Source organism: Triticum aestivum, chromosome 7D (genome assembly GCF_018294505.1).
Source record: "Triticum aestivum cultivar Chinese Spring chromosome 7D, IWGSC CS RefSeq v2.1, whole genome shotgun sequence".
Taxonomy (NCBI): Eukaryota; Viridiplantae; Streptophyta; class Magnoliopsida; order Poales; family Poaceae; genus Triticum; species Triticum aestivum.
This window is the reverse complement of record NC_057814.1, coordinates 3,447,823-3,519,911: the sequence shown is the minus strand read 5'-3', so window position 1 is coordinate 3,519,911 and position 72,089 is coordinate 3,447,823. Positions and strand designations below refer to the sequence as shown.

Here is a 72,089-nt window from a genome sequence, read left to right as displayed (position 1 = left end):
TCGTCTACAGTCAGCAACCTGCTGGCTTCGTCGACACCGCACGCCCCTCCGCCGTGTGCAAGCTTCACAAGTCCTTGTATGGGCTTAAACAGGCTCCGCGGGCGTGATTTCAGCGGTTCACCACGTTCCTTGCGTCGCTCGGCTTCGTGGCGTCCAAGTGTGACTCGTCTCTCTTCATCCTCCGCCGCGGGGCCGCGGTGGCGTATCTTCTTCTCTACGTGGACGACATAATTCTCACAGCTAGCACTGCCGCGCTGCTCACCTCCATCACCACTGCTCTCACATCGGAGTTCTCCATGACAAACCTCGGCGCGCTTCACCACTTCCTCGGCATCAATGTACAGCGCAGTGCCGCCGGTTTGTTTCTCTCGCAGCAGCAGTACACGCTTGAGATCCTCGACCGCGCCTCCATGCTAAACTGCAAACCCGTCGCTACTCCGGTCGACACCAAAGCAAAGCTCTCCGCCACCGAGGGTCCTCCGGCTCCCGATCCCTCGCTCTTTCGCAGCCTCGCTGGTGCCCTACAATACCCCACACTCACTCGCCCTGACATAGCCTACGCTGTGCAGCAAGTATGTCTCGTCATGCACTCGCCGCGCGCCCCGCATGTCGCCCTGCTTAAGAGGATCTTGCGCTATCTTCGCGGCACCTCCCATCTCGGCCTTCACCTCCGCCCGTCTGCCTCATCGCAACTCGTCACCTACACTGATGCTGACTGGGCCGGGTGCCCCTACACACGCCGGTCGACGTCCGGCTACTGCATGTACATTGGGGACAACCTTGTGTCCTGGTCCTCGAAGCGACAAACCACGGTGTCGCGGTCCAGTTCGGAGGCGGAGTATCGAGCCGTCGCCAACGCCGTCGCCGAATCGTGTTGGCTCCGGCAACTCCTACATGAGGTCGGGCGTCCGCCGGCACGCGCCACCGTCGTCTACTGCGACAATGTGTCCGCGGTGTATCTCTCCTCCAACCCTGTACAACACCAGCGTACCAAGCATGTGGAGATCGATCTTCACTTCATCCGGATCGCGTCGCCTTCGGCGATGTCCGCGTCCTGCACGTTCCAACAACCTCGCAGTTCGCCGACATCTTCACCAAGGGGCTGCCCACGAGCATCTTCACCGAGTTCCGGTCCAGCCTCAACGTCGTCGACGACCCCGTTTCGACTGCGGGGGGCTGTTGGAAGACGCCCGTTGTGCCCACCTGACCGAGTCCTGCGGTGGACCGAACACGCCGCGCACGTCGCACACAGGGCGTGCGTCCGTTGCGCACGATCTCCCTCTCGGGCGGCCTCGTCTGTTGTAGCTCATGTGTATATATATGTGTAACTGTGTGTATGATAAATATACGGTGAATTACACCTTTCAGCTTTCGTTACTCCATGTCAAGCACCTGTACTTGCACCTAATTTCCCTAAGCGCTGCCGTGTCGGTCGCCGCTCTAAACCTACCCATGATTTGTCGGTTTAAGTTGAGATTCTTTTTGTCCCTAGATTCGTAGATGGTGTTGAAATCACCATTGATGAGCCATGGCTCGCCGCTGGGGGGGGGGGGGCGGCGGTCTGCTCTATCTAATTCACCGAGGAAACCATCTTTTGTGGCGTGGTCCGTGGGTCTGTAGACGATACTTGACCAAAAACTAGTCGAAGGAACTAATGTTACTTTTGCCGTGATGGAGTAGGGCCGGATGCAGTGGGAGACTACAGAACTAAATTATCCCAGAAGATCGACGCCCCACAGCAGATGGCCGCGGCCGGCAGCACCACACACATAGATAGTCAAGGTCCGCCAACCTCGCGCACAAGCTGCTGCGACCAAGACTCATGCTTTGTTTCTTGAATGCAGAGGATGTCCAGCCGGTGTGCGTCTTCTACGTCACATACCGCGGATAATGGTGCTCATATGGATGGCACTCGATACCCAATTATGAGCTGGAACTTCCATGGGCTTGTGGACCTTTTTGAAGAACCATCAGAGGTGTTTTCAGTCCAGAGGTAGTTGTTCCACAGAGGCTCATCTGTGGCAGTGTTCTTGCGGACCCGCCAGAGATGGGGGTGTACCTCACTCGGTATGCCCCGTTCGCTGTGCTTCCGGTGATGGGTTGTTCTGTACTACTCCCTCCGTTCTAAAATAATTGAAGTTCATGGATTGTCTTAAGTCAAGCTTCTCTAAGTTTGACGAAGTCTATATAAAAATATAGCAACATCTACAAAACCAAATTTACCTCATTAGATTCATTATGACATATATTTTCGTAGATCTTTGTAGATCTGTAAACTTGGTCCACACCTTTCACGGTGTTACAACTGACACACCCTTCATATTGTTAATTAAGCGACAGTATTCATTGACTAATTGTACCTTTGTTGTGTGTGTTTAGATGTTCCGATCTGAGATGGAGGCAATGAGAATGTCAAGGAGACAGGGGCCCCTATCAGTGCTTCGCTGGGTGCCATGAGAGCTCTTATTGGGAAGTTGGACATGTTGCTAGATCCTTCATCCCCTCAGGGATGCTCCTCCAAGAGAGTCAAGGATGAGACGCACCTCCTCAAAGATGACGTTGAAACGATGAGCTCCTACCTTGATAACCTGTCAGAGGGGGAGGATCCTCCTCCGACTGCCAAGTGCTGGATGAATGAGGCGCGTGACTTGTCTTACGACATGGAGGATTACATCGACAATTTATTATTTGTGCCGCCTGAAGACCCCTCCCTTGTTACCAACAACACCAAGACCACCATATCCCTCCGCAAATGGTTCCGTCGTGTCAAGACTCCCAAGACTCAGGTCATTGGTGCTGAAACTCTATTAGAATTCAGGATGTATGTCCAGGAGGCGATTGAACGGCATCGGAGGTACGATCTCCATTCTTGCAACAACATAACGCGTAGGTTTGTGTCCCTTGGCCCTATGCCTATTCCAAGGCGGTATGAAGAAGCTTCCGACATAGTAATCGATGGCCGGATGAACAAATTTATCAACTCACTGGCTAACGATGGGGACAAGCAGCTCAAGGTGCTATCTATTCTTGGATCTGCTTGTCTTGGTAAAACTACAGTTGCTAGAGTGTTGTACAACAGATTTAGGAAGCAATATAGTTGTCGAGCTTTCATTCGAGTGTCCAAGAAACCTGATACGAAGAGAATTTTCTTTGACATGCTATCGCAACTTCAGCGGCAGCATCCCCCACAATATTATAAGGAAACTGAACTCATTCAAAATATCATGCAATATCTGCAAGATAAAAGGTAGTGCTTTTTTATTTCTTCATTCAAGATATATCGAAAATCCCATGTTCTCTAATGTGAGTTAATTATTAGCATGCAGGTATTTAATTATCATTGATGATGTATGGGCTGCATCAGTGTGGGATATTATTAATCATGCTTTTCCAAAGGGTAGTCATGGTAGCAGAATAATAACAACCACACAGATCGAAGACATTGCATTAACCTGTTGCAGTTATCAGTCAGAGTATGTTTTTGAGATGAAACACCTAGATGATGATCACTCTAGAAAGCTTTTCTTTAACAGACTTTTTGGCTCCGAATGTGATTGTCCTGAACAGTTCAAAGAGGTTCTAAATGAAATTGTTGAAACATGTGATGGTTTGCCACTAGCTACAGTGAGCATATCTAGTCTTTTATCAAGCCAGCCTGCCATGACAATTGATCTATTAATGTGCATTCAGCAGTCGTTTAGCTCTTGTTTTTCGGCATCAGAAAGAACAAGACAAGCACTGAATTTGAGTTTCAACAATCTTCCTCAATATTTGAAGACATGTTTGCTTTATCTTAGTATGTATCCAGAGGGCTATGTGTTCTAAAAGGATGATCTGGTGAAGCAATGGGTAGCTGAAGGTTTGATCTACACAACAGAAGGGCAAGACATTGATGAAGTTGCTGAAAGCTATCTGGATCAACTTGTTGGGAGAAGATTCATCCAGCCGATATGTGTGAACTACAACAATGAGGTGTTGTCCTATGCAGTGCATGACATGGTACATGATCTTATTGCACACAAGTCTGCAGAAGAGAATTTCATTGTGGCAATAGACTACAGCCGGAAGAATGTTTCACTCTCTCAAAAGGTCCGTCGACTGTCTCTCCTCTTTGGCGATGCGAGATATGCCAAGACACCAGCAAACATCACAAAGTCACAAGTTCGGTCACTTAGGTTTTTTGGATTAGTCAACTCTATGCCTTGTATTACAGAGTTCAAGCTTCTTCGTGTCCTGAACCTGCAACTACTCAGTCATACTGGCGATGACGACAGCCCTGTAGACCTCACTGGGATTTCAAAAATGTTTCAACTGAGATATTTGAAGATTGCAGGTAATGTCTGCATAAAACTGCCAAACCATGTGCTACAATGTTTGGAAATCTTGGATATTATGGATGTAATAGTTGCTTGTGTCCCACGAGATATCCATTTTCCAAACTTGTTACACCTTGGTCTTCCTGTTGATAAAAATCTGCCGGATTGGATTAACAGAAGGATGTCTCCCGGTGTGGAGAGAGTACGAAAGCTGCATGCCCTGCAGGATCTTCATCTAACCAGATTTTCTACACATTCTTCTGACCATCTGAATAGAAGCATGGGTTCTATTTTATCCTTAATTGGAGGGCATGGTAACCTGAAAACTGTAGTAGTGGCTCATGGCTCAATGGCTAAAAATGCTCGTGGTGCTTCAGATGTCACCCTTTCGTGGGATCTCCTGGCACCCCCACTTCTCCAGAGATTTGAGTTTTCACCACATAGCCGTATCATATTCCCACGAATTCCTCTGTGGATTGATAAACATGGCAAGCTAAGAATTTTGAAGATTACCGTACAGGAACTATTGTCCAATAGTGTTGGTATTCTCAGAACATTGCCTGCCCTCACTGCTCTGTCCCTGTATGTGGAGAAGGCGCCCTACGACAAAATCATATTCGACAAGGCCGGGTTCTCAGTTCTCAAGTATTTTTGAGGTTCACAAGTGGCATAGCTTGGATAAAATTTGTGGAGGGTGCAATGCGTAATCTCTGGAAGCTTAAGTTAGTTTTTGATTCTATTCCCTCATTGGAGAAAGATGGCTTTGCAGTTACCAGCATCGAGCATATTTTTTTTTCCCGAAAAGGGGGATCTCCCCGGCCTCTGCATCAGAGTGATGCATACGGCCATCTTATTAACGAAATAAAAGGTTCCAACAAGGTTCCAAGGTCTCCGACTGAGAAGTAATAAAAAGACAGCTCACACAGAGCAAAAGAGGCTGGACACACAGACTAGCCAAGATAAGATGCCACAACCGGCTGACTAAAGATAGATAGGTAAACTAATTGCCTATCCTATTACATGACCGCCATCCAAACCGGTTGAAGATATCCCGAGTTACCATCTCCCAGCGGATAGATCCAGTAACCAAATGCTCCCTGGCCGCCATCGGAGTGAGTAGCGACCATGAACGGATCATGGCCGTGGCACGGAAAATAACCTGCAAAAAATGAATACGTGATGTTCTGTTAAAAACCAAATCATTTCTGCAAGTCCAGATAGTCCACAACATAGCGCAAACTCCAACACGAATATGTTTCGTTAATTCAGGCTCAATCCCAGTGAGCCATGCCCCAAATAACGTAGTGACAGAATTCGGTGGAGTAATATTAAAAGCAATGTGAACTGTCCGCCAAAGTACTCTGGCAAGCGGGCAATCAAAAAAGAGATGTTTGATCGTCTCGTCCCGATCACAGAAGCTACACCTCGTAGGTCCTCTCCAATTACGCTTAATCAAGTTATCCTTGGTTAAAATAACCTGTTTATGGACAAACCACATAAACACTTTTATTTTCAGAGGAACTTTGACATCCCAAACATGCTTGGAAGTAGGAATGGAGCTCGAATTAATTACATCAATATACATTGATTTAACCGTGAATTCTCCAGACCTAGTCAGTTTCCAGCGCAATTCATCGGGTTGTTGAGAAAGATGGACATCCATTAGTCTCCGAACCAGCATCGAGCATATGCCAGGCCTTAAAGAGATCTGGACAAAATTTGGGGGGTCAGCTGCTGATTTAGAGTATGCCTTAATGACCTTCATTAGTAACCATCCGAGCAATCCTATAATCAACATGCCATCAGACAATACTCTGGGGGAACAAAAACCATATAGGAATCTGGAGCACGACTCAGATGAGGTTCTTAAGGAAGATGAGCCATATAGGAATCTGGAGCAGGAATCAGATGAAATTCTGGAGGAACAAGAGCCAGATAAATACGGTGAGAGATTAAAGAGGCGATCGGCTGATAAAAGGTACTACCAATGTTCCTTGGAAAGACAAGGAAATATGCCATCCTTTACTTCAACTTTTATTGGGCTGAGTGCACCCACGTGGCGCGGAGGCCTCAATAAAGAAAATATTTTTATAAGAGAAACATCGACTTCTTCTTCAGTTAACCTGATATAATTCTTATATGTTCTAACGAAGCTAATGGTTGCTGTAATAATCAATCAGGATTCCATGGTCACCGGATCCCTCTTCGCGCCTGCATGTTCCAGGTACATTTTCTGTCAACTGGGTGTAATATAAATGTTTCGCCATCAAGTTATTCATCCACTTGGTGGTATTTGGGAGGCTCTTCAAGAGAAAACTAAGCAGCTTGGTCTATGTGATATAAAATTTGTCACGAACTACCAATTCGGAAACGATTAATTCTCTCCAATTGGTGACTTGCTAGAGATTGAGGCTTGAGCGGAAGCAGGTAACTGTAGCAAATCCATCTAGTTACCCTCAGCAATAGCTCTGTGCTCAAAATATCGTGTATTGGGGTGAACCTTTCCCCACCCTCCCTCCCGCTCGCCCCCCACGAGGCGACGGGAGGAAACCCTACCGCGCCGCCGCCAACTCTTTCCCCGCCCCCTCCTCCTCCCTCGCCGCCGCCAGAGGGCGCGGCCGGGCGAAGCCTGGCCGGCGGCGGCGGCGGCGAGGCCTCCTCGTTCCCCCTCCCAGTGGCCTTGGCGCGGGCTGACGCGGCTGGATCGGGGTGCCTCGCTATCCCGGGGCGAGGCGGCGCGGAGGCGTGGTGATGGCGCTGCGTGTGGCGGTGGCGTGACGGGCTGGGCGTCGGAGGGCGCGCCGGTGCGTGGAGCAGCGGGGGCGGCGAGCGGCTGGTGCGGGCGGTCCTGGCGGCGGGTGGATCTGGCGTGACGGCGGTTGTGTCGAGGCAGGGCGTCGGTGACGGGTTCCAGTGGCCTGGGCCGACTCCTGGCTGGGCGCTGCGGTGGTGTGGGTCGCGGGCGACAAGGATCTACGGGCGGCCGCCCCTACCCTGGCTTCGGGCTGGTGGGGGTGGCGGCGCAGTGGTGGTGGCTGGCGGGGCGTGTTGGTCGAGTCCGCGTCGGATTCTTCCTGGTCTGGCGCTCGGACGTCGGCGGACGGCGGGAGGAGGCATCTCCGGTGAGCTTTCATGGCTGCAGATGTGGGTTGATTTGGTCTCCCTCGTCGGCGGGCACGCGGTTGCCGATGGCCTCGCGGAGATGTGTGTCAGCTACCATGGTGGGGCGACATGGGGGTGCTCGCGGGGGAGCTTGGTAGGAGGGATAGGTGGCCTCAATGCGGTCGCGCCACCTGTCGCCGGCACGGTTTGCCGGTCCGGATGCGTCCGCTCCTCCTTCTTCCCCTTTCCCCGTGTTTGGCACGGAGCTTGGTTGGAGGGATGGGTGGCCTCGATGCGGTCGCGTCACCCGTCGCCGACACGATTTGCCGGTCCGGATTCGTCCGCTCCCCTTTCTCCCCCTTTCCTCGGCCGTAGGCGGGTTGGCTCAGGTTTACCAGCGGAGCGTCTGCGGGTGGTTCCGTCGGTCGAGGGCCATCGGTTGATCCAAAGCTGGGGCCTTTGTGTAGGTTGTCTGGTTGCAGGGCGGCGGCTCTGGCGGTGGGAGGCGCGACGTTTGTGGGCGGAGCGTGCGTCTCAGATGCGGGCTGGCAAACATGGCCGCGTGGGTGGCATGGTTGCGGGTGGTTGGCGGAGTTCAGGTTCAACGGTGGAGTGTGAGTGCCGGGGTACACCACTTGTCCAGTCCTTTGACTGGCCGGCGGTGGCGGTGGCCGTTGTCGCCGTACCCTTCCTGGAGGCTCCGTCGTGGCGTTTCCACTCTTGTCGTCTTGCTCCGGGTGAAAACATGATCTTCGCTGATCGGGCGGTGGCGGCTTTCCATGGTCGCATCCTTCTTGGAGGCACCGCTTTGGAGGCCTGGCTTCGTTTTGGTCCGGTTCACCTCTCGCCTGGCACCATTGTATCTTGCCTTGGGTGTGTGCAGTGTGTGCGTTGTTCGGTATCTCGATTGTACTCGGTGATGTTTGCTTTATATAATATAAAGCGGGGAACCCTTTTTCGGCAATCCATCTAGTTTAGTTGCATACGTCGGTCCATGACGTCAGCTTCTAGTTACAAATCAGACTCTTTGATCTTGTGCCAGCCGAATCAGAAAAGAATCCCTGATTGCACGTAGCCTGGATTTCAACCTCCTATTTTCTCTTACTCTTTCTTCCTTCAATGCTTGCTCAAGCGACATGCATCTTCCCCTATTTTCTTGCCTCCAATCAATCACATACACGGCTTGGGCATGCAACATGCACACCATGAAAAACATGCCTAATTTCTGGTCCTGTCTCTCTTCTTTTCTTATGCACCTAAGTTAGGTGCTAAAATAGCATGCTTTATTGTTATACCCCCTCTGTAAACTAATATAAGAATCTTTAGATCATTACTTTCGTTTACAGAGGGAGTACAAACTAATTCCTCCTTTTCTTCGTAATTGAGGCACATATATCTTCGTACAACATCAGGGGTATGCGTAAGCGAAGCCACCGTATTACTTTCCTGACAAACAAGACATTGGGACATCATGCGCTGATTCTTTGCTGTTTCTTTTCGCTTGTGTCGTGTTTCGCCGCTCAGTGGACCAGGGAAAGCGGTTTCCTTTGCGTAATTGCTATGTTGTTTAATTCTTGGGGGTGTGTTGAGTTATATATATACTCTCTCTGCAAGCAGGCACATGATATTTTTTTTTTGCTTTTTCATTAAGCATTACCAGTTGCTACTTTTGAGATGGGAAATGAGCCTAATGTGGGAATCCCTACGGCACCGACTACTAATGATAATATGATGTTGCCGGTCAATCTCGAAGCATTTGCTTGGGAAAATTATGCGAGCACTAACTTGGAAGTTCTATAAAGATGGAAAGAGTGGCAGGTTTAGAGGATCAGCAGATGGAAGATGACACACGGGTAATTTACACATTCCAACTGTTTTGAATTATTCTTATGCTCTCTTATGGACGTAGCTAGTAGGATAGAGGTGAAGTTAGAAAGTAATATTCTTGAGGTAAATAAATATATATTAGTGACTAGTATGGAAACGGATAAATCTGCGTTCAAGCCTTAGGCTCTGGAGGGTGTGTGTGCCTGGTTATTTCTTTGCCGATGGCCACTCTCGGCAAACTGACGACACGTGGCAACCGCCGTCCCCATCTGCCGTCCGTGAAGTCACTTTATTTTGTCGAGAGGTGTTGTTTGACACTCGGCAAAGGGTTTGATGAATGTCCATGTTTTGGCTCTCGGCAAAGTCCTGCTTGCCTGAGAGGTGTATGCCGGGTGGCCTTTGCCGAGTGCAACTCTCGGCAAAGGCTTTGCCGGCGGTTATTGGCTCTTTGCCGAGTGTCCGTGGCACCCGGCGTATAGGTCGATTCCAGTAGTGCAAGGGGTAGTCCATTTTGATCTTTTAATTTGGAAGCTGTAGATATATTGATTTTATAGCTCGCGAAGAGAAATTTAATAATGTGCCGTTAGAGTTATTCGGGATCACGAAGATATAGTGACTGAGGAATCAAAATTAGAATTCTTTTAATTCTAAGGCTATTCGGAATCTGCCAACTATGCTAGACATTTGAACTGGTACTGTAATGTGTAATTTGACAGCAAGGAAATGTCAATTTCGAGAAAAAGCAGAGCAAAGACGAGGCGGACGAAGAATCATCCATCCACTCACCCAGGCGAGGGAGCGATACACCGCCGCCACCGCTGAAGAAGCCGGGCAAGATCACACTCCCCTCCCACGAGGCCACCATGGGCAAATTCTGGTAGCCTCAAACCGTCATCCCTCTTCTTTCGAATGTTTGTTTTCCTTGGACGTGTTGCTCTTGCAGTCGTGCTGATTGATTTTATTTCACTCCGGTTGTGGTCAGCTGGTCTACAGCGCGGGCCGGGGACAGGACCCGGAGTGGGACGTCCAAGTACAGCGACGGCGACCTGCTCGTCAACAAGGATGGCTTCCGCATCATACCGCAGACCAAGGAAGGCAAGGTAAGCCACTAAAGCGCGACCCAGCACCCAAGATGAAAAATTCCTCCGCTCGGGAGAAAAGAACGTAGGGCTGCACTTGGCAGATTGGTAGTTGTATTGGTTTTCATAATTTCATTGATGGCATGAACAGACTAAGAAATTGGGATGTGTGGTTGGATTAGTAGGTATGGAACAGGGGTTTCGTATTCTTATTCAGAACAACAATTTAGGACAGATGATACTAGGTAGGCCATGTAGCATTTTATTTTATTTCTTTTGGGTGGTGAATACATAGGTGATTTTCATGTGGGATATCCGCAAATGCAGTATGTTACTGAAGTAAATAATGATGTATCTAGTGGAAGAGTGCTGTCTAGCACCATTTCTTGTGGGAGTTGTCTAATTACATTATTGTTCTTAACCTGGCATGCTCTTCATTCATCTAATTTGTGTCTCGCCTTCTTTCTGTTGACATACTCGACTTCTCTAGGCTCCTCCTGTAGAGCCGCCCGAGAACCATGAGTTAAGCATAGATGATCTGGATGCGATCAAAGAGATTGGGAAAGGTAGTAGCGGGACCGTGCAATTGGTGCATCATAAATGGACTGGACAGTTTTTTGCTCTGAAGGTATTGTCCGAAACATACATTATCTGGTGCTTCATGTGTGTGGTTCACTGGTTCCTTCCTTCCAACATTTTGCCCATATGTTGCAAAGGGTCTTCACCTCCATTGGTGTATTGTCATGTCTTCAGGTTATACAGCTCAATGTTCAGGAAAGCATCCGCAAGCAGATTGCTCAGGAGTTGAAAATAAACCTGTCAACGCAGTGTCAATATGTTGTCACATGCTATCAGTGTTTCTATATCAATGGTGTTATTTCTATTGCTTTGGAGTATATGGATGGTGGATCTCTGGCTGATTTCCTGAAGGGTGTTGGAACCATTCCAGAGTCCTACCTTGCTGCAGTTTGTAAGAAGGCCAGTGAGATGTCACATAAGCAACCACGTGATTTTTTTTGCTACCGGAATGCCACCTTAAGATTAAGTAGACCTTTTCAATTGATAGTTACAACTTCCTTGTGCAGGTGTTGAAAGGACTGATGTACTTGCATCACGAGAGGCGCATTATACACCGAGATCTCAAACCATCGAATACATTGATAAATCATATGGGTGAAGTAAAGATATCAGATTTTGGTGTTAGTGCCATCATTTCTAATTCTTCTGCACAGCGAGATATGTTTACTGGCACATTTAACTACATGGCAGTGGGTGAAAGTTTGTTCAATTTATGTAAATATGCCGTCCAGTGTGGCATGAAAAGATGTCCAGCATTTTAATTTCAGCTAACCAATCTAAAATGTATACTCTTGACAGCCAGAAAGAATCAGTGGGCAGAAACATGGTTATATGAGTGATATCTGGAGCTTGGGCCTAGTTATGCTGGAATGTGCCACCGGCAAGTTCCCATATCCTCCTTGTGATAGCTTCTATGAACTTCTTGAAGCTGTTGTCGACCAACCACCACCCTCTGCACCATCAGACAAGTTTTCACCACAGTTTTGTTCATTCATTTCTGCGTGGTATTTGTACTTCTCCATTGCCCCCTTCTGCCCCTGTTAATTAATGTTACTTGAGCAGTATTTGCAAGTTGTTGAGATTTAAACTGTGAGCTTAGATACCAAAATAATGGTAGTCGGTTTTGTACCTTTTGCTTTGTCGAGTAGTGATTCGCACGGCAACAATCAGTGATTCTCTGGTAGCGGACACATTATCTGAACTTCCAGATATACATATTTTTATTCTCTTATCTTCATGGACAGCTAAATTGATTTCCTTCCCTTACGGGATATCAGTGTCGAAAAGAAGGCTAATATCTGTTTTCTTAATTTCTTCTTTCTGGATTTTCAGTATGCAAAAAAATGCGCCAGATAGGTCATATGCTCAACTCCTATCAGTAAGGACATTTCTGTCTGCTTCACAATGTGTATGTTCTTCCAAAAGCTCACTGATCTTGACCCATTTCTTCTATCCGTTTGCTCCTACACCCAGGCTCATCCGTTTCTGAGCATGTACGACAACCAGAATATCGATCTTTCTGACTACTTCACGACCGCAGGATCACCACTTGCCACCTTCAAGTAATGGTCCTATAACCCCACTGAAGAGTACTTACATGGTTACTGCAATTTTCTGATGTCCTAGTCTCTTCTTTTCCGTAGGGAAATTGTGTTGTGAGTCAGACAAATGCACAACCATGTGCCGTGAGATGGACGGCTCATCCTCCTTTTCCACGCAATCTCTAGAGCAAAGATAACTGAAGCAAGTGGTTGGAGTTTTTTTTCCCCCTCGGGTTTGTACGTGAGCTGGGTTGTGATGAGATCGTTGAACTAAACATGCCAGAATTGGCCGCATAATCATACAGGTACAACTTCCTAGCGTGAGTGAGAATCAAAGTTTTCCCTGGCCGCATACCAGAACTGTCCACTTTTTTTCTAGTGCAAAAAATACCTATGGCCTGCACACTGAATATTCATCAGGTGTTCCTGCTTCTCTGAATGATGTGTGTAGTTGCGTTTCTGAAGTTTACAGGAGATGCTAGAAATTTGATGTTCGTTGGAGGAGCTACTTTAATTAGTTTGATGGTCTTTCAATCATGACACTGGTTATCGTGTGGACTGGTTTGCAGAAGGACAGCAAGACTGAATTTATTTTTTCATGCAGAACACACACTATGCATTTCACGGCACTGTGACGATACTCATCACTCCACTTGATGCGAACGTCGACAGAAACTTCAACGGCGCGAATAATTTTTCCCGATCTTTCACGGTACAGAAAATAGCAATAAGTATTTCTTCTCAAAACTGCAGTAGCTATTATTTGCTCTTTCTAGCCTCCCGTACGTCCGAACAGAAACAACACCCAAATCAATTTGTGCAGCAGTGGAACCTTGATCCAGAATTAGGTTTACTAGATGCGAACCCAATCAAACAACATGCAAACCCTGCGAACAGCCGGAATCACATGGACGAGCACAAGTACTCACGTACAGATTAGAAGTCGCAGCCTCCAATCTTCACGCAAACACACACAAAGTAATCAACTTTTTAACCAGCACTGTTCATACGGGGAGATACCCCGACTTGTTCATGTCGTGTTCCTCTAACCAAAAAATAATAACTCCCCGTACACGGCCAAAGCCGGCCTCTTATATAGGCAATGTAGCAACCTGACCCAAACCGACTCAAAACCAGAAAAGAAATACACGGACTCTCTCTTATCTTAACTAATTATTATAATTAACTAATTTAAAAATCCGGCAACGCTGATCACAAGAAGCCAAAACGAACTAGTACTTGCTTTGAGGTTCACGTACACTCAATTGTTACATGGAGTCCGGAAGCATGGCTCAATCTTATCTTGTGGTACAATCTCACACAGGAAATCCCAAAACGAAGCACAGAACTAGTAAGTTGTCTTCCAAAACTATCAGACTTGTTGTTGTTGTCGTCTCCAGAACGTTTTCTATTCGACTGGATTATCTCACGTATATTTTGTGACTCTCTCCCTCGGCGCAATGGCGGAACAATATATTTCGGTGGAACAGCATCCAAACAATTACTGTGAATAATAGGCATGCCTGCATCATCCTCCCTTCCTTGAAAAAAAACCGTCCTCGGTTCCGACTTAGGCCTTGGAGATTTCTTCTTGAACACTTCCACAGTACACTTTATATTCTGTGCATCCTTAGGAAGAATAGCATAGAACTCACCCTTATGCATAAAAGTGTACCTGTTTGTTCGCCCATGATGAAGAACGTTAACATCATGCTGCCACGGACGCCCCAAAATAAGGTGACAAACATGTAGTGGCATAACGTCGCATTCCACCTTATCAACATAGCCATCAACAGAAAAAGGGACCTTCACCCTGTGAGTAACCTTCACTTTGCCAACATCATTGATCCACTTCATATAGTATGGTTTTGGGTGCTCCCAAGTTGGCAAAGAAAGAGACTCCACCACATCCTTGCTAATCATGTTGCTAGCACTGCCGCCATCAATTATCAGTTTGCACACTTCTCCCTTGATGGTACATGCAGTTTGAAAAATACTCCGCCGCTGTCCTTGTTCAATAATGGTCTTGTCATCTCGCTGGACCTTATGTGCTAGCAAACTCTCCATATCAGGATCATCTTGAGGATAACATAGTATGGTATCACCATGACCTCCTTCGATTCCATCCTCTAACTTAGGCGTCTCATCTTCGGATTCTGAAATATATTCCGCATCAACAAGTAGAACCCTTCGTTGATTGGAACATTCATGCTTCATGTGTCCACGTCCTCCACACTTGTGGCAAATAATATTACGGTGATGCGATGACGTCGCACTAGATGAAACCTGAGAAACCTCCTTTGGCGCAGCCGCCACTTTGCTCTGTTCAATGCTTCCCAACTTATAAGGAGGAGTCGATTTAGCACTAAACCCATCATCAATAGGAGAAAAACCACGTCGCCCACTGTTGTAAGTTGGACGAGTCTCTGAAGCTTGCTTCTCCAATACCCAACATTCAGCACGCTCCGCTTGATGAAGCAACTCATGAATATCATTATATTGCATTAAATCAACACGGTCACGAATCTTTTCTTCTAACCCCTCAAAGAAACGTACCATGGTCGCCTCCGCAGACTCACGCACAGCTGTACGGATCATCAAAACTTGCATCTCTTTATAGTACTCATCTACTGATTTTGTATCCTACACTAGACGACGCAGTCTACTATGAAGCTGGCGAGTGTAATAAGCAGGCACAAAACGTTCCCTCATGATTCGCTTCATGTCAGTCCATGTCGCTGGTCGCTCGTGAGTACGGTTCTTATTATCCCACCATACAAGAGCATACTTTGTAAGTTCAGTCTTTTGCCGCCTATTGAAGGCTGTTCAAATTCTCAACAGGTGAAAGAATCCATCGAAACCGAAAAGAAACCACACCAGTTTCAGAACACATCTAAAAAAAGAGAGCAAACACCCTTACTGAAGAGCAAACACCATGCATTGTGGTCTTCACATCCATGGCCACACTTCTATAACAACTACATGCTTCAGACTGGATTGCCACCTATCTATAGGTATCCTGAAGCTAGGAGGGAATCCGAGGCGAAGAATTAACAATTTTGCAGACGTAGATATTGATGCTGCTTTTGAGTGGGCTCGCCGGTTCAAGTAAGCTGGGTGGTGTGCTGGGCAACATTGAGGACGAGCGGCTGGGCGGCGTACGCATACGGGACGATTAGCTGGGAGCGGAAGGAGTCATGCTGGAGCGCACACCCGCTAGGTGTTCAACATAATGCCAATACTCTAGGAACGGCAGTTAGTGCGCGCCGTCTCCCCGTGCCACGTGGGCCCGACGACTGGGTCCAAAAACGTACTGAATTTAAGCAACTGCCTCGTTATTGTTTCTTGCGAATTTTTAGCACGATGTCAGTGGTTTCTTTTACGAAATAGCAATGTGGTGGTTTCCCAAACTCCAAATTTTGATGTATTTATGCTATTTACTCGCTATTCATTGCTACTTTTCTACTTTATAAAACCAAATATGTTACTTCATTTACATATCATATTCTCGTTGAAAAGCATCAAGTGGATCATCATGTCACAGTCCAAAATGGTGATAGACAACAGCTGAAAGCTTCAGCATCTTGTAATGGCTACAAGGACCCACAGGAAATGTCTGGAAAGGCGACACAAATGGGTTATTCATTGACGACTTTGAAGAAATAGCAGGAGCTCTGGATGGTATTTTGTACTACCATGCAGATAGAATGTAGACCGGATAATGCAGAGATAGACCCAAATCTATGCGTTTGTGTTAAGTGCTTCAGAAACAGTGGACCGCTTATTCCTTGTCCACCCTGTTTCCAAATAGTTGTAGAGTGTGACTAAGCGCACACTGAACATTCAGGTAGTTTTCTGTTTCTTTCATTGATTTGTCTAGTTGGATTTCTGAAGTTGGTTTAGACTATATATAAGGAACGTGTGTTACCAGTTTCTAAAGACGAATTGGATCATCAGGTGGTGCTGGGTGTGCCAGACAGACATAATGCATGTAAAAGAGTTCTAATGATGGAATATGGACTCTGTTTCCTGAAGATGAAGTTCTCCCAACAAGTTCCTCCTCCCTGTACTTTTGCTTCTAGAAAATGAGTTTGTTTTCATGTATCCCAATTTGGTGGGGCAAAGCTCACCAAGTAATGTTTGTTGTCATACAGTGTTTGGTTTTGGTGGACATTGACGTGTCTGAATGTCATAGAACCTTACGATGGCCCTTTAATCAGTTCCAGTCACTGTTATATGTTCCTACATTTTGCAGACTTCTTTCCTTTACAGAGTTTATTTTTTCTTTTGGTTTCTGAATGAACCAAGCAATGAATGATGTCAATCATCTATCCAGAATGCATCATGTATTAGAGCTACCCTCCTCCCTTTCTCGATGTGTACACGGTCATCTGTAAAACACTTCCCTGGGGTTCTCCCCTGATCATCAAATATATTCAGGTGGGGGAAACTCTCCGCCCCCGGCGAACATTAAAAAAAAATGTATTAGAGCTACTGTATTGTGCGTGGAGAGATCGGCAGACTCTTATATATATTCGTATGTCTGCACTAAGAATTGGTACAGCAAGTGAATGTCTTGTTGACAAAGAAAAGAAAAAATGGAGACTGCTCTGCTCCAGCGACTTCATCTTCCTCCTGCTGAACAGAAGAGAGGATGCTATTCTTTTTTGTTTGAGCAAAGAGTACCCCCCACTAGAGTGTGTTGCGATCCAAAAACTAAAAACCTGAACCTCGATAGCATCAGGATTCACGAACCCTAGCTGGTAACTACAGATCCAACACTTACGGCTCCTCTGCTTCTCTGCTCGGGAATGAGATGGCGCCGACGCCGGCTCCGGCTTCTGGCGACCTCCGCCATCGCCGCCGGCAGAAACTTTGGCTCGCCGCTTCTCCGGCCTCCGCCATCTTTCTCTCACGGCTCCTCTGCTCCGGAGAGACATCCCCACGTCCACGTGTGCTCGCGCGAATGGCCGCCGAGTATTCAACACCTCTGCTCTCCAAACAAGTGCATATTGGTAAGTTTTTCTTTTCTGGTGGCTCTGCTTTTGCTCTGTTTTCTGAAGTCTGCTTTGCCTGTAGTTTGCTTTTGCTCTGTTTTCTCAACTCTGAATACTTCCCTGTAGCTTGTGGTTCAATTCATGCGTCAGGTCGTCTTGGGCCCTGACAATTTTCCTCCTTCCGGCCACAACAGGAACCCTATCTAGTAGAGCCCACGGTATCAAGCCGCCGTAAGTGCCGCCGCTCGAGCTCTGGGCCAGTTTGTTGCCGGTGCGCGGCACCCTCCGCCCCCATCGGCCGGCGAAACCGTTTGCTCGCCGCCTCTCCGGCATCTCTTTCTCTATTCCTCTGCTCCGGGGAGATGCCCACATGTCGTGACACACCGCGTTGCCAACACTGGCATGCAAGGTGCCACCATTACAGGGGAGACAGGCTTCGCATGTGTTTACGTTCATTATTTGACACAGCATGCAAATTGGAAGCCTTTACAAACATTGCACTGAAATATGTGAATGGACAAGGAAAATAGCGGATTTTAAAAATACTTAGGCCTTGTACAATGATATGTGCTTAGTAAGGTGCTTAGAAAAATAAACCGTGTGTTTTTAAAGTAGCAGTGTCTATTTTTATTGGAAAGACGACTTATTAAGCGTTTACCCCATACAAATAAGCACCGGTGTTTAAAGAGAGACGGGTTTATTATTAAACACCTCCCTTAAGGGCATTTACAAAGCTAGGCGCTTATATAGACACTTTAGAGAAAAAAAATATACAAAAAGATTAAATATTCACGTAAGCGTTCCCTCATTCAACGCTAGCAGCTAATACGGGCGCTAACAAACTCGTAAAATAGCTGCCGTTGCGTTCAATATTCTATCTCGTGCAACAAGGAAAACCTCCAAGCGTGTGAATCCTCCTTTGCGCCGATGCCAAGGCAGACTCCAGGATTATCTGACATAACTACTTGGATGGGAATTTGATCCAGGTGCCAACTGCTAGTGCCCTGCATTGAAGATACATGCCCTAAACGTCTTGCATTGTACAAGGCCTTAAAACGCAGAACCTGGTGAGTGTGGTGTCTGACTACTGATGCGTCCATCAAGGCATATGCTCCACTGCTCATTCAGAGCTCATAGCCTATCTCCATCCAGTTGGTAGTTCTTAATTTCTCATAGTTTTGGAGTACAGTAAGTTTTGATGCTTCTCATTGCATTTTAATGATTTTCATCACCCTACACTACTAGGGAAAACCTTATACACAGAATCTTAGCAGCAGCGCGGCACAAAAAGAGGCGCTGCTGCTAATTAGTAGCAGCGCGGTTAGGGAAAGCGCGCTACTGACGTAAATTTAGCAGTTGCGCGTGATGTTTAAACCGCGCTGCTACAAAAATCCACCGACAGTACACAACAACCTAAGTTTACCAGCAGCGCAGCGTCAAGAAGCGCGCTGCTGCTAATGGCATAGTGGTAGCGCGCTTTTTAGTCACGTCGCTGCTGCTAATTTTGAAATTGTCCACACGGTTGGCCCGTTTAGCAGCAACGCGTGATTGGAAAGTGCGCTACTGCTAAATTTACATCAGTTAACTAATTTCGGTGTCGTCATCGTGCTGTGATTGCTTGTTCTTTGGTAGATCGACTATGTACCTTGCATTAATTTTAACAAAGAAGATAGTTGGTATGTGAAGTGAACGCGGAAGGAACCTAGTAGACGGAAGCATTCCTTGGTAAATATTAAATTCCTAGGTGTTTAAGGGAAGGGGAAAACAAGATTGAATCGGGGGATGTGTGCACATGCCAAGTAAGAAGCTGGCCTCTAATCTTAATTTGTATCGCACAGAAATTGCAGTTAAGAGGGTGGAAGCGAAGAGAAGTTCTAAGAATCTCAATAGCTAGAGAATGAAGGTGAAAAAAAAAACTCACTAGCCTGGGGCGGCGACCCTGGGCTTGGCGGTGGTGGTCATCTCGTTAGTCGGAGGTGGTCGGTCTGAAGACGGAGTGGTCGGATCTCTAGTTCCATCATCTAGTCCCGGTTGCGAGCCGGGGAGACATAGTTGCCGGTGAAAACCGAGTCGATGATGGGCGATCGCGGCGTTCGGTGTCGTTACGTTGATGAAGGCATCATCGTGTAACTACTGTCAACCCACTCGTACTGCTCCGGGGGAAACACTAGGATTTGGTCTACCAAATCGGACAATGACGACACTGCGGTGTCGTTTCTCTCTTGGGAGCATCGTTTGTGGAGTAGCCTTGGATGACAGAGGCAGGAGGTGGAGCGGCTTCGTCTTGCACGGAGGTTCAGTGAAGATGTCAAGTCATGCCTGGTCAATAGGTGCTACGTTTTGTCATGCCTGTTCAGCAGGTGCTACGCACGACAGATCCTCTAGAGACTTCAAGCTGCATCGGCTGGTGGTACTTAGCGGGATGGTGTTGCAGTGTGCCAGCGGCGACTGCGACGTACTCAGCAGTTTGCGCACAGTGAGGTGGTGTAATTGGGCGCCGTGGTGGCGTCGACGGATGGCCGGACTGACACGGATGATGCAGATCTCATTTTTAAAGATGGGTCAGCGGTCCAATGATGACGGTGGCTTCTAAAATATATCCATGTGGCGTACGCTTTAGGCTTGGTGCACCGGCTGTAGGTTCCGATGCGTTATGTAGATGGATCGGCGACGACACCGGTTTTAGATATGAGGAGTGAGAGCACTTCATATTATCGAGTTTGTAAGTGTGAATGATGGTTTCAGCTCTTATCAACTCTTTGGCGAATAATTAATAAAGATGGTTGTATGCATCGATTGATGAAGAGGCAGGGGTTTTAACCTCTTTTTCAAAACGAAAAGAAAAGTAAAACGAACTAGTTAGTTTAAATATTGCTGGCAGTATTTTCTGAATGTCAGTAACTCAGTATGCGTACCTTCTTTTCGAATAGCAGAAGAGCCTCTGCGTCATCTAGCAACTCCAGATTGTATATTTGTTCTTCGTCCAAAGAACAACATTTAGCAACATTAAGTTCTCTCGTCGTGACAATGATCCGATTGGCAACATTTCTGGATGTAGGCAAGAGCTGCAATATCAACTGCCAGTCCACAATGGATGACACGTCGTCGAAAACGAGGAGGCATTTCTGCTCCCATAAAATCTTGATCAGATCTTGAATCATTTGCGCTTCATTGTCTTGGTTGCCAACTGACTCACTTGGCATTTTTGGAATGTCAGCATTTCCTTCCCCTTCTTGGCAATCATCATCTAATTGCTGGAGCAAATCCCTATGGAACTCCTTACTGTTGAAAGAACTCGATATGGTTAACCAGGCGCGCCTCTGAAACCCTTTGCCAAGTTCTTGTTGCCAAAGACTTGTTAAAAGGGTTGTTTTCCCAAGACCACCCATGCCACAAACGGTGATCACCTCGCGACGACCTTGATGAACTAATTTCATAACTTTAGCATTTGCTGCTGGCCGGTTGATAAGCTGATCTTCCTCCAACGCAGCTGCCACAGTACTGGCGCGAGTAGGATTCTGTACTTGTTCATCCTCACCACCTACAGCTGCAGATGAGCTAGCACTACCCATGACAGATTTTGAGCCGGACTCGGGCTTGCTATCCACCTGAAAACAAAGCAACAACCGATATTTAGGCAAAAGGCCGGCAACCACCTAGTAGTAGCAAGGATCGATACTCATATGCAAATGCGGATAATTACCTTTTTGTGGAAGACATAAAAGTCCTTATCGGATGACCATTTCTGGTCTATCGCTGTTGCCGTGTAAGGCTGCTCTGTGCAGAGACTAGCAACTTCAAAGTGCTGCGTGGATACAACAATTCGGCTGCCTTTCTTGCTAGGGAAGTATGTTTTGATCCAGTCCCACTCTTCAATGGTAGCTACGTCATTGATAACGACCAGATAACTCTTGTCAGTCACATACCGATTAAACTCATGAACCAGATTGTCCTGTGCCTTCATCTTCTCCAAAACCTTGAGCCCTGTTGTTGTTGTACCTTCTGTTGATTTTCCGTTTTCTTCACATGAACCCTCATAAAACTGCCTCACCATGCTCACAAAAAAGTCATTTGGATGGAAGGGTTGTATCATCCTTACCCAGGCTCGGCACTGAAACTGTCCTCTTACAGATGCGTTATCATAGGCTGCCCTAATGATGGATGTGACACCAACGTTGCTGCTTGCTCCCCACACTGCGATGACCCTAAGGTCATTTTTATCCTCCATGACCAATTTGACAAGATCCACCTTTTTCTTTTCCTTTTCCAGGAGCGCACTTCGTGTAGCTTGAGAGATGTGAAGTAGTACTTCTGTTTTGATGGCAGACTGCTCAGCTGCAGCGGTGGTAGGTTTTATCTTTGAGGCAGCTGAGCCCACGATGAGACGGTAACGCACATTTCTCTGGCTGATATCCTCCACCTTGGCTCTAAGATCCTTCATCTGTTTGGCCACACTACGCCGGTATAGCAGCATGAACGGTAAGCGCCACCATGATAGTTTCTCCAGACGAACCACCAAATCCTGCCAACGAAAGGTAAATATATTGCAGGCTGTCTTAAGGTACGAATCTGAATAACATGAACAACTTCAGTTATTTATTAAACGAATCAAACGTCCTCAAAAAATTTAAATACAACCCACATGCCTAGGCAATTAATAGGTACTCCCTCCGTTTTTATTTACTCCGCATATTAGAGTTGACTAAAATCAAACTTCGTATATTTACCATAACAAATATATATGATGTGGAAGTACATTCTACAATGAATCAAATGGTATTGATTTGTTATTCTATATGGTAATACAAAGCTTAACTTTGCCCAAATCTAATACGCGGAGTAAATAAAAACAGAGGAAATATATTGTATGCGATCAGTTTTAACATGCTTCCTCTTACCTCCTCTTTTCACATGAGAGGTAAGGGTATATAATAGATCTGAGCCGTTGATCTTACTAATTAATGGTCTGATTAACTTTTACCTTCTTACCGCACATATCAAAGTTTACAAAACTTGCAAAATACGTGCTTTCTTGTCATTAAACTTGCATGGACATTATTAAACAGTGCTTTGTACCGTATATGGCCGTATCTCATGCACGCCTGGCATACCAATGCGGCGAGGGGCTAGCAAGGTTCAGACCCACGACATGTTTCTATATGCAGTATGGATAGCCACCAGCCAAAACGATGGTTGATGTCTGGTACGCACACCTAAAGTTTTATATCCCTTGAAAGCGAACCGTACAAATCAAGGTGAAAAGTTCAAAAAGATAGGCCACGTTTCTAACAAGTGAACTCATGGTCGCTCCCCATGCGTGTGGGTTAACCATCCTCACCACAAGGACAAATGATGATATTGAAGGATAAACAACATTTATCTTGTCAGTTCTTCATGTCTACCCAAAACAATATTTATGGATTTATTTTCTAAAGGTTTTTCTTTGATAGTGAAACTTCCCTCAAGATGTAGCTTAACATGTAATAGTACATGATTAGAATTTTCCAACTAAATGATTAATACTTTTTGTATACATCAACAACATTTTTAACATTATTAATATTCTTTGAAAAAATAATTACATGTTTAGCATTTTTCAAATACAGGCTTAATACTTTTCAAATATAAGTTTTGTTGTCTATTTTTACATACACAATGTACATTTTTTCCGTACATCAGAAAAAAAAATTATACATCTTTAACATTTTCTAGTACAAGATTTTTTTTAAATATGTCATCGATTTGGAAAAACAAATTCATCGCTTTTGAAAAAAGTTCATCAAAATTGAAAATTTGTTTATCAATTTGAAAAAGGTCCATCCATTTAAAACAAAGATCATTGAATTTCAAAAAAATCATCGGTTTTAGAAAAGTTTATCCAATTAAAAAAACATGAATTTTTCAAAAAAGTTTGCACATTTAGGAAAAAGAAAAAGAGAACTAGAAAAAGAAAAAAGTACTATGAAGTGAAGAGAATAAAAGGGAAAAAGAAGTATGTTGGCACAATCAGGATGGCCTAGTGGTTACAACAGTATGCTCTGAAAATAGAAGTCTTGAGTTCAAATCTGGCGCGTACATCATATTTTTGAAGTTTAACAGAAATGAAAAAAAATAGATAAATGGGCCGGCCAGCATGCACCGTGGGTGTGCGCCTTGTAATATTTACGCAGTTGGCAAAGTACTGAGGATTTGTTTCACGAAGGTTTCAGGTGATTTATTTCATTCCTTTATTTCAAGTTTAACAGAAAGAGAAAAAATAAAGTTAAATGGGCCAGCCCGGCGCGGAAGGTGGGTGTGCGCCCTTTAACATTTATGCCGATAACAGGCGACAAATAGGAAATACCTGAGCAGATGCTAGGTCTCGCTTATTCCGAGACCTCATCTCTTACCTATACACTTCGTCGGGGTGGGCTAGTCCAACAAGCTGTATGCAAGTACCGAGGATTGGTTTCACAAAGGTACCGGTTGATTTTATTTTCATCCTTTGTTTGAAGTTTAACAGAAAAGAAAAGGTTAAATGGGCCGGCCCAGCGTGGAGGGTGGGAGTGCACCCTGTAACATTTATGCCTATAACAGGCACCAAATAGGAAATGCCGCGACTAAATGATGTGTCTCACTTATTGCCAGATTGCCAGGGTGGGCCAGTCCAACAAGCGGTATGCAAGTACTGAGTATTGGTTTCACGAAGGTTCGATGTGATCTATTTTCACTTTGGTTTTCTACATTTTTCTATCTATTTTCATTGATTTTCTTTTGATTGGTCTTTTTACTTTTTGAATATTATTTTTATTTTATAAATACATCTTGACTTTTTATAAGTACACATTGCACTTTTTTTATACATTTCAAACATTTTTAAAACACATGTTCAATATTCCCTTAATCGCAGAGTGAACATTAACCCAAGGAAATATTAAGATTTTAATTCAATGCAAATCGAACATTTTTAATACAAGTGAACATTTGTAAACACACATTTAACATTTTTCGAAAATATCATGAACATTTAGTTAAAACTTGCAAAAAAATCTTAGGTTTTTATGAACATTTTTAGGTTTCTATAATGTCCTCAACATATTTTAAACACACATATACGTTTCAATTTTTATTAAAAATATTTAATGGGATGAATATTTTTACAAATTATGCAAACAACATTTTCAGATCAGAAATTTCATGAATATGGTTTAATGTGTAAATATTTATAAATGACACAAAAAACTTTTAATGCTATGAGCAATTTTCTAAATGCGCATACAATTTTTTACATTTCATGAATTTTCTTCGTCTGAGGTGGAAGGTTTTAAATAAAAATTTAAAGTAAATTAGGCAATATATGTACTTTGAGTATTTCAAAATACTCAAAAAAGAAGAAATGAACAGAGCAAACGAATGAACTAAGAATTATATGGCCAGCCCACTACAGACCGTCCTTGAGGCGAGGCAATCGTCTGTCTCATAAGCGATACTTAGACCTATAGTTGGACGGTTAGGAGGACAGTGGCATTCCAATCCATCAGGGTTCAAGTCCTGGTGCTTGCATTTTCTGGATTTTTTTCAGAATTTTCGGCGATGCGTATTCAGTGGGAGGAGACTTTTCCGTCGACTACGAGACGACTATGGTGACTTTATCAATCTCAAGATGATATGCAGACTCAGTACGCGCGTATATATGAGCGTCTACGTCCAGTCGCATAGCCAGGAATAAAATGGTGGGTGTGCACACTCCAAGATAATTGATTGAGCTATTGCGTATTATGCTTGGTGGCTGTTAGTGCTCTCAAAGCTCTCCATTGGAAAGCATAGAGAATTTAAGGATTTCTTTCGCCCGCACCCTCCCTTGTAGTACACTTGTACCGGAAGAGCTAAATCCCCTAAATCACTCTTTTCAAGCTTCTCATCTGTCTGGTATCTATGTCTTGATTTATTTTCTTCATTCCTATTTGGATTTAATCTTTTGCTATATACAGTAATTGAGGTGCTTTACTTATTATGCTTAAAAATTTCATAACGTAGTGCATATAAATCTTTCAGAAATTAAATTTTCAAACTTTAACTAAGTCTATATAGAAAATGATCTGCATCTACAATATTAAACATATACAATATGAAATGGTGAGTATCTTGCATTTTAAATATAGATATATTTCTAAGAAGTCCCAATACCAATCCTACAAACAATGAACCCTGGGCCCTAGTTTTTCCAAGGCGGGTGCTAGGCGCCTCCGCGCGGGCCCAAATTTGGGTCGGTCGGCCCGCAACCGTCGGATTCTCCTAATTTGGACCGTCTGATCCCACCTTAGATCTCGCGACAAGCATGTCGGTTTCCTCCCCGCGTCTCAAATCCATCCACCGGGCACGCGTGGGGGGGCCGTGGCTCCATGGGGAAGTGCACCCACCCACGCTGGCAAAAGCTCACCTCCATGGTCGCCGGTGGCCGACCTCACCGCCGGTCACAGGCCTTGTCGTCGTCGTCTCATGTCTTTTTCCTCATCAGATACACCCATGCAACAACTTTCCCCGCGGTTGCAGCTCCCTCACTAGCGATGGCAGCTCCGGTAGGACGGCCGCAACTCCGAGTAGCGCCGGTCGCTGGTCGCAACACCCCGGCGATGAGCTCGCGAAAAAGGACTCTCCTTCGGGTTTGCTGGTGGCAACAAAAATGCCTGCCGGTAATAGCAAAAAATTGTGCTGGTTCCAGCAAAAAAAGCTCGTCGAGGCCGCCACCCCGTGGCCATTGTAGCAAAATTCATCGCTGCTTGTAGCTTTTGTGATTGTCGGTTGTAGCAAAAAAAAGTGAGGTTCCAGCAAAAATTAAATGTAGCAAAAATCATTGCGGCGATGGCACCACCATCCTCTTGAATTGCAGCAAAACTGAAAGAAGGTTCCAGGCTTCTAGCGAAAATCTGAAGAGGTTCCAGCTGACAGTTCATGGCTGGCACTGCCGTCACCGTCCACAACCATCTGCCCTCATTGCAGCAAAATACAAAATTGGTTCCAGCAAAAATTGATGTAGCAAAAAAATCATGGCAGCAACACACCACCATCTCTCTCAGTTTGTAACAAAAAGGAAAGAAGTCTCCAGCAAAAAAAAGTGGTTCCAGCAAAAATTCCATGGCGGCCACCAACGTTGCCGCCCACCAACATCGTCGCCGGTTGAAGTGAATCCCCCAGACGGTCCCCGGCTCGACGAACATCAGCCCCCTAAGTACTCTCGTCGGCAGCGGGGGCGGCTGGCTGCGAGCCCCGTCTCAACCCAATCCATATGAGAAATGGGGGCGGCGCATGGGAGAGGAGGAAGCAGAGGCGATTTCTCTGGTGGTTTTATCTGGGCGCTCGCTGCCGACAAGAAACTTGAGGTAGGGGATGAGAAAAATGATTGAATGAGTGAAGCAGAGCGGGAGCTCCTAGACAGCGCTGTAAGCGCCGGTTCGCACCGCTGGCGCCCGCACGGACGCGAACTAGGCCGGCCCAGCAAGCTGCTGAGAAGGAAAAAAAGCGAAGGAAAAAAAGCGTCTCAACCCAATCCATATGAGAAATGGGGGCGGCGCATGTGAGAGGAGGAGGCAGAGGCGATTTCTCTGGTGGTTTTATCTGGGCGCTCACTGCCGACAAGAAACTTGAGGTAGGGGATGAGAAAAATGATTGAATGAGTGAAGCAGAGCGGGAGCTCCTAGACAGCGCTGTAAGCGCCGGTTCGCACCGCTGGCGCCCGCACGGACGCGAACTGGGCCGGCCCAGCAAGCTGCGGAGAAGGAAAAAAAGCGAAGGAAAAAATACCACATTTATTAGGGAGAACCGGGAGGCGAACTCGTCACGCGCATGTAAATGCCCACAAGGCTTAACCACTGGACCAACTTCAGTGCACCGATTAGTTTGGGAAACACAGCTCTTTAATCTGTAATACAGTACAAACATTAAAGATATACTAGTACTTTATATCCCCTATAAATTCTGAATAAAGAAAACATAAATTTGGAAAGGCATTCATATAATCCATGAATTGAAAGGAAAAGTTTACAAAAATGGAAACAGTTCATGAATTCGAACAAAGTTCATCGAATTTTAAAAAAGTTCATCAAATTTGAAAAAAGTTCATTGAATTTGAAAAAAAATTCATCGAATTCCAAAAAAGTTCACCGATATTTGAAAAAAGTTCATCGAAATTCAAAAAAGTTCAACGAATTTGAAAAAAAGTTCATCAAATTTCAAAAACGTTCAACGAATTTGAAAAAAGTTCATCAAATTTCAAACAAGATCAACGAATTTGAAAAAACAGTTCAACAATTTATAAAAAAGTTCATCGATTTTCAGAAAAAGTTCAGAAATTTAACAAAAAGAGTTCACGAATTAAAAAAACCCGTGCAATAAAGAAAATAAAAAGGATGAGAAAAAAGAAAAAAAAGAATAAACCGAGCTGTAGAAAGAAATAAAGATAGGAAAATGAACAATGTGTAGAGTCGTGGGTGCATTAGAGTGCTTGCAACGAAAGGTTGTGAGTTCGAGCCACCCTCCAAGCTCTAATTTTTGAGCTTTCTTACAAATAAGAAGAACAGGAAGGGGAAAATTAGAATGTGCCGGCCCAGTTTAGACTGCTGCAGGCGCCCGTTTGCAAAATCGCACTGTAACGGGCGCTGCAGGCGCCAAATAGGAAATGCCAAGCAGAGCCTCCTGAGCTGTGGTGGGCCAGGTGGGCTGCACTAGCAACGTGGGCACGTGGACAAACTAGGCATCGGGGTGGAGCGTTTGGCCGGCGCGCCGAACGCAAACGTTTACCTTTTTCCAATATACCCGTTTTATGTACAGGAAAACAAAATATAAATGGAAACCATGTAACTTCATCGAACTTGCCTTGGGGTAAAAAGTATACCAAAAATGATAAGAGACGTAATCACTTCATCTAATCATATATGAAAAACGAGAGTACATACTCTCATGTCCCAGGAGTATATAGTCATCTATAATACTTAAATAGTTAATCCTCACTAACTTTAATTCTTTGAACATGCAGCCCTCCAAACTTCGTCATCCACTTGAACTATTTTGTAGCAAATGTACACCTCAATTTAGTTGTTCCATCTTCAATGGTCCAACATACACGCATACTTTTATTCACACATAATTATTTTTGAACAATAATAGCTTTCATTTAAATTATTTCATTCATACAAAATTTATCAAAAAATTATCTTTAAAATCCCGCAGCAACGCACGGAGAAATCACCTAGTTTTCCAATAAAGAATACTGGAGAAAACAATAACAATAACTCGGATATAAGACGTTGTGCATCTTACGGTGGGGAGAGACCAACGAGGCAACGAAGCATGGATATGGCATTTATCTAAAAAGTAGAAAGGTTAATTTGGACATACCTGGAGGCAGTCCTCAACGTCGTAGGCCACATCGCGGACTTGCTTTACCCAGGTCTTGATCACCTTGTTGTCATCTTCCTCCTCGTGGGCTGCCATCAGAAAAGCTTGCATCATCTCAAGCTCATCTGTGATAAACACATGATCTCGTTGGACACCGAGCTGCAAAGCCACCTCCTCCGCGACGGCAGATTTGGCGCAGTTAAGGGCTCCGATCACCACGGATTTGCCCACGCTCAGCACGGTCGCCTCCATTAGCTGCTTTGGTTGTGGCTCTGGACTGGTTGTTCTTGATGGACAGATCAGATGCAGTCGGCCTGAGAATTAATGCTGAGCGAGTCAGCTATAAGGCCATGTTCTAACGGGAATTTTTTATGGAGAAAAGACTAAGACTCCAGGCCATCGTCGGTGCGCGATCACACGCCCACATGTGCATTGAGCACCAGCGTAATTCACTTATGGTATAGTTTGGTTCCACCAAAAAAAAATCACGTTTAATATAATGAAGGTCAACTTTTTTCCGCCTTCAAGAGCGTTTTTGTTAACTTAAAATTAAAATGTAGCATCAGGCAAAGACAAAGCATGATGAGCAATACCGGGCCTCTGCACAACTAAGATGCACACAGTCAAAACCCGCAGTCTTACAAAGAAAACAAAATTCCACATGACTATGTCTATGTCGAAGAAGGTGGTGGACCGATCAGAAGATTATACTCCACTTATATTTAGTAACAATCTCTCTGGTCACCCGCTCCAATGGTTGATATTCCGTTCCGGTAGCATAGACCACGTATGAAGCGAGTGCGTATGGCGGAAAAATAACTTGCAAAGTTGAGTTTTTGCCAATAAAAAGCAAATCACTTCTGCATAACCCAAGCGACCACAATAAGACATACGCTCCCACACTTATTAGCGTTCGGAACCTATTTAGAATACCGTCGAAACCAATGACAGAAACGTTGCAACACTTGTGGGCAGATACAAATTGGATGCTATTTGGATGTGTGACCAGGTAGAACACACAAATTGCACTAAAAAATAGGTGATTGATTGTATCATCATGATTACAAAACATACACTTCTTGCTTCCTTGCCAGTAATAATGGGCAGGGTTGTCTTTGGTTAGTACAACTTCCCTCCGAAGATACCACAAGAAGAATTTAATTTTTAGTGGAATCTTAGGCTTTCAAATTTTCTTATTATTACCGACTGGGACCTTTGAATGCGCGAGTGTCCTCGGTAGGGTGGAGAGTGTAGCTAGAAGTACTAGAGATGATTGCACACGTAGTTTTTTTTAACCTTCCTTCGGGCCCTCGAGGTCGAGGTAACACCTTACTTCTGCTTTACTCTGCGCGCGCGCGCGCGCGTGTGTGTGTGTGTGTGTGGCTGGTGAGGGGGTTTCAGATTGAGGATGATGAATGCTACCAAGATCTCAGCTATGGAGCAGAATGCTCTCACGCTACCCCTAGCATATTCTTCTAAAGGGTACGAGAGCTAGGGTTTTACGGGGGGCCTAATTGGCCTCGCCAGGGCCTCGAGGACGGCCCCGTTGCCAGGAGTAGATGGGTGCAATCTAGTGACATAAGCGGCCTTTAAGCAAAATTGACACAAGATTCTATATGACGAAATTCAAGTATAGTTAATTTCGATTAATGCACGTATCGTGAAATAAAACAACAAGTGGTGATGAAAAAGTACTGTGAAAAATTCAAAATTCACTTGCACAACTACTTGTTTTGACAAAAATATCAGATCTATCATAAAAATTAGCGGAAGTACAAAGCACCTCAAACATAATAAAATTTACGTCGAGGTCCAAGGACAACCGAACGACCATTACCGACGCCAGAACGAGCCAGCGACGCGCCGCTGTCGCCGCTCCCATACCGGAGCCGGCCTGATCTTGTCGATGACAGCCGAGAAGTCTTCGTGCATGTGTCCCTAAGGAACAGCGTTCGGAAGCCGCAGTCGTTGCCACTGAATCCTTCAATTGATCTGAAGAACCTGACATAAAATCTGGCCATTGCGTACGCATGACGTGAAACCCTAACTTTGCCGCTCCGAGGAGCTGGCAGGAATCTACGCCGAAGCTCCGTCTAATCCATCCTTAAAAACAAACTTGAGGAGGATCGAAGCCCGGAAGACTGACTCAAAGAAGAAGCGCCTCCATCCGTCTGAGCACCACCCTTGCAAGAATCAAAACCCTACCTATCTAAGCCGAGGCACCAGGAATACCCTCCCCGCCACTGGCCGCCGGAGCGGCAGACGGAGGGGAGGCGAATCCACGGGCTCACCGACGAAGATTGAAGGGGAGAAGGTTTTCCGTAGTCGCCTTGCGTGAGGAAAAGCAAATGTTACTTGCACAACTACTTTGCACCACATGATACCGTATCTTTATTTCTTAAAGTGTGTTGGATTTGACATTTTAGGACATGATATTGTAGATGCATATTTTTGTTGCAATGTTATAAAAATAGTCCATCTTTTGCATGGAATGGGCTTAAAGGCCAGATTTTATACTCTGCCACTATATGCCTATTTCCATTGGACGTACAGTATCATTTGCTTTGCAAAAGTAATTTAACTGTGAAATACCGTCCTATAGATAATGCACCTCCTGTCCCTCTACTTAGCTGCAAATTAAGCTCCACCACAAATGTGACCATGATCTCTGTTCTTTTAAGCAATGATGACATCAAAATTAAGATGCTGCAGTTAATTAATTAAGTACCATCACCTCTGTCACCAGCTCATCCCCGTTCTAGTTTAATCCCAACAAGAGGTGAGCTGTACATGATGCCCTGATTTAACAATGGCCAGTGTATTTTAGTCCTACCCAAACCGTAGCATATGGAACCTAATCTAGTCAATACGACCCAAGAGGGCACCGGCCGATTCAAGTCCAGAACTAAGGGCATCTCCAACGTTGACTTTTAAAACACCCGAATACGTACCGACGTGTTGTGCCCTACAATGCGTGCCTGTATCAGTCCGCTCGGCGGTCCGAACGCACTTTCTCCCGTAAATTGGAGACAAAGCGGGGAGCTTTGCATGCGTCTCTCAGTGAGATCGCCAACGCCAACGCCGCCTCCGCCAAGGCATGCCGCCCTCTCCCCCCGCCAACACCGTCGGTGGCCACAGCCGCACTGCACACAGCACAGGAGGAAGCGGAGAGGATCCTCCACGAGCGTTAGGCAGCTGTCGGAAAGCCCTGAGACGACGCCACCTTGTTCTGCCTCCCGAAGCCCGACGATGACGAGTTCGACTCCGGCTCTTGCAACGATGATAGAGGAGTCGGTGGCTAGCCCGACATGGCCTACGAGGTCACCGTCAAGTGTTTTAGTTCACCAGACAAGCTATCGTCCGGTTTTATGTAAAAATTATCCTAGTTTCAATGAATATCGTCCGGTTTGTTCGAATTCGAATTAAATTTGTTCATTTCCGTTAAAATTCATTTGAAATGTAACCGGGCATATGCGAATGGCTTTGGATGGCTGCCTCCCACATCAATGTCCGTGGACTGGTTCCCCCTATCCGCGAACAGATGTCAGAGCAAATTTGCATGTCAGCGTTGGAGATGCCTTAAAAGATTTTTCTTAGTGGATAGCTCGCCCCATGGGTTGTTGAAGGGCCACCGAGTAAGCCGGGTCAGCATCCCGAGAAATATTCAAACATAGTTTTTTTATTGCACATCTAAATCATGAGACCTCTCTCAGATCTGAATTTATGCAGTGCCAAGCTTTCCTTGTGTCCCCTCAGTGAGATCTGAATTTATGCAGTGCCAGCTGCCAATTGATCCATGCACAAGGTCATATATTAACTGAGGATTTTTAAGACGACATGCAACAAAAACCATTGGCTCTTCACAATCAACTGAGATGTCAGATCCACAAAAACGGTACAACTGTTGTACTCCCTCTGTCCATATATATTATGTTTTTCGAGGCTAACTTTGACTATATGTTAAAGCAACAATACAATATATGACATACCAAACAAATTGCAGATGAGTGAGGCGAGGGCAAGGGCGACCTCAGGGGCAACCGCGAGGTCAGCCGGTGTTCGTGCGCACACCCAGGTTGGCGGGTATTCTGGGCGCTGGCCGCCGACGACGAGGAGGAGGATGGGGAGGCGGACGACGGCTACGACGAGGAGGAGGTGGCTACGGTCGTGGAGGATGTGCTCCCTCCTGACGATCCGGCCAGAGTTGGATTACATCCCGGGGAGAAGACGGAGATGGTGCAACGGGTTGTTCACCAGAGGAGGACGGCGTCGGCGATCTGGCCATGGAAGGGTCCCGTTCCCAAGGTATGTCGGCCTAAACTGACCTTGCTGGATCTAGTCCGACCGAAGTCGTGGACGGTGGTCATGGGAAAGAAGAAAGGGGCGCCGGACGGCGCCGCCGTTGCCGCCGGCAATTCCGGCGATCCCGACCAGGATCGAGGAGGCCAGATCGCAGCGTTTGAAACTACTGATGGGCTCTTTGGGGGCCGATTAAGAGAAGATGCACTACTAGGGAAAACCCTATTAGTAGTGTGGGTTTTGATGCTATCAGCAGCGCGGGTAGCCGCGCTACGACTATGACGCTATAGCTAACAGTTAGTAGTAGCGCGGTCTAAACCCGCGCTGCTACTATTGACTATATCAGTAGCGCTTTTCTGGAATGCGCTACTATTAAGTAGCTGTAGCGCTTTTATGTCCCCGCGCTGCTGCTGTATCTTTCATTATTTTTTTCTGCTTCCTACACGGTTTCAATAAACTGCAATTTCATATATACCAGATAACAATATCATTAACCACAATACCATATAGTCATACAGTAGTCATACAATATCATAAAGCATTATAGGTACTCATATATAGTCAACATGCATCCTCACATGAATATAGCATATATGATAAGCAGTACTAGGTAGTCTTACAACCACACATATATAGCAGTTCTGCTAGGTATATATAGTCATACAGCCACACACATATGTAGTTCTAGATGATATCGACCACGATCATCATCCTCAAGCCTGGGAGGTGGGTGTTCCTGATAGTAATTAGGATGGCCTGTCCAACACGAAGATTCTTGCCAACGAGGAAGCTTTTCCACCCAAGCGAGCTTACGTGTGTGCGACCGTCCGTGTCCATGCCGTAAGTACAGGTGGTGACGGAGCCCCTTGCGGTAAGGCGTATTCCAGCTGAGCCTTCTTCATCAGGCTCGATACCACAAGTCACAGATAGGCTCTTTGGCAATTTCTGAATAAGAAAAACATATCAATTAAAAAGTAGCCTCGCATATACTCTTGCAAATAGATTTCTACTAAGTATAGGTTTCTACACTATCAAAAGACACGGTACTACACATTTCTACTAAGCATAAATTCTACTAATAAGTATGAATTATCTATACTATTAATAGTTCCTTGGATTCTACACTAATAAGCATGTCATCGGACTCTACACTAAAGCATATCATCGACTAGATTTCAGACAACATATCATTGGACTCTACACTAAGCATATCATCGGATTCACTAAGCATATCATCGGATAATTTGCATTTGTAAGTATAACAATAAAGCATATATATCATCAAATTACTACAGTTAGTATAACATACCATATCATGCCGATCAACCATGGTACTTGTCAGGCGTGTCACGAATGGCACCCCGACAAAGTCATCACGTGGCGGAATTATGTCCCATAGGTTGCACACCTCCTCCTCGCTCAGCCTCATTCTTTGAGCATAGATGGCTTCATGAAGTGGGTCCTCATCATCTTCACCAAGTGGGCCCTCATCATCTTCATCATCTTCCTACTTGTTGATATAAATGACAGCCAGCTTGGGTCTTTTTGCTCTGAAGGAGAAGCTGATCAACTCACCACCAGTAACACCTATGCGGGCGAGGAAACGGACCCATTTATCTCCTCCAATCTGCGACATATTGCGTCCTTTCTCAACCTCCATAGTGTAGGCCACCCAGGAGCCTCAAAGGTCACAGTGTCTCCTGTCAGCTTGTTGAATTTCAACCTCACATTGCATGGGACGATCTGTGTAAAAAAAGCAAAATGTCACAATTCATTAATGCCAACACTAAAAACAAAATAGTTGTTACAAGTTTCATATAATTTCTTACCGCCGCATGATGAAAACTCAGCTGGACGTAGATGTCAAACAACTTGCCAGTTGCAAGGCTGCTGGCGCACCTGGACTTGCACGGTCGACATGGTGGTTGTGGTGGTCGCGCCATTTTCCTAAAGCAATATGAGCAAAGATGAACGATCCACTTCACAGGAAAGAAAAACAATAACATAAAGCTAGATAGCTAGACAGGACCCTTCAGAGTTGCTAAGTGAGTGAGTAAGTATAGGAAGATACAAATTAAAGGTGTCTCTGAATTATGAGAGAGACCCTTGTTGTTTGTGTCTGAACCTGGGTGATGCTTGTAGCAAGAAAATATCTATCTAATTTGCACACCTGCAAAAGCACACCCCCAACCCTCACAAGAAAATATAAATCTAATTTGCACACCAGCAAAAGCACACCCCCAGCCCTCACATGAAAATTTGATAAGTCCAACGTAAAAAACTACTGTGATCATGAAGATACACAACACATCGACTCCATTAACTTAGCATAGAAATAGTAGTAGTGAACTACAAGGCGCAAGAATAACCGAGCCGGCAACCCCTACACAACCCCGTCATGGGCGTCCCCCTCCACGGCCCCGTCATCGTAGTGGGCGGCGATGGAGGTTGGTGGGGCAGAAGGTGGCGTGGGGGCGGTGGCGGAGTTGGGGGGAGTAGGGGGAGTGGGTTAGGCAGCCGGCGACAGACCGGGGCGGCGAGAGGGGGGAGGAGCATTACGTGGGGCGGCGGGAGGTGGCGCGCGGTGGCGGCATCGCGGGCGGAATCCTAACCGCGGCGGTGGCAGGTGGAGGGGATTAATCAAAGTGAGGGGGTGCGGGGGCCGCGAGGTTTTATTTGGTATAGTAGTAGCGCCGGGTATGGGCCAGCGCTGCTGCCAAGCCCACTAGCTATAGCGTGGGTGGATAGGAAACACTACAGCTAAGTGGGCTTCCGTTCGGGGCCCTGCGGCACATGTAACGGTAGCGCATCCTATGCTAAACAACGCTACTACTAACCAGTACTAGTAGCGCGCTCCGAAATCGGTACAAATTAGCAGTAGCGTGTGTCCCAAACAAGCGCTACTGCTAAACTTCTATGTATAAGCATTTTCCTAGTAGTGATGGGTCGCGGGATCTGGAGGCCTCATCCACTGGGTATACGGCTCAGGTGGATTCAGCTGATGATGGGCCGTAGGCCATCGCGTATACCAGTCTCGCAGGGACGGCGTGTACGTTGATTGATTCGCAGTTTTTGGCGATTGTACCGCTCGTGCATGCGTCACCATCGTCTGGGAATAGGGTTTGGCGGCTCGAGGCTATTGGATTCCCATCGCGCAGCGGCCGGGCACCCCGCATCACTCCAGTGATGGCTGGCCGGGGCGACGAGGAGGTGCCGCCCTCGGCGGCCACACAGCAGCAGGTTCCATCGGGTTTAGCAAGTTTAGCAAGTTTTTCTCCGTTTCACCGGGTTTCTTTTGTACCGTATATTCATTTACAGTATTTGGGTTAATGAATCTAATGTCATAGATTTGTCGTCTTTTGCATTCCACGATCTTCAATCTGCATAATATAGCAAGGATAATTATACATGCAATGAACAAGCTGAGCTAGAGACTTAATTACAGAAATAATACTTACAGACAATAGCAAGTCATGAGAGTTTTGTCGAGGGCCTCTTAATTGTATAACTGAAATAATTCTTCAAATTCAACGTACAACAGGTTGACTCTAATGAAGTCATGCTCATCCTGAATTCCCAGCAACATACTATCTTTCCCATCCTACTTGCAGGTTTTGAAGTACCAGTCATGAAATCTTAGCATCATTATTGATAGATGCGGGAGTTGCTCAGATTTGACGAGAGGCTTCCCGTGCTCGTATCTGAAGGTTACTGCCCCAGCCATTTCAAACTGCACATCATCACTTAAGTAATCTCCAAGAGAGACAGCAGGACCACCAACCGCTATCTCCGGATCATTAGTAATATCGGTAAATGTCTTGAGCGGGTGGCATGATTGCTTTTCCTATTCGCCGAGCTGGGGAATTGTTTTCCCACTTCGTCTTGCAGCACTGCTAGTAGTTCCCGACCGCTGCGATTCATCAAATGTCTTTTCAATTATGCAGTCATAGTGTGACTTCGGCGGAGGCGGTGGTGGTCGCCTAAAGGCATCCAGAGAGTGCTTCACTTTTATTAGAGGCGGTGGTGCAAGCTGGCGTTTCACATCGGCAGCCACGATGTCATTGTTTTCCTCCTCGGTCATCTCATATGGTAACTTGGGAGGAGCCTTGAGGCTTGGACAAGCTCTGAATTTCTTCCCTGTTGTACTGCTGGCCACCGGAGCAGCGGCGGCTCTCTTCCACCGTTGCTGAGGCGGCGGAGCCAGCTGACGCGACAGAGGAGGCGGAGTCCGCTGACGCTGCGGAGGAGGCAGAGTTCGTTGACGCTGCGGAGGAGGCGGAGGAGGATTCCGTTGAGGGGCCTCCTCCAACTGAGTCTGCTGAGGCGGAGACGGTTGATGCAGCGGAGATAGAGCTAGACTCCTCTGCTGAGGGTCCTCATCCGGCCGAGTCTGCTAAGGCGGCGTCCAATTTGTAAGCACGATGTTTTCCTTCCTCCATAAAATGGTAGTCCTTAAGGAATTTTCCGGATGATTCTCCCCTTAAGCTGTAGGGTACTCAAGCTCCAGCCCCTCGAATCTGTTGGTAACTTCATCCACCCCGACAACATCAAAGCCATCTGGAACCGGAGCGCAATGGAAAGTTCCATCAGGTCCACGAGGTAAGATATAGCTGACCGCCACCTTCAAGGTTAGATTATGGAATTTCGTAATTAGCTCACAATGTTCCCTCTTCGTGATATCATCCACAAGGCAGCGAGGAGCCGTGATATCAGGCTGAACTAGCTCCGTGGAAGCCACGCTGCTTTTCCTCTCAGATGGTGGGGTAGCTTGGTGGGCAGTATCGAATGAAGGATCTTCGTGCTGTTGAGAAGCTCGCTGGCTGGTAAGTTCCTCTAGTTTATTCTCATGCAGCGATAATCTTTCTTCCATCTTCTACATCTGGTCTGCTTCCTCTTTCTTCTTTCTCCCTCGGCTTCTATAACCAGTGTTGTCGGGAAACCCAAGCTTCCATGGAATGGATCCTGATGTGCCTCGGGTTCGTCCAGGGTGTTCAGGATTCCCGAGGGCCTTTGGCAGCTCATCCTTCCCTCTGCCGGCATGGAGCCTCCCTTCCAGCACTTCCTGGATTGCTTCCTGAATCTTTTGTACGGGTGTTGTAAGTTGAGCTTTCATGAAAACACACTTCCTTGTTTCTGGGTGCAAAGTTCCCCCATGCCCGAAGAACCAAGTCCTTGCGCGATCGGGCCAGTTCAATGTCGCTGGTTGGACCCCTTTAGCAAGTAGGTCGTCCTCAGCTTTGTCCCATGTAGGCTGGGCAACATTGTAGCCACCTGACCCCGTAACTTGGTGATACTTCTTGTTTGCAGCATTTATCTTATTTTTCTGTGACCTTTGCTTAGCTTTCTCTGATTTCTTGTTCGCCACAAATGCGGGCCAGTGATCTTTTATCTTCGCATATTGACCGGTGAATTCTGGAGTCTCGTCTTTCTCGACAAACTTTTTGTTCAACAGTTTCTTCCAATTCTTGAATAATTCTACCATGTTTTTAAGAGCAAACGCCTTGACTTTCCGTTGTATAACTGGGTTATTCGGATCGTCCTCTAGCGGTAGGCTGAAATTTGTCATCAACGAGTTCCAAAGCTCATCTTTATGTCTATCGTCGACATAGGATACTTCAACATCCTTCTTCTTATTCCATTCTTGGATGATGATCAGGATGATGTCCCTAACAACAACTCCACTGATGTATAAATTTGTCTTTGGTCCGCTTGAGAGCAATCTATTGGCCATCTAGAGTGACTTCTTCGATCGTGAACCTTTCAGTCTTGCCCAACCTTTCTTCAGGTCTCCTCTCCTTACAGAAGTTTGGCTCGATCCGGAGAGCTGAAAGAAGAAAGAAGCGTTAATGTATGTACATACAAAACAATTAAGAAATCTTGTTAGTAGAGGCTTAATTATTATATATATACCTCGCCGGACTTTGCAACAGTTAAGGCTCCAACACCGGCGGAGCCGTCATCTCCTCCCTTCTCCATTCGATCACCGGGGCCGGCATCTCCTCCCTCCTCCATTTGATCACCGGAGCCGTCATCTCCTCCCTCCTCCATTCCATCACCGGAGCCGTCATCCTCTCCTCCCTCACCATCAGTGTCGTTGAGAAACGGCAAGGTGATATCATCACCTGATCCATCATGGATTATATCCCCCAACAACTCTTCTTTTTCTAAGTCTCTGTCCATAGTTTCTGCAAATATCACAACATGGCAATATACAACCATGAGATGGATTAGTGGTAAATATAGACTTAATCACAACAAGGAATCATATGCATATGAGCAATGGATTAGTGGCAAACATCATGCAAAGTTGACAAGTTTTATAACAGTCAGTTTCAGACGATCGTCGAGGCCTCCTCCCCCTCATGTCTGATGAGTCGTCCTATCTTTCGAGAGAGCATACTTTGCGGACCTCCTCTCTCATGCACATCATGTTTTCATATATCTCAAAATCAAAGTTATCGGGGTTATGTTTTAACGACCCCCCCTCATGTCAAAGTTATCGGGTATGTTTTAACGACCCCCCCTCATGTCAAAGTTATCGGGGTTATGTTTTAATGAACCCCTCTCTCATGTATTCATATGCCTCAAAATCAAAGTTATATATCGGCGTTATGTTTTAACGACAAGATGAATACAATATTTATACACATGATGAATACACAACTCAACAAATGAACCAACCATCATCATATGAACTACAAAACTCAACATACAACAAATTGACACCTTTTGTCGAACAGCGGATGGACGATCAGGGACCAACTCCACGGAGATGCAACACCACAACCTGTAATTCCACTGATTGAAAAATTTTTAGTCAAAAACCAAGTATAGTAGCGCTTGCATGGCAAATAAACCTAGTAAACCTAGTAAAACCTAGTAAAAAGAAGTATATTTGCCACCAAAATACAACACTTGACATGGCAGAAAAAATATGACTTGGTGAAAAACAGAGCACATACATGCATGAGCAGAGTTAGTCTGATGACATCTTGGAGACAAGAAATAAATATGCTACAGTGGTTACACATGGCAAGTAAAAGCATGGCATGGAAATACTAGTTGAACATAACAAATAATGTTTACTAAACATGAGCATATGACCTCTAGATCAGTGGGATTCATCAAGGGAAGTTGCAAAGTTAAAACAGATTCTCAGACTTAGTGTATCACAGTGTGGCAGAAACAGATTTAAGATGCACACTTGAGGTAAGAATTAAATATGCTACAGGGCAAGAACATGGCATCAAAAGATATGGCATGATAGAGCATAACATAAACAACCAAACATGGTTACTGATCATGTTCAGAAGAGTCATGGATATGATGGTTGTTGGGTTCTACGGTAGGGTGTGTCGACCGCAAACTAAAATTTTCCTACACGCAGAACAACCAAGAACATGCTAAGGGAGGTGCATCACGGATCGTTACCACTAGACGCGCAGCGCTGTGTGATACGTCCATTTTGCATCATGTTTACCTACTGTTATTTATATTGTTTTTATGCATAATAATGCTTTTTGGAGTATTTCTAATGCCTTTTCTCTCATAATATGGAAGGTTCACACAAAGAAGGAGAATCCCGGCAGCTGGAAATCTGGATCTGAAAAAGCTACGTCAGGCCACCTATTCTGCAGAACTCCAAACAAGCTGAAACTTCACAGAGAATTTTTATGGAATATATAAGAAAAATTGGAGCCAATAAGTACCAGAGGGGGCCCACCAGGTGGGCACAACCCACCTGGGCGCGCCAGGGAGCCCAGGCGCGCCCTGGTGGGTTGCGCCCTCCTCGGCCCACATCCGGTGCCCCCCTTCTGGTATATAAGTCATTTTGACCTAGAAAAAAAATAAAGAGAGGACTTTCGGGATGGAGCGCCGCCGTCTCGAGGCAGAACTTGTAGGGTAACGCAGCAGAAAACAAAAAATTTCCGACCTACGCACCAGCCCAGGACCACTATGGAGACTGCATACATGGTTTGATCTTTTTCGTTACCGACTCGTCGCGCAGCAGGAAGTAGAGTCGATGACGATCGGCGGTGCAGATCCCCGCAGCTAGGATTTACAACCTCCCAACCGCGAGGATGTATACCCTCATCTGCTCCTCAGACAGCCCTCCGGGAGGCGGTCGAACAGCCCCTCGGACGGTGTCGCGGACAGCCCTTCGGGAGGACCTTCGAAACTCGAATGGTCACTCGGACAGCCCTTCGGGAGGACCTTCGAAACTCGGACGGTCACACGGACAGCCCTTCGGGAGGCACTCACGAAGTAAGACCGAAACTACGATCTCTCTACAGAGTTGCACACATACGGTGTCATCTATCCGGCAGGGCTTCGCCGTTCAGAACTAGTTCCTGCCGGAACCCAGACAGCCTTACGGCTCTACGAAACTCTTTTCGTGGGAGGGAGAGAAGAAGCCAGATAATGCATGGCATGCGTATGAGAGCAAGGGATGAGTGTGGAGGGCTGCCCCTCCACCTCTATTTATAGGAAATCCCAAGGGGGTAGGGTAGTTTCACAAAAAACCCAAAATGCACATGAATGAAGTCCTTCCACAAGGACCTAGGAGTGAAACCAAGGAACAAGAGGGTCCCCAAGGGGGGATACCCCATGTGGCCGGCCACACCCCCATGAGGGGCCCAAAAAATGGCTCCTATCCATCCATGTCATCCCCAAGATCTTTTGGAGCAAAGCCCCAAAATGTGGCTTTCCATAAAGTAACCATAAAGCTGATTTTCACTATTCACGACGACATTTTTCAGCGTCTGATCGAACTGAAAATATTTATGTGGGCTAAGAACATTTCCAGTACCCACTAAAATGATTTTCAACGCGTTCCGAAACAATTCTGGTTTTAGTGATTTTCATCTGCGAAACGCATCTGAAGTGGCTCCGGCAGCTCCGGAACATTTCCGGTTTTTATCTCAGAAAATTCCAAAAAGCTTCCAGAATGATTCTGGCATCCTCCAAGAATTATCAGGCATGTGCCGAAACCAATTTGACTTAATGGTGTATCCCGAAACAACTTTTCGGTATCATCGAAACTTATCCGATGACCTCTCTCTGCGGTACGATTCCGCTGTCCGAAACTTTTCGGTGTCCGAAACTTTTTCGGTGATTTTCTCTCAGACTCCCTGTCTAGTATTCAGCAGATAGATGACCCTTAAGCGTGTGACCCTATAGGTTCGGTGAAGTATAGACATGACCCGGAACCCCTTCCGATCAATGATCAACATCGGAGCCGTGGACACCCATATTGACCCCTATACCCACACGAATAAATATTCGAGTGAACCTCCAGTTGCCGTCTGCTATTCCTGTTGCTTCGCGATATGTTACAAATACCCAAGGTGAGACATGTTGGCATTCCCGTGGATCAACAACTTGTCCACTATGCTAGTTACCTCGTTACCGGTATTGTTCTCTTTTCTCGTTATCGTATTCCGGCATCCCCGTGATCAAATCACAAAGTGTCTGGCCAGACGATGATGGATACCGTAACACCGAGAGGGCCCAGAGATATCTCTCCATCGTCGGAGGAGCAAATCCCAATCTTGAGCTATCAAGTTACTTGACACACTTTTCCATGAACCCGTAAGCCGCCGTAATAGCCACCCATTTACGGATGACGTTTAACAAACCCCAAAGTTCATGAAGCAAGCATGAAGAAACTCGATACTCTCATGGTCTAAGGAATCATGCAAACGTTAACCATCTCTGTGTTATGTACCAATAAACTTGTGACGAATGAATCTCATAGCATAACGTCAATTCGGGTCGATTCAACACAAATGTCCTTCCTGACATTGTGCCCTCAAAGTTGCTTGGCATAGACATGCCCATGATTGGGAAAACATAATCATCATGCAACACTTGAGCTAGTCTTAGAGGCACGACTAGGAATACATTTTACCGTTTATTATTCCACACGTGCATATGGGTTCTCCCCAGAGCCTTTATGGATATACGGGCTCGGGAACCACAGCAGTTATAGCATGGAACATAAACATAATTATGAACAAGGAGATAATCAATAACATTTATTATTGCCTCTAGGGCATATCTCCTACAGACTCCCACTTGCACTAGAGACAATAATCTAGCTTATGCTAATGCACTTCACACCTGTGGCACACCGGTGTAAATATGCTTCGCTTGTGGTATAGCCTGATGTCCAACGGATCTGACGACTTCAGTTCCGTGTGTATCTTTGCATGTCCTCGCATTTTCACAAAATTCATATTTTGTGTGGACTTGGCTTTGTATGTATGTGAATCACAGGTCGAACCTGGATTCCTCAGACTGAGTTATGGAGCAACTACCTGCAGTAGTGTCCCATTGTCAAAAGCCATCTTGGAACTATACTAAGTTCATGAATGAACTATATGATTCAACATCTTCTTTGTCGCTTCTAAAGCGTCAACATACTTAGCCCTTGTTATAGAATTCGCCACAGTAACTAGCTTGAACAAATTCCAACTAACTGTGCCACCACATTGTGTGTTACACAAAACCCTTAATTTAAATCGAAAATCGCATGGAGAAAAGATGAAGACTGTATCGATGTAACATTTTACAACGAACTCTTCATGATCTCTGCTTGCGAGAAAACCATGTCATCAGTACTTACTCTAGTACTCTATGACATCTTTCACTGTTGTCCCATGATCAGTAATTTGATCACTTTGGTATCCATACTCGCAACACCTTGGGAGTATCGGACATATCTGGTTGTTTTACATACCATGGAATACATGATTAATCCAAACACAAAAGTGTCTGGAATCTGCATCATGTATTTTACTCATCAGTGTTTTGGGACACCGAGTCTTGCAAAAACTCTTTCCATGTGACTTTGGCAAGAATCACTCCTTGGCGTTTTAAATGCTAAAAGGTTTTAGCATCTTGTCAATATGTATTCATTGCTTAGCCCCATTAGGTAAATCTATCTCCATAGATCATCATGCCTAATATTGAGGCTATTTAGCCTAAGAACTTCATCGAAAAACTATTTTCAAATGAAGTCCTAATTTGTGTCAAGAAATTTATTTCCAATTACCAATGTGCCAAGCACATAAGGTTTTTAGAAATATTATTACGCTCCCACTTACTTTCTTGAATTACAAGCATCTTCGTTACCCATTGATGAAGTCAAAACCCCTTTGACCATTTCATCAAAACACGAAGATTCCAACTCCATTTTGCTCTCTTCTGTCCATTGCTGGAACTCTGAAGTTTGCATACCTACTAGCATCCTCTGGATCGACAAATTACTTTGGACTGTATCATATACAAGTCCTAGCTTTCATTTCCATCAGATGGAAATCCTTTTATCATCCATGTTTCATATCTCATGATTGAAATATGTATTAATTGCTAGTTCAACCCGAACCGACTTTAAGCATCGCTACGATGAAAACAAACTCATCGTAGTCAACTCTTGAACTTGTTATTTCAACAAGTCGAGCTTTATGGATAAAACATTTTTATCCGTATCAGTTTTAAGTTCCATAAATATTCGTTAGACTCTAAGTCTTCCGAAAAGTGTATCAAGGTTTTAATCTTGAATCACTTATGTTGAAACTAACTCGGATTGTATTGGCATTTAGCCAATTCTGGAGTCAGGGCCCATCAACGTTTCCTTGTGTATCGTAGGTATAATGTTGTCTAACAACAATATCTCGTTTGCGCACCTGAGAGGTTTGCACGAGCCTTGCCTACGTGGTTCAGCTGCAAGTTCGACCGAAGTTCATACATTTTATTGTAGAGACTTCCGTATCAGTCGCAGTAGGAAACTCTGGAATTACTTCCAAAGTCTCTTTCCTTTGATCTGATGAAGATATTGTTTATCTCGTCGAGTTGCACTATTCTCCCACTCACCTTTTAGAAAGAACCATTCTCTTTAAAAGCATACCGTTCTTTGTGGCAAACCTATTTGCCTCGGTATAGTGAGGGAGGAATACCCAATGACTTGGGATAACCTACAAAGTAGCACTTGTCTGATTTGGAATAGGTTTGTAACCTTTTACACAAGCCCCATATTCCAAATGTTAAGAAAAGATACATCATGGTTGGGTGTACCATACCATGGCTTCATTTCAACAGACCCGATGTAGCTCTTTTCAGTGTAAAAGCCGCAGTCTCTAAAGCATCACTTTAAAAGGGATAATGGCAAATTTATTTATGTCATCTTTGACCTTACCATGTCATAAATGGTTTGATTACATCTCCACGGACTTTCCACTTGCAGTGGTGTTCCGGGAGGTGCAAGTTTATGAAACCCCTTTCACAACTCATCAGACATTCGCTAAACATGTAACTCAAATATTCCTTTGTGCAATCAAATTGCAGAAACATAATTTTCTTGTTACAATAACTTCTACTTCATTTTTGAGAACCTTTCGAATGATTTCAAAAGATCCAGACTTACGTCTCATCAAGTAAATATCCATATATCTACTTGAGTCATTTCTGAAGATAAATAAATCCACCACTAACAACACTTATCGGACTACACACATCAAATGTATGATCACTAATAAGTTTGTTGTTCGTTCCTTATGGCCTGTGAACGGTATTTTAGTCACTTCACTTTTCAGAGGAAAGTTGCAAGTGTCAGATGATTCAAAATCAAAAAGACTTCAAAATCCATCATAATGGAATTTTCCATGCGGGTTTCTCCAATGTGACCAAATGTAGTGCCACACTTGTGTGGTATTCTTTTAGTCTTGCGACATTTAGCGTCAGTGTTATGGATGTATCATATTACCCTCAATATTCATAACATACGTCCCATCTTGGATGGAAGCATGGCCCTTCATGTTATTCATAATACTTAACAACAATTGTTGTTTTTATGAACAACTCTTTTGCAACAAACATTGTGCAATGGGCTAGAGTGTATGAAACTCTAAAATGAATTATGAAAGTAAACCCAGAGGTATTGTATTATTATCAATATTCATAACATACATCTCATTCATAATGAAAGTATGGCCCTTGTGTTATTCATAACATCGAACATAAAAGGTTCTGTTATGAACAACCTTCTTGCAAGATACCTTATGCAATGGGCTAGAGTTTGTACAACTCTAAATGAATTATGAAAATAAATACAGACGGTAATACACCGATGGAAGGTATAGTAACATTTACTATGTTCCCTGTGTATACCTTAACCTCATTTCTGGCTAGTCTTTTTAGGCCACAGTAGCTCTTACAGTGATTCGCAATTGAATGCAATCGAGCGGGTATCTTTGTGATTAACTCACAATACCCAAGAATTAGTGATTAACATGTTTAACCATAATTCCCAAGAACTATATCTTTGAACAGCCTACTATACATCAAAAACTTGTATGACATTCATACATGAGCTGGATATTCCAGTCATCTTTCTTTCTGCCTTCATACTTCTAACAGTTTAACTTTTAGTATTTCTCCTACTCGCAAAAGAAGCACCCAACTTAAGAGTGGCGTTAGCCCTGGACTTCCTAGGCGTGTAAGTCATACTAACACCCTTTGGACACTTCCTTTCTCTTTAAGTTGTTGTTTTATTCACCTTTCATTATATGACAGGCGTTCTTCTGGATCCCTTTCCCAACAGTCAAATGCATAGTAAACACTTTTACTAATACTTGCAAACAAACATTGCTTTGTTTGTATCTGAAAATAATTTTCAGTTCCATGAATATCATATAACTATCCCAACTTTCGAAGTTTGGGTTTCATGGAAGCAAACATATTGCACTTGACTGAAACGGAATTATAGCTTTTGGATCAAAGGACAAGAGTCACATGATCCATAGCATTAGCGGGAGGATACGGAAAGCATGCGATAGGACAAAGTCCTTCTCGGCACTTTTGAGGACAATCCTCATATTACAGTACCAATCGTAAAGTTTTAACCAAATATTTAACAGCTATTCAATTTTAACAGGGAAGGTGGAAACGCGAGCCATTATTCTACAACTATTTTGCATATAACACTTAGACAATGTTCATAATTAATTGCACTAAGAATTAAACATGTTAATTCAACAGTGCGCTCCCACTCAAATCAATATCTCTCAAAATTGATTGTGAGTGATACAAGACCCACATTTCAATTGTTCGCCATTGGTGTAACACCACAGATGACGAAAAATCTCAACCGGTAGGCCAACTTGCCAATCACATCTCTATGTGACTCTTGTTCATCTTTCGATGCGTGTGTTCCGAGCTCATGACGGTCATGCCTGAACGTCAAGACAACCAAGTGATCTCGCTGCGAGGTCTCAACTCACCCGCCTCACACTTCTCTAATCGTTCGTACCCGTGTGACACGGCGCACCCCGAAAAGATAGGTGTCGTGACGGTGCTACACTTGGGAGAACACTAACTACTTGGTATTTTAAGTGAGAGATCACCCTAATAAAAGCGACTACCGCGCAATCAAGAAGGGTGCATCATAAGGGATAAACATCTCAGGCAATTCATAATGGCATGATATGGTATAGCCCTTTCTGACGGAGAAGTCTTTCATTTCTTCGTCTTCGGCATTCGCGTCGGTGTTCACCTTCGCGAAGATTGCCACCACCTTGTCAATGCACCAGATAATATTGCTATCTCTATAGCTAACAAAATAATGCATTACAACAAGGTTGACACGCAGGTCATTAAAGTGCAATCATATGGCTCCAACCATCATGCCGAATCATGACACGCAGGTCATGTTAATCAAATTACATCATATAGTCATCTCATACATAATCGAATTAGTATGAGCACTGCTATACCACATCATATGCACATCCTGCAAAACCAAGTTAGACGCCTCTAATCGGTTTATGCAAAATTTTATTTTACGTGGCTTCTAAGGTTTTGACTTAAACCGCAGCTACCAACGTTTTATCATCAAGTATGATTATTCAAGTTGCTAGATTAACATCTCGGGGTGTATGAAACACGGGATAATTAAATCTCGAGCCCCATACTAAACTTCGTCATACGCATGACCCCCGTGCAGATCATATCGGCAATGCCCTTTCATCTGCGAATTTCATCTTTCTTTTGACTACGGCAGAACCCAAAGAACTGATAGCACTTCCATGATCAATCAGGATCACGGATTGCCAGAACTTTGTCAAATTCCACCATGCTGTCTCGAGATTGAGGAAACGCAAATTCTAGGGAAGCAACAAGAACCTCGGGTAACAGATTTCATCTGTCACCCGCATAAATAATTTTCAGCAATAGATCTCATCTACTACCTAATTATATTATGCAATACCCATACATCTCCATGTATTCTAGATCGAAACCTGCATCTACGCATAGCATGGCTCTTGATGCCACTGTAGGGTAACGCAGCAGAAAACAAAAAATTTCCGACCTACGCACCAGCCCAGGACCACTATGGAGACTGCATACATGGTTTGATCTTTTTCGTTACCGACTCGTCGCGCAGCAGGAAGTAGAGTCGATGACGATCGGCGGTGCAGATCCCCGCAGCTAGGATTTACAACCTCCCAACCGCGAGGATGTATACCCTCATCTGCTCCTCAGACAGCCCTCCGGGAGGCGGTCGAACAGCCCCTCGGACGGTGTCGCGGACAGCCCTTCGGGAGGACCTTCGAAACTCGAATGGTCACTCGGACAGCCCTTCGGGAGGACCTTCGAAACTCGGACGGTCACACGGACAGCCCTTCGGGAGGCACTCACGAAGTAAGACCGAAACTACGATCTCTCTACAGAGTTGCACACATACGGTGTCATCTATCCGGCAGGGCTTCGCCGTCCAGAACTAGTTCCTGCCGGAACCCAGACAGCCTTACGGCTCTACGAAACTCTTTTCGTGGGAGGGAGAGAAGAAGCCAGATAATGCATGGCATGCGTATGAGAGCAAGGGATGAGTGTGGAGGGCTGCCCCTCCACCTCTATTTATAGGAAATCCCAAGGGGGTAGGGTAGTTTCACAAAAAACCCAAAATGCACATGAATGAAGTCCTTCCACAAGGACCTAGGAGTGAAACCAAGGAACAAGAGGGTCCCCAAGGGGGGATACCCCATGTGGCCGGCCACACCCCCATGAGGGGCCCAAAAAATGGCTCCTATCCATCCATGTCATCCCCAAGATCTTTTGGAGCAAAGCCCCAAAATGTGGCTTTCCATAAAGTAACCATAAAGCTGATTTTCACTATTCACGACGACATTTTTCAGCGTCTGATCGAACTGAAAATATTTATGTGGGCTAAGAACATTTCCAGTACCCACTAAAATGATTTTCAACGCGTTCCGAAACAATTCTGGTTTTAGTGATTTTCATCTGCGAAACGCATCTGAAGTGGCTCCGGCAGCTCCGGAACATTTCCGGTTTTTATCTCAGAAAATTCCAAAAAGCTTCCAGAATGATTCTGGCATCCTCCAAGAATTATCAGGCATGTGCCGAAACCAATTTGACTTAATGGTGTATCCCGAAACAACTTTTCGGTATCATCGAAACTTATCCGATGACCTCTCTCTGCGGTACGATTCCGCTGTCCGAAACTTTTCGGTGTCCGAAACTTTTTCGGTGATTTTCTCTCAGACTCCCTGTCTAGTATTCAGCAGATAGATGAACCTTAAGCGTGTGACCCTATAGGTTCGGTGAAGTATAGACATGACCCGGAACCCCTTCCGATCAATGATCAACATCGGAGCCGTGGACACCCATATTGACCCCTATACCCACACGAATAAATATTCGAGTGAACCTCCAGTTGCCGTGTGCTATTCCTGTTGCTTCGCGATATGTTACAAATACCCGAGGTGAGACATGTTGGCATTCCCGTGGATCAACAACTTGTCCACTATGCTAGTTACCTCGTTACCGGTATTGTTCTCTTTTCTCGTTATCGTATTCCGGCATCCCCGTGATCAAATCACAAAGTGTCTGGCCAGACGATGATGGATACCGTAACACCGAGAGGGCCCAGAGATATCTCTCCATCGTCGGAGGAGCAAATCCCAATCTTGAGCTATCAAGTTACTTGACACACTTTTCCATGAACCCGTAAGCCGCCGTAATAGCCACCCATTTACGGACGACGTTTAACAAACCCCAAAGTTCATGAAGCAAGCATGAAGAAACTCGATACTCTCATGGTCTAAGGAATCATGCAAACGTTAACCATCTCTGTGTTATGTACCAATAAACTTGTGACGAATGAATCTCATAGCATAACATCAATTCGGGTCGATTCAACACAAATGTCCTTCCTGACATTGTGCCCTCAAAGTTGCTTGGCATAGACATGCCCATGATTGGGAAAACATAATCATCATGCAACACTTGAGCTAGTCTTAGAGGCACGACTAGGAATACATTTTACCGTTTATTATTCCACACGTGCATATGGGTTCTCCCCAGAGCCTTTATGGATATACGGGCTCGGGAACCACAGCAGTTATAGCATGGAACATAAACATAATTATGAACAAGGAGATAATCAATAACATTTATTATTGCCTCTAGGGCATATCTCCTACAGAACTTGGGTAGGAGCACTTTTGCCCTCCGGCGGAGCGATTCCACCGGGGAAACTTCTCTCCCGGAGGGGGAAATCGTCATCATCATCATCACCAACAACTCTCCCATCTTGGGGAGGGCTATCTTTATCAACATCTTCAACAGCACCATCTATAGATTGGTACTTGTGGGTGACTAGTAGTGTTGATTACTATATGGTTTATTTGGTGGAAGATTATACGTTCAGATCCATTATGCTATTTAATACCTCTCTGGTCTTGAGCATGATTATCATTTGTGAGTACTTACTTTTGTTCTTGAGGTCACGGGAGAAATCATGTTGCAAGTAATCATGTGAATTTGATATGTGTTCGATATTTTGATAGTATGTATGTTGTGATTCCCTTAGTGGTGTCATGTGAACGTCGACTACATGACACTTCACCATATTTGGGCCTAAGGGAATGCATTGTGCAGTAGCAATTAGATGATGGGTTGCGAGAGTGACATAAGCTTAAAACCCAGTTTATGCGCTATTTCGTAAGGGACCGATTGGATCCCAAAGTTTAATGCTATGGTTAGAATTTATTCTTAATACTTTTCTTGTAGTTGCGGATGCTTGCGGGAGGGTTAATCATAAATAGGAGGTTTGTTCAAGTAAGAACAACACCTAAGCACCGGTCCACCCACATATCAAATTATCAAAGTACCGAACACGAATTAAACCAACATGATGAAAGTGACTAGATGGAAATCCCGTGTACCCTCAAGAACGCTTTGCTTATCATAAGAGACCGTTTTGGCCTGACCTTTGCCTCAAAAGGATTGGGCTACCTTGCTGCCCTTTTGCTACTATTATCGTTACTTGCTCGTTACAAAATATCTTGCTATCAAACTACTCTGTTACTTATAATTTCAGCACTTGCAGACATTACCTTGCTGAAAACCACTTGTCATTCCTTCTGCTCCTCGCTGGGTTCGACACTCTTACTTATCGAAAAGTGCTACAATTGGTCCCCTATACTTGTGGGTCATCAAGGCTATTTTCTGGCGCCGTTGCCGGGGAGTGAAGCGCTTGTGGTAAGTGGAATTTGGTAAGGAAACCTTTATATAGTGTGCTGAAATTTATTGTCACTTGTTGCTATGGAGAACAATCCTTTGAGGGGTTGGTTCGGGGTATCTTCACCTCGACCGGAACCACAATTAGTTGCCCCTCAACCTACTGCACCTACTGAAAAAATTGAATATGAAATCCCTTCGGGTATGATAGAACAACTGCGAGCTAATCCTTATGCAGGAGATGGAACCGAACATCCCGATATGCACTTGATATATGTAGAACAAATTTCTGGATTGTTTAAGCTTCCAGGTTTACCCGGAGATGAAGTTCTGAAGAAGGTTTTCCCTTTATTTTTCAAGGGAAAAGCATTGGTATGGTATAGGCTATGCGATGATATTGGATCTTGGAATTGGAATAGATTGAAATTGGAGTTCCACCAAAAAAATTATCCTATGCATCTATGATAACCCGCAAGTATAGGGGATCGCAACAGTTTTCGAGGGCAGAGTATTCAACCCAAATTTATTGATTCGACACAAGGGGAGCCAAAGAATATTCTCAAGTATTAGCAGTTGAGTTGTCAACACAAGGGGAGCCAAAGGATAACTTAATATCTGCAGAAAATTATTTAGTAGCAAAGTAGTATGGAAGTAACGGTAACAGTGGCAAAAGTAATAGTAGCAGTTTTGTAGTAATTGTAACAGTGGCAATGGTAAAGTAACTAATCAAAGAGCAATATATGAAAAGCTCATAGGCATTGGATCAGTGATGGATAATTATGTCGGATGCGATTCCTCATGTAATAGTTATAACATAGGATGACACAGAACTAGCTCCAGTTCATCAATGTAATGTAGGCATGTATTCCGAATATAGTCATACGTGCTAATGGAAAAGAACTTGCATGACATATTTTGTCCTACCCTCCCGTGGCAGTGGGGTCCTAATGGAAACTAAGAGATATTAAGGCCTCCTTTTAATAGAGTACCGGACCAAAGCATTAACACTTAGTGAATACATGAACTCCTCAAACTATGGTCATCACGGGTAAGTATCCCGATTATTGTCACTTCGGGGTTAACGGATCATAACACATAATAGGTGACTATAGACTTGCAAGATAGGATCAAGAACTCATATATATTCATAAAAACATAATAGGTTCAGATCTGAAATCATGGCACTCGGGCCCTAGTGACAAGCATTAAGCATAGCAAAGTCATAGCATCATCATTCTCAGAACATAGTGGATACTAGGGATCAAACCCTAACAAAACTAACTTGATTACATGGTAAATCTCATCCAACCCATCACCGTCCAGCAAGCCTACGATGGAATTACTCACGCACAGCGGTGAGCATCATGAAATTGGTGATGGAGGAAGGTTGATGACGACGGCGACGACAGATTCCCCTCTCCGGAGCCCCAAACGGACTCCAGATCAGCTCTCCCGAGAGAGTTTAGGGCTTGGCGGTGGCTCCGTATCGTAAAACGCGATGAATCCTTCTCTCATTTTTTTTCTCCCCGAACGTGAATATATGGAGTTGGAGTTGACGTCGGTGGAGCTTCAGGGGGCCCACGAGGCAGGGGGGCGCTCCCTAGGGAGGGGGGCCCACCCTTGTGGACAGGGTGTGGGCCCCCTGAAGTTGATTCTTTCGCCAATATTTTTTATTAAATCCAAAAAGTTGCTCTGTGGATTTTCAGGTCATTTCGAGAACTTTTATTTCTGCACAAAAATAACACCATGGCAGTTCTGCTGAAAACAGCATCAGTCCGGGTTAGTTTCATTCAAATCATGCAAGTTAGAGTCCAAAACAAGGGCAAAAGTGTTTGGAAAAGTAGATACGACGGAGACGTATCAACTCCCCAAAGCTTAAACCTTTGCTTGTCTTCAAGCAATTCAGTTGATCTGAAAGTGATAAAGAAAAACTTTTACAAACTCTGTTTGCTCTTGTTGTTGCAAATATCTAAAGCCAGCATTCAAGTTTTCAGCAAAGATTATGAACTGACCATATTCACAATAACACTTAGGTCTCATGTTTACTCATATCAATGGCATAATCAATTAGCGAGCAATAATAATAAAACTCGGATGACAACACTTTCTCAAAACAATCATAATATAATATAACAAGATGGTATCTCGCTAGCCCTTTCTGAGACCGCAAAACATAAATGCAGAGCACCTCTGAAGATCAAGGACCGACTAAACATTGTATTTCATGGTAAAAGAGATCCAGTCATAGTCATACCCAATATAAATTAATAGTAATGTATGCAAATGACAGCGGTGGCCTCCAGCAGGTGCTTTTTAATAAGAGGGTGATGACTCAACATAAAAGTAAATAGATATGCCCTTCACAGAGGGAAGCAGGGATTTGTAGAGGTGCTAGAGCTCGATTTTGAAATAGAGATAAGTAATATTTTGAGCGGTATACTTTCATTGTCAACATAAGAACCAAGAGATCTCGATATCTTCCATGCTACACACATTATAGGCGGTTCCCAAACAGAATGGTAAAGTTTATACTCCCCCTCCACCAACAATCATCAATCCATGGCTTGCCCGAAACAACGGGTGCCTCCAACTAACAACAATCCTGGGGGAGTTTTGTTTGCAATTATTTTGATTTGAGCATGGGACTAGGCATCCCGGTGACCAGCCATTTTCTCGTGAGTGAGGAGCGGAGTCCACTCCTCTTGAGAATATCCCGCCTAACATGGAAGATACAGACAGCCCTAGTTGATACATGAGCTATTCGAGCATACAAAACAGAATTTCATTTGAAAGTTTAGAATTTGGCACATACAAATTTACTTGGAATGGCAGGTAGATACCGCATATAGGAAGGTATGGTGGACTCATATGGAATAACTTTGGAGTTTATGGAAGTGGATGCACAAGCAGTATTCCCGCTTATTAGTACAAGTGAAGGCTAGAAAGAGACTGGGAAGCGACCAACTAGAGAGCGACAACAGTCATGAACATGCATTAAAATTAATCACACTAATTGCAAGCATGAGTAGGATATAATCCACCATGAACGTAAATATCTTGAAGGCTATGTTGATTTTGTTTCAACTACATGTGTGAACATGTGCCAAGTCAAGTCACTCGAATCATTCAAAGGAGGATACCACCCTATCATACCACATCACAACCATTTTAATAGCATGTTGGCACGCAAGGTAAACCATTATAAACTCCTAGCTAATTAAGCATGGCATAAGCAACTATAATCTCTAATTGTCATTGCAAACATGTTCATTCATAATAGGCTGAATCAGGACCGATGAACTAATCATATTTACAAAAACAAGATAGGTCGAGTTCAAACCGGCTTCTCTCATATCAATCGGTCCATCATATATCGTCATTATTGCCTTTCACTTGGACGACCGAACGGTGTGGATAATAATAATAATAGTGCACGTGCATTGGACTAAGCCGGAATCTGCAAGCATTTAATTCAAGGGAGAAGACAAGGTAATATGGGCTCTTGGTTAAATAATAATAATGCATATGAGAGCCACTCAACATTTTCATTATGGTCTTGTCCTCTCGACCCCCAAAGAAAAGAAAATAAATAAAACTATTTACACGGGAAAGCTCCCAACAAGCAAAAAAAGAATGAGAAATCTTTTTGGGTTTTCTTTTAGTTACTACTACAAGCATGGGAAGTAAACTAGCTAAAAGCTATAACTAATTTTTTTGGTTTTTCTTAAGGTTATTCAAACACACAAGAAGAAAGGAAGAAAAATAAAATAAACTAGCATGGATAGTACAATGAAAAAGTATGAGCATCGACAACCTAAATGAGTGTGTGAACATGAATGTAATGTTGGTGAGAAATATGTACTCCCCCAAGCTTAGGCTTTTGGCCTAAGTTGGTCTATGCCCATGGATCAGAGCTACTCTCTCCGGTGTACTGAGGAGTGTCATCTGAGTACCACTGGCTGGCGGTCTCCTCTGGATCCCATTGATAAAAGGACGGTCGATAAGGGTCAAGTGGTGGTTCCGACTCAGGCTCTGGAGCTGGTGTCTGGCTCCGGTATGCGTGAACGTCCTCCGGCAAGATGAGGTACGTGCCTGAAGATAAGTCAAACAAAGAGGGTGCAGGCAAGATAATAGTCTCACTGTGAGTTTTATGAAATCTCAAATTATACTTAAGCATCTTCTCATCATTTTTAACAATAAACTCATGAGCTACCATACTCTTATAATCTAGAAAGGTAGGGGGCAACAGCTTTTCCTCTTTCTCATAATGCCTAATAGGTATCCTAACGTGTTTAGCAAGGCATGAAGCATAGATGCCTCCAAAGATGGGGCCCTTTGTACGGTTCAGACTTAATGTTTAGTAACAATAGCGCCTAAACTAACAGTGTTATCATGAAATAAGGCATGGCACAAAATAACAATATCAGGAACACTAAGGTTTCCACAGTTCCCGCGACCAATTAAGCATCTACTAGCAAATATTGCAAAGTAACGTAGAACAGGAAAGTGTATGCTAGTGATTCTTGCATCGGAAACCTTCCTCGTTTCCCCTACAGTAATCATATCAATAAATCCATCCACATCTCTGCGATGTGGTTCCTCTAGGCTGCCCTCGAAGGGTATCTTGCAAACCCCACAAAAGTCACGTAGTGACATCTCCCTAACCTCATCATATAAATGAAACTCCACCGAAGGTGGGGATTTCTTGGTATGAAAGTAAAAATTATGCATGAAAGTATTGGTGAGTAGGAGATACTGTTCGAGCTGGTCGTGGAGGAAGTCGATGAGGCCTGCATTATCAGCCAAATGATAAAAATGATCATGAATCTCGGCTGCTCTCAAGAACTCATCACAAGGCCATTCACACGGCCGAACCTCCGTGACGCGAGGGAGATTATATTTGGGCTTTTTATTCTCCTTACTTTGTTTATCCTTTGAGCTTTGGCTCGAAGATCCCCTCAAAAATCTCTTCATCACTTCCTGAAAATTTCTGAAATTTTTAGTAACTCAAAATAAAAGTGAACCAAACTCAACAAAATTGATAGCAACTACTCCCACAAGTGCCTAGAGACTATATCATGCATTAGAACTACTTAGGACCAAATAAATTTGACATGCAAGCTCGAGAACAGGGTCACCTAGGTAGCAAGAATTTGAAATGAATAAAGCACTAGAACAAAAACTAATTGGACCATTGGAGGAGTCACATACCAAAGAACAATCCCCCAAAGCAGTTTTGTGAATGGAGCTTTGAGCAAGGAGATCGAAAATGGCAGCAAGATGAGCTAGAACTTGGTCTTGAGCTGGTTGGTGATTTTTTTGGGAGGAAGAAGAAGAGTATGGGTGCAGGAATAAGTGGAGGGGGCCACCATGGGCCCACGAGGCAGGGGGCGTGCCCTGGACCCTCGTGCCAGGTGGTTGCTCCCCCTGCTGTGTTCTCAGTGCCAGATATTCTCAAATATTCCAGAAAAAAATCATATTTAATTTTCAGGGCATTTGGAGAACTTTTATTTTCGGGGTATTTTTTATTGCACGGATAATTCAGAAAACAGACAGAAAATACTATTTTTGCTTTATTTAATCTAAATAACAGAAAGTAAAAAGAGGGTATAGAAGGTTGTGGTTTCTAACTTCATCCATCTCATGCTCATCAAAAGGAATCCACTACCAAGGTTGATCAAGTCTTGTTAACAAACTCATTCTGAATTGCATGAAACCGGAGAAATTTCGAATAACACTAGGTTACCTCAACGGGGATATGAACATCCCCAATAATAATAATATCACATTTCTTCTTGACAGTAGGAAGAGGAAATTCAAAACCTCCAATAATAATCGATGGAATTTTTCCAATAGAATTGATAGTGTGAACTTGAGGTTGTTTCCTCGGAAACTGTACCGTATGCTCATTAGCATTAACATGAAAAGTGATATTGCCTTTGTTGCAATCAATAACAGCCCATGTAGTATTCAAAAAGGGTCTACCAAGGATAATCGACATACTATCGTCCTCGGGAATATCAAGAATAACAAAGTCCGTTAAAATAGTAACGTTTGCAACCACAACAGGCACATCCTCACAAATACCGACAGGTATAGCGGTTGATTTATTGGCCATTTGCAAAGATATTTCAGTTGGTGTCAACTTATTCAATTCAAGTCTACGATATAAATAGAGAGGCATAACACTAACACCGGCTCCAAGATCACATAAAGCAGTTTTAACATAGTTTCTTTTAATGGAGCAAGGTATAGTTGGTACTCCTGGATCTCCAAGTTTCTTTGGTATTCCACCCTTAAAAGTATAATTAGCAAGCATGGTGGAAATTTCAGCTTCCGGTATCTTTCTTTTATTTGTAACAATATCTTTCATGTACTTAGCATAAGGACTCATTTTAAGCATATTAGTCAAACGCATACGCAAAAAGATAGGTCTAATCATTTCAGCAAAGCGCTCAAAATGCTCATCATCCTTTTTCTTGGATGGCTTAGGACGAAAAGGCATGGGTTTCTGAACCCATGGTTCTCTTTCCTTACCGTGCTTCCTAGCAACAAAGTCCCTCTTATCGTAACGTTGATTCTTTGATTTTGGGTTATCAAGATCAATAGCAGGTTCAACCTCTACATCATTATTATTGCTAGGTTGAGCATCAACATGAACATCATCATTAACATTATCACTAGGTTCATGTTCATCACCAGATTGTGTTTCAGCATCAGAAATAGAAATATCATTGGGATTCTCAGGTGTGTCTACAACAGGTTCACTAGAAGCATGCAAAGTCCTATCATTTTTCTTCTTCTTCTTTTTAGAAGGACTAGGTGCATCAACATTATTTCTCTGAGAATCTTGCTCAATTCTCTTAGGGTGGCCCTTAGGATACAAGGGTTCCTGAGTCATTTTACCTCCTCTAGTTGCTACTCTAACAGCAAAGTCATGTTTATTATTATTCAATTCATTGAGCAAATCATTTTGTGCCTTGAGCACTTGTTCTACTTGAGTGGTAACCATAGAAGCATGTTTACTAATAAGTTTAAGTTCATCTTAAACTCTATAGATATAATCACTCAAGTGTCCAATCATATAAGCATTACTTTTCAATTGTCTATCAACATAAGCATTGAAGTTTTCTTGTTTAGCCACAAAGTCATCAAACTCATCCAAGCATTGGCTAGCAAACTTAGTAGATGGGATTTCCACTTTATCATATCTATAGAGAGAATATACCTTTACTACCTGTGTCTGGTTATCAAGACCATGTATTTCTTTAATAGGTGGTATATTAAGGCCATGTATTTCTTCAACAGGAGGTAAATTCTTAACATCTTCAGCTTTAATACCTTTTTCTTTCATAGATTTCTTTGCCTCTTGCATATCTTCTGGAGTTGGCTTGGGAGTTGGTTCAGGAAGTGTCCAATTTTTTTCATTAGTCAACATATTATTCAATAGCAATTCAGCTTGATCGACAGTTCTTTCCCTGAAAACACAACCAGCACAACTATCCAAATGGTCTCTGGAAGTATCGGTTAGTCCATTATAAAGGATATCAAGTATTTCATTTTTCTTAAGAGGATGATCTTGCAAAGCAATGAGTAATCAGAGAAGCCTCCCCCAAGCTTGTGGGAGACTCTCTTCTTCAATTTGCACAAAATTATATATTTCCCTTAAGGCAACTTGTTTCTTATGAGCGGGGAATATTTAGCAGAGAAGTAATAAATCATATCCTGGGGACTACGCACGCAACCAGGATCAAGAGAATTAAACCAAGTTTTAGCATCACCCTTTAATGAGAATGGAAATATCTTAAGGATATAATAATAGCAAGTTTTCTCATCATTAGTGAACAGGGTGGCTATATCATTCAATTTAGTAAGATGTGCCACAACAGTTTCAGATTCATTACCATAAAAAGGACCAGATTCAACCAAAGTAATTATATCAGGATCGACAGAGAAATCATAATCCTTATCAGTAACACAGATAGGTGAAGTAGCGAAAGCAGGGTCATATTTCATTCTAGCATTCAAAGACTTTTGTTTTAGCTTAGCAAATAACTTCTTAAGGTCAGATCTATCATTGCAAGCAAGAAAATCTCTAGTAGTTTCTTCATCCGTAACATAACCCTCAGGCATAACAGGCAATTCATATTTAGGGAGAGAATCTTCATCATCACTTTCATCAATATTATCAGTTTCAATAATTTCATTCTCTCTAGCCCACTAGTAGAAAAAGGGTCATTTGTCCCGGTTCATAAGGGCCTTTAGTCCCGGTTCTAGAACCGGGACTAAAGGATCGTTACTAAAGCCTCCCCCTTTAGTCCTGGTTCTTACACGAACCGGGACTAAAGGCCGTCCACGTGGCCGCTGTCTGGAGCTCCACCTTTAGTCCCGGTTGGTAACACCAATTGGTACTAAATGTATTTTTACGAAAAAAAAATTGAATTTTTTTCGATTTTCTAATTTCTGAATTATTTTCCAATTTAATCTCTAATCACCCCTCATCACTGCACAATTTAACCTCTAATCTCTAATCACCCATCATCATTCCAAATCATCTAACTTTCCGGTCGGTCACCCATCCTTTGACTACTCCATCCTTAGCATGGTTAACTTTCGGGTTCTACTCCCCCTCGTTTCCAAGTCTGCACTTGTTGTTTTCCTGACAATAGTAAGATGTCAATCCTATTAACCCTCAGGAGTTTAGCTTGAGCATGAAGTCACACGTTTAACTGTTTGAGTTTGAAACTATTATTCTAAAAAACAATAATTATTTAGTAACACTAATATTTCTTCAATAAGTAGTTTGACCATAGTTTGACCACAGTTTGACCAGATTTGACCAAAATTCAAAAAATTCAAAAAATCCAAAAAGTTGCTCAGTGGATTTTCAGGTCATTTCGAGAACTTTTATTTCTGCACAAAAATAACACCATGGCAGTTCTGCTAAAAACAGCGTCAGTCCAGGTTAGTTCCATTCAAATCATGCAAGTTAGAGTCCAAAACAAGGGCAAAAGTGTTTGTAAAAGTAGATACGACGGAGACGTATCAATCTAGTTCATCGTGATTGGAATTTTATATATAATTTTTGGCCTCGTGAAGGAGAAAGTATTACTCTATCTTGGGGGACCCTTAAGTCAATGATGTATTCATGCCCCAATCATGAGCTCTCAAGATAAATTATCATTCAGAATTTTTATGCTCGGCTTTCTCGTAATGAACAAACCATGCTTGATACTTCGTGTGCTGGTTCTTTTGTGAAGAAGACTATTGAATTCCGGTGTGATCTTTTGGAAAGAATTAAATGCAACTCCGAATATTGGGAACTCGACGACGGTAAAGATTCAGGTATTGAGCCTAAGTATGATTGTGTTAAATCTTTTATGAATACCGAAGCTTTCCAAAAGTTTAGCACTAAATATGGACTTGACTCTGAGATAGTAGCCTCCTTTTGTGAATCATTTGCTACTCATGAGATCTCCCTAAAGAGAAATGAATATCACCCACCTGTTCAAGAAGAAATCAAAGAACAGGTACCAGTTAGAGAAGAAAGTATAATCAGAAGGAACAACTGGATCAACATTATAGATTATACTTTCTTCTTTAACTGGTACCGGTTCTTTGATTTCTTCTTTGACAAGTGGGTGATATTTAAACCATTTCTCTTTAGAGAGATCTCATGAGTAGCAAATGATTCACAAAAGGAGGCTACTATCTCAGAGTCAAGTCCATATTTAGTGCTAAACTTTTGGAAAGCATCGGTATTCATAAAAGATTTAACACAATCATACTTAGGCTCAATACCTGACTCTTTACCTTCGTCGAGTTCCCAATATTCAGAGTTGCATTTAATTCTTTCCAAAAGATTCCACTGGAATTCAATAGTCTTCTTCATAAAACCAGCACACGAAGTATCAAGCATGGTTTGATCATTACGAGAAAGCCGAGCATAAAAATTCTGAATGATAATTTCTCTTGAGAGCTCGTGATTGGGGCATGAATACATCATTGACTTAAGCCTCCCCAAGACAGAGCAATACTTTCTCCTTCCCGAGGCCAAAAATTATATATATAATTCCGATCACGATGAACTAGATGCAGAGGATAATTTTTTTGGTGGAACTCCAATTTCAATCTATTCCAATTCCAATATCCAATATCATCGCATAGCCTATACGTACCATACCAATGCTTTTCCCTTCAAAGATAAAGGGAAAACCTTCTTCGTAACTTCATCTCCGGGTAAACCTGCAAGCTTAAAACAATCCACAAATTTGTTCTACATATATCAAGGGCATATCGGGATGCTCGGTTCCATCTCCTGCATAAGGATTAGCTAGCAGTTGTTCTATCATACCCGAAGGGAGTTCATATTCAATTTTTTCAGTAGGTGCAGTAGGTTGAGGGGCAACTAATTGTTGTTCCGATCGAGGTGAAGATACCCCGAATAAACCCCTCAAAGGATTGTCCATTGCTACAAGTGACAATAAATTTCAGCACACTATATAAAGGTTTGCTTACCAAATTCCACTTACCACAAGCGCTTCACTCCCCGGCAACGGCGCCAGAAAATAGCCTTGATGGCCCACAAGTATAGGGGATCAATTGTAGCACTTTTCGATAAGTAAGAGTGTCGAACCCAGCGAGGAGCAGAAGGAAATGACAAGTGGTTTTCAGGAAGGTAATGTCTGCAAGTGCTGAAATTATAAGTAACAGAGTAGTTTGATAGCAAGATATTTTGTAACGAGCAAGTAACGATAATAGTAGCAAAAGGGCAGCAAGGTAGCCCAATCCTTTTGAGGCAAAGGACAGGCCAAAACGGTCTCTTATGATAAGCAAAGCGTTCTTGAGGGTACACGGGATTTCCATCTAGTCACTTTCATCATGTTGGTTTAATTCGTGTTCGGTACTTTGATAATTTGATATGTGGGTGGACTGGTGCTTGGGTGCTGTTCTTACTTGAACAAACCTCCTACTTATGATTAACCCTCCCGCAAGCATCCGCAACTACGAGAAAGTATTAAGAATAAACTCTAACCATAGCATTAAACTTTTGGATCCAATCGGTCCCTTACGAAATAGCGCATAAACTGGGTTTTAAGCTTATGTCACTCTCGCAACCCATCATCTAATTTCTACTCCACAATGCATTCCCTTAGGCCCAAATATGGTGAAGTGTCATGTAGTCGACGTCCACATGACACCACTAAGGGAATCACAACATACATACTATCAAAATATCAAACACATATCAAATTCACATGATCACTTGCAACATGATTTCTCCCGTGACCTCAAGAACAAAAGTAACTACTCACAAATGATAATCATGCTCAAGATCAGAGAGGTATTAAATAGCATAATGGATCTGAACATATAATCTTCCACCAAATAAACCATATAGTAATCAACTACAAGATGTAATCAACACTATTAGTCACCCACAAGTACCAATCTATAGATGGTGTTGTTGAAGATGTTGATAATAGCCCTCCCCAAGATGGGAGAGTTGTTGGTGATGACGATGACGATGATTTCCCCCTCCGGGAGGGAAGTTCCCCCGGTGGAATAGCTTCGCCGCAGGGCAAAAGTGCTCCTGCCCAAGTTCCGCCTCGAGACGGCGGTGCTCCATCCTGAAAGTCCTCTCTTTATTTTTTTTCTAGGTCAAAATGACTTATATACCAGAAGGGGGGCACCGGATGTGGGCCGAGGAGGGCACAACCCACCAGGGCGCGCCTGGGCTCCCTGGCGCGCCCAGGTGGGTTGTGCCCACCTGGTGGGGCCCCTCTGGTACTTATTTGCTCCAATATTTCTTATATATTCCATAAAAATTCTTCATGAAGTTTCAGCTTGTTTGGAGTTGTGCAGAATAGGTGGCCTGACGTAGCTTTTTCAGGTCCAGATTTCCAGCTGCCGGAATTCTCCCTCTTTGTGTGAACCTTCCATATTATGAGAGAAAAGACATTAGAAATACTCCAAAAATCATTATTATGCATAAAAACAATATAAATAACAGTAGGTAAACATGACGCAAAATGGACGTATCACACAGCACTGCGCGTCTAGTGGTAACGATCCGTGATGCACCTCCCTTAGCATGTTCTTGGCTGTTCTGCGTGTAGGAAAATTTTAATTTGCAGTCGAGGCACCCTACCGTAGAACCCAACAACAATCATATCCATGACTCTTCTGAACATGATCAGTAACCATGTTTGCTTGTTTATGTTATGCTCTATCATGCCATATCTTTTGATGCCATGTTCTTGCCCTGTAGCATATTTAATTCTTACCTCCAAGTGTGCATCTTAAATCTGTTTCTGCCACACTGTGATACACTAAGTCTGAGAATCTATTTTAACTTTGCAACTTCCCTTGATGAATCCCACTGACCTAGAGGTCATATGCTCATGTTCAGTAAACATCATTTGTTATGTGCAACTAGTATTTCCATGCCATGCTTTTACTTGCCATGTGTAACCACTGTAGCATATTTATTTCTTGTCTCCAAGATGTCATCAGATTAACTCTGCTCATGCATGTATGTGCTCTGTTTTTCGCCAAGTCGTATTTTTTTGCCATGTCAAGTGTTGTATTTTGGTGGCAAATATACTTCTTTTTACTAGGTTTTACTAGGTTTACTAGGATTTTTTGCCATGCAAGCGCTACTATACTTGGTTTTTGCCTAAATTTTTTTCAATCGCTGGAATTACAGGTTGTGGTGTTGCATCTCCGTGGAGTTGGTCCCTGATTGTCCATCCGCTGTTCGACAAAAGGTGTCAATTTGTTGTATGTTGATTTTTGTAGTTCATATAATGATGGTTGGTTCATTTGTTGAGTTGTATATTCATCCATGTGTATAAATCTTGTATTCATCTTGTATTCATTTTGTATTCATCTTGTGTATAAATCTTGTATTCATCTTGTCGTTAAAACATAACACCGATATATAACTTTGATTTTGAGGCATATGAAAACATGAGAGAGAGGTTCATTAAAACATAACCCCGATAACTTCGACATGAGGGGGGGTCGTTAAAACATAACCCCGATAACTTCGACATGAGGGGGGGTGTTAAAACATAACCCCGATAACTTTGATTTTGAGATATATGAAAACATGATGTGCATGAGAGAGGCGGTCCGCAAAGTATGCTCTCTCGAAAGATAGGACGACTCATCAGACATGAGGGGGAGGAGTCCTTGACGATTGTCTGAAACTGACTGCTATAAAACTTTTCAACTTTGCATGATGTTTGCCACTAATTCATTGCTCATATGCATATGATTCCTTGTTGTGATTAGGTCTATGTTTGCCACTAATCCATCTCTCATGGTTGTATATTGCCATGTTGTGATATTTGGAGAAACTATGGAAAGAGACTTAGAAAAACAAGAGTTGTTGGGGGATATAATCCGCGATGGATCAGGTGATGATATCACCTTGCCGTTTCTCAACGACACCGATGGTGAGGGAGGAGAGGATGACGACTCCAGTGATGGAATGGAGGAGGGAGGAGATGGCGGCTCCGGTGATCAAATGGAGGAGGGAGGAGATGACGGCCCCGGTGATCGAATGGAGAAGGGAGGAGATGACGGCTCCGCCGGTGTTGGAGCCTATGGCACCCCGGCTCAGAGAAAACCGGAACGCCCCGTATTCCAGCCCAGAGATCGAGGAGAAATCTTCTGGAATACGGCACTGCTTAGCATAAAACAAATATGCTCTTTATTGCAATCTATTGGGGTACAAGGATATTACATCAGCACGGCGACACTACGCCTGCCACGGTTGCTCCATGCAAGCAGCAGAACAACACGATGCAGCGGAATGACTACTGGCAGCGGAAAAGCGACGACGGTGGTGAACTCCACTCCGCAGGGACTCTGGCTGGAACGCTTATCCTAGCGCACAAACAAGGGATCCACGTCAAACAAGCAATCAAACCCGGCACGACCTGCAAACTGGCATGACACGCCAGGTCAGTACATTGAATGTACTTGCAAGCTCACAGCAACCAAAGCAATCAAGACAAGCAATAGCATGGCAATTACAGATTATTAAACAAGGATTAACATGATTCTATCAGATCAACCATAGCATGAACAAGATGATACCGCTAGAACAATACGAGCATGGCATAAACATATGAACATGATGATACTAGCATGCAACATGATGAAACTATCATGCACCAACTTACTCTGTTTGGGTTACCTCATAACCATCACCTGCATCACTTACCATCACCGACATCACACGATCATCTCAGGATCCAATCAAGCTTGGTATTAACAATACCGTAGTAATCATTCATGACCACAAGGAGCTTGACCTTTACCCTTGACTCTCGCATAACACCACAAATATCCAACGAGTCGGTATTCACGATAACACAGTGATTCTCTTACGATCACATAAATATCAACCAACTTCTTTCATCATCGAACCGGGGTTGTTATTAAGCAAATTATTATTATTACTGTTGACCCATAGTGTGACCAACTACGAACTGGGCCCATATCCGCGGGCGCGGCTATCGATAGATTTAACACACACACTCTGCAGAGGTTAGCACACTGTACCCACACCACGGAACCCTGGCCTCGCACTCCCATTCGGGTGGACCAAAGCATTCCAACGAAACCGTCCTACTGCCATGACGCTCTCCCGGCCACTCCGACCAACTCCCCTTTGGGCTATGTCCTGGGTGGCTCCGCGCCTACCAAAGGCACCAACGGCCATCGTCGTGGCAAAACGGTCCCAAACGGGGACAAGGATCCATACTCAACAACGGGAACACAAGGCTTATGCCGTCCTACCTGGCCAAGGTAGCGCCCACGCATAACCTTCCCTCGTGGGAGGCACCGGTGAGAGGCATGACAATAGACCCAGTTAGGACCCTCCCATAGGGTAAGCGTGGTTGCACTGGTCAGATCGATATGGTGGCACCATGACTCAGCCAACAGTTGTTCAAGTTCAATTAAATCCGGTTAAACTTGAATGCAATATGCTGAGCCACGATAAAAATAACATGATGCAACTACAATGCATGAACATGATATCAAAATAAGCATGGGGGTGCAACACAATCAACGAGCATAACAACAACATTTACCCATATATCTGGATGAGCATGGCATGGTGACGAGCATGAATATCACAAGTATAACACTACTCATAGCATAATATGATCACTAGCATCAACAATAAATACCATGCAAGAACATAATGATAAACTACCATGCAAGCATTTAATCTACTAGATGCAAAGGAACATGCATAACAACGGTACTCGGAACAGACGATAGTCATGCACCGAAGACCAGCACCAACATGTACTACTATCAAGCATGGCATAAGAAAGTAATGCTAGCAGGTAAAAAATGATAACAGAGTGCAAGAAAACATATCATGACGGTGAACACCGATCCAGAAGCATAACCGAAATACCGACAGCAGTAGCAAAACAAACAGACAGTTATTAAAGGTTCAAGTTGAAAACCAAGGCTTCTACATGGCTATCATTCAAATGGTGGTTGTGGCTTGCCTGGGGATGAAGGATACTCCGGGAAGAAGTGCGGATGACCGCAGAAGGAATCACCGGAAAGGGTACTCTCTCGGAGGAGGCTGATCAGGGGCAATGGAAAAATGGTCATTTTCGGAATGCTGAAACATAGTGAAAATGATGGGAACAGAACGGGCTCGACGAGATGAAGACGTGGGCGTTGGATTCACCTCGATCGGAGTTACGGTTGCGGAGTTATGAGGTAAAGAAGATCAGGGACTTTTCTGCAAAAATATCATCACAAACAAGTCCCTGAGTGGATAGGGCTGAAACGGGTTTTCGTAAATACGCTTTCGGGAGATGAAAACGTACTCGCCCAAAAAACGTCTCCACTTGCCACGTCATCAGAGGCGGGGCCGGGCGCTTCGCTGACGGGCGGGTCCCACGGGCTGTGGGGCCCGTCACTTATCCAGCTGGGCAGGCGGGGTCAACGCGTGGAGAGGCTGACTCGCGGGGCCCACGGGCAGGTGGGGACCACCAGCTGGGTCGTCGCCTTCAACCTCCAGCTCGCGCACGGTCGAGGCAGGGGCGCACCCCGACGGCGATTGCCGGCGATGTAGGCGACCTCCTGGGACGTGCTACACACTGGAGAGATCAGGGCGTTGAGCCGCATGCACTTGGACGTGAAGCGGCCACCGGGGAGCACCGAGACGAGCGAACCATCAGCCGCGGCGGAGGATGGTTTCGGCCGCCGGTGGACTCGCGGCTGCAGGCGAGGGGAGGAGGAGAAGGGCTACGGGGTGGCTTCCTAGAGATGGGTAGAGGCTCTCGTGGAGAAGAGGAGGAGGGAGGGGGCCGGCTTCGAGCGAATTTAGGCCGAGGCCGATGCGGGCACGGCAGCCATGGGGGAAACTAGAGAGCTTTTTGAGCTCGTTTGGGTGGTCGGGGAGGTAGCCAGGAGTGCGTGAGGTCAAGTGGTGAGCTCGGGTGGGGTCGGGGCTGGCTTGTATAGCCGCGGCAAGGCGGTTGGGCTCGGCTGCCGCCGCGGACGCGTGTCCGGCGCCGCGGACGCGTGTGCTTGTGCATGGGCTCGAAGGTAGACGAAGTGGGGGAACAGGGGAGAGGCTCACGGGGGCAGAGGCGGCCAAGGGAGCACAGGGAGGAAGCGGCCGAGGCGCGGACGGAGCCGGTCGGCTACAGCGCTCCCATGGGCGCTCACTGTTCGGTGACGAGGATGGGTCGTCGGGGAAGCAAACGGAGGGGGAAATGGCTCCAGGAGGATGGCGACGACGCGTGCTAGCTGTTAGACACGCTCACGCGCGCGAAGATGACGGGAGGAGGAGGGGCCCGAAGCAAACGACGCTCAGCTCGCGTCCATTGCTGCCAGAGCGCGTGCAAACGACACGGTCACCACTGTGACCGGCAAGGAGGGGACGCAAGAGGCAGGGAAACATTGTCTAGTGTTTAGTCCTTTCACACTAGAGGCCTAGGGAGGTGATGGATCACGCAGAAGGGTCAAGTAGAGATGTGAGAGATCGCCTGAAGTTTGCTGTATCAGTTTTGGCTGAGTACTGCTGATCAACAAGAAATTTATTGAGTCAAGAGGAGTTGTCTCAGGTGTTTATCTATGGAAGGACTACGATTCTAGAAAATATGGAGGGGTTTGGATCAATAATTAATACACTTGCTTTGCAAATGTATAAACTGGTCCAGAATAGAGATGATGAAGTGGCCCTCACTAGGAGTAACCACTTGAGCTGAAAATGGGCAAGGCTAGATGATTTGGTAATATGAAGATGCTGTAAAGGTTTCATACCAATTGGATAAACCAAAATGGTACTTCCTTCACAAACATTTCCACTGACCAGAAACTTGCAAAAATTCTAGAGGGAAAATGGCTGGATGAAATATGCCCAAATTGGGTGGCGATGGGTTATATGGATATGACAAAGCCTAGGAAAATTTACAGGCATAATGGAGCAAGATAAAATATACTTGCTTCACAAACTAAAATTTTGGACAAAAACAAAGATTTGAAGCTGTGCTGACATGGAGGCATCACATTAGCTCAACTTTGGTGGAGGGCTATGATTTGATGATATGAAGGACCATGCAAAAGTGCAACTCATTTGGATACGCCTAGCTTGTACCTCCTTCACAAAGTTTCTTTCTGGACAGAAATTTTGGAAAATCATAATTAAATGACTACTCGGCAAATGAGGTTGCATTTTGGCATGTGGAAATGATATGGACAGGAAAAGATGTCCAAGGAGTTTGAGGTCAATTGGGCAAAGGAAAATAGCACTTGCTTCACAATGTGCCATTTAGGGCAGAATAGGAAATGAATTATTTGAGGATGATGATAAACATGGTAAATGAAATGTGTTGCCATATTTGAGGAAGATATGACCCAAACAATTTATGAGAATTATTTGGGAATTTTATGAGTGATGGAAATATAGGTTGCTTTACAACCTAGGGCTAAAAGGATAATTCCTTTAATAGAAAAGGAATATTTCCTAGAAAAAGAATATTGGTGTTGGTCCAAGATGGAAATGGAAAGGTCTAGGGAAGTATTTGAGGTTGACAAGCCACTCTGGAAGCAAAGAAGAGGTCATCTTCTTCAGTTTCCATACCACAAGGCCACGGAGAAAGAAAACTCAAGCAAAAACTACAGAAAAACAAAAGAAAATGAAAGGGCCAAAAATCAGGCTGTGACAGAGCCTTAACTGTTGCAAAGTCCGGCGAGGTATATATATAATAATTATGCCTTTGCTGACTAGATTCCTTAATTGTTTTGTATGTGCATACATTAACGCTTCTTTCTTCTTTTAGCCCTCCGGATCGAGCCAAACTTCTATAAGGAGAGGAGGCCTGAAGAAAGGTTGGGCAAGACTGAAAGGTTCTCGATCGAAAAAGTCGCTCCAGATGGGCAACCGATTGCTCTCAAGCGGACCAAAGACAAATTTATACATCAGTGCGGAGTTGTTGTTAGGGACATCATCCCGATCAGCATCCAAGAATGGAATAAGAAGAAGGACGTTGAAGTATCCTATGTCGATGATAGCCAGAAAGATGAGCTTTGGAACTCGCCGATGACAAATTTCAGCCTACCGCTAGAGGACGATCGGAATAACCCAGTTATACAACGGAAAGTCAAGGCGTTTGCTCTTAAAAAGATGGCAGAATTATCCAAGAACTGGAAGAAACTATTGAACAAAAAGTTTGTCGAGAAAGACGAGACTCCAGAATTCACTGGTCAATATGCGAAGATAAAAGATCACTGGCCCGCATTTGTGGTGGACAAGAAATCAGAGAAAGCTAAGCGAAGGTCACAGACAAATAAGATAAATGCTGCAAACAAGAAGTATCACCATGTTACGGGGTCAGGTGGCTACAATGTTGCCCAGCCTACGTGGGACAAAGCTGAGGACGACCTGATTGCCAAAGGGGTCCAACCAGCGACATTGAACTGGCCCGATCGCGCAAGGACTTGGTTCTTCGGGCATGGGGGAACTTTGCACCCAGAAACAAGGAAGTGTGTTTTCACAAAAGCTCAACTTACAACACCCGTGCAAAAGATTCAGGAAGCAATCCAGGAAGTGCTGGAAGGGAGGTTCCATCCCGACAGAGGGAAGGACGAGCTGTCAAAGGCCCTCGGGAATCCTGAACACCCTGGACGAACCCGAGGCACATCAGGATCCATTCCATGGAAGCTTGGGTTTCCCGACAATACTGGTTATAGAAGCCGAGGGAGAAAGAAGAAAGAGGAAGCAGACCGGATGTAGGAGATGGAAGAAAGATTATCGCTGCATGAGAATAAACTAGAGGAACTTACCAGCCAGCGAGCTTCTCAACAGCACGAAGATCCTTCATTCGATACTGCCCACGAAGCTACCACACCATCTGAGAGGAAAATCAGCATGGCTTCCATGGAGCTAGTTCAGCCTGATATCACGGCTCCTCGCTGCCTTGTGGATGATATCACGGAGAGGGAACATTGCGAGCTAATTACGAAATTCCATAATCTAACCTTGAAGGTGGCGGTCGGCTATTTCTTACCTTGTGGACCTGATGGAACTTTCCATTGCGCTCCGGTTCCAGATGGCTTTGATGTTGTCGGGGTGGATGAAGTTACCAACAGATTAGAGGGGCTGGAGCTTGAGTACCCTACAGGTGAAGGGGAGAATCATCCGCAAAATCCCTCAAGGACTACCATTTTATGGAGGAAGGAAAACATCGTGCTTACAAATTGGACGCCACCTCAGCAGACTCAGCCGGATGAGGCCCCTCAGCAGAGGAGTCGAGCTCTATCTCCGCTGCCTCAACCGTCTCCGCCTCAGCAGACTCAGTTGGAGGAGGCCCCTGTAACACCCCCAGAATCATGCTACAGTAACTCTCTGTGATTAAGCTAATCATGTTGCTAAACAGGGCTTGATCACATTTGAATCACATTTCTTTTCAAACTCCTAATTCAAATTTCAATTAAATTTAAAGTGGAAAATAAAAGTTTTCAAAAATTTAAACAAAAATGTTCGGGCCATGCCAGATATTGCACTGATAATTATTGTGGAGAAAACACATTTTTATAAAATGCCTAAGTACTTTTGAATGAAATAAAACAGAAAAGAAAATAAATAAATAAATAAAAAGAAAATACAAAAGAAAACAGAACAAACAAAGAAAAAAACAAAAAAGAGAAGGAGAAGCCCCCCCACTGGACCCCTGGCCCAACTGGGCCGACCCCCAGGCCCAGCCGGCCTAGCCCACCTCTCCCACTCGCCCTCCCCTTCCCTGTTCCCCCGACCGGGGTCGGAACAGGGCAGGTCCCCGCCGCACCCCCTCGCCGGCGACGGGGGAGGATAAGGACGCCAGCGCCCCTCCCGCCTCCTCGGGCCCCTCTCCCACTCGCCCCCCGCTCACCTCTCGGCCT

General features: G+C 44.3%; 1 protein-coding gene and 1 pseudogene across 1 annotated transcript; one reads left to right on the top strand and one right to left on the bottom strand.

The window, feature by feature from the left end:
- The first annotated feature begins 1,742 nt into the window (after positions 1–1,742).
- Positions 1,743–12,469, top strand: LOC123166645 (disease resistance protein RGA5-like; annotated as a pseudogene).
- Positions 12,470–20,335: 7,866 nt separating this feature from the next.
- LOC123166641 (putative disease resistance RPP13-like protein 3) lies at positions 20,336–29,104 on the bottom strand. The gene is made up of 3 exons (XM_044584445.1): positions 28,815–29,104; positions 21,145–21,963; positions 20,336–21,049 (listed from the first exon to the last, which is right to left on the bottom strand). The coding sequence occupies exons 1-3, from the start codon at positions 29,064–29,066 to the stop codon at positions 20,336–20,338; spliced, it is 1,785 nt and encodes a 594-aa protein (XP_044440380.1). The 5' UTR covers positions 29,067–29,104.
- Positions 29,105–72,089: the final 42,985 nt, after the last annotated feature.

What these genes read in the sequence shown, in the direction of transcription:
- LOC123166641 (XM_044584445.1), bottom strand. Translation starts at nt 29,066, where the DNA reads ATGGAGGCGACCGTGCTGAGCGTGGGCAAATCCGTGGTGATCGGAGCC. An exon ending in ACGTTGAGGACTGCCTCCAG is followed by an intron (nt 21,964 to 28,814) that starts GTATGTCCAAAT and finishes TTTCGTTGGCAG; the next exon opens with GATTTGGTGGTTCGTCTGGA. An exon ending in TTTATGTCTTCCACAAAAAG is followed by an intron (nt 21,050 to 21,144) that starts GTAATTATCCGC and finishes CTTTGTTTTCAG; the next exon opens with GTGGATAGCAAGCCCGAGTC.